The 67,488-nt window shown below is 52.2% G+C and overlaps 6 protein-coding genes and 1 non-coding gene across 8 annotated transcripts; all 7 read right to left on the reverse strand.

Annotated features, from left to right (window-relative positions):
- Nucleotides 1-4,433: 4,433 nt before the first annotated feature.
- LOC126028047 (kallikrein-7-like) lies at nt 4,434-9,340 on the reverse strand. Its single transcript, XM_049787095.1, has 5 exons — nt 9,271-9,340; nt 8,745-8,901; nt 7,482-7,726; nt 7,263-7,399; nt 4,434-4,589 (listed from the first exon to the last, which is right to left on the reverse strand). The coding sequence occupies exons 1-5, from the start codon at nt 9,338-9,340 to the stop codon at nt 4,434-4,436; spliced, it is 765 nt and encodes a 254-aa protein (XP_049643052.1).
- A 16,521-nt stretch (nt 9,341-25,861) lies between these two features.
- LOC126028636 (kallikrein-8-like) lies at nt 25,862-33,024 on the reverse strand. Its single transcript, XM_049787579.1, has 6 exons — nt 32,625-33,024; nt 31,729-31,815; nt 31,258-31,417; nt 30,838-31,097; nt 27,307-27,440; nt 25,862-26,017 (listed from the first exon to the last, which is right to left on the reverse strand). Exons 1-6 carry the CDS (start codon nt 33,022-33,024, stop codon nt 25,862-25,864), a joined length of 1,197 nt encoding a protein of 398 aa, XP_049643536.1.
- Nucleotides 28,028-28,131, reverse strand: LOC126029195 (U6 spliceosomal RNA). Its single transcript, XR_007502844.1, has one exon. It is a non-coding gene; the product is annotated as a U6 spliceosomal RNA (small nuclear RNA).
- A 353-nt stretch (nt 33,025-33,377) lies between the features above and the next one.
- On the reverse strand, nt 33,378-44,478 carry LOC126028637 (kallikrein-9-like). The gene is made up of 5 exons (XM_049787580.1): nt 44,475-44,478; nt 41,301-41,457; nt 35,577-35,842; nt 33,707-33,843; nt 33,378-33,548 (listed from the first exon to the last, which is right to left on the reverse strand). The coding sequence occupies exons 1-5, from the start codon at nt 44,476-44,478 to the stop codon at nt 33,378-33,380; spliced, it is 735 nt and encodes a 244-aa protein (XP_049643537.1).
- A 2,006-nt stretch (nt 44,479-46,484) lies between these two features.
- KLK10 (kallikrein related peptidase 10) lies at nt 46,485-49,040 on the reverse strand. The gene is made up of 4 exons (XM_049787581.1): nt 48,700-49,040; nt 48,102-48,376; nt 46,821-46,954; nt 46,485-46,637 (listed from the first exon to the last, which is right to left on the reverse strand). The coding sequence occupies exons 1-4, from the start codon at nt 49,038-49,040 to the stop codon at nt 46,485-46,487; spliced, it is 903 nt and encodes a 300-aa protein (XP_049643538.1).
- Nucleotides 49,041-53,821: 4,781 nt separating this feature from the next.
- LOC126028036 (kallikrein-11) lies at nt 53,822-58,276 on the reverse strand. Of its 2 annotated transcripts, none has more exons than XM_049787081.1 (5): nt 58,231-58,276; nt 57,426-57,582; nt 56,555-56,820; nt 55,468-55,604; nt 53,822-53,974 (listed from the first exon to the last, which is right to left on the reverse strand). In XM_049787081.1, the coding sequence occupies exons 1-5, from the start codon at nt 58,268-58,270 to the stop codon at nt 53,822-53,824; spliced, it is 753 nt and encodes a 250-aa protein (XP_049643038.1). In that variant the 5' UTR covers nt 58,271-58,276. The 2 variants fall into 2 exon arrangements, with proteins under 2 accessions (XP_049643038.1, XP_049643037.1); XM_049787080.1 differs by having other exon boundaries at nt 56,555-56,895; nt 57,414-57,582; nt 58,231-58,270.
- Nucleotides 58,277-61,708: 3,432 nt separating this feature from the next.
- LOC126028071 (kallikrein-12-like) lies at nt 61,709-65,283 on the reverse strand. Its single transcript, XM_049787116.1, has 3 exons — nt 65,157-65,283; nt 63,095-63,228; nt 61,709-61,864 (listed from the first exon to the last, which is right to left on the reverse strand). The coding sequence occupies exons 1-3, from the start codon at nt 65,281-65,283 to the stop codon at nt 61,709-61,711; spliced, it is 417 nt and encodes a 138-aa protein (XP_049643073.1).
- Between the last annotated feature and the right edge of the window lie 2,205 nt (nt 65,284-67,488).

Consider the following 67,488-nt stretch of genomic DNA (forward strand, 5'->3'; position numbering starts at 1 on the left):
CCTGCAAAATTCTTCCCCAAAGACAGAATTTCACAACCAAAGTACGTGAGAGCAGAAGCAGAAAAAGTGTCAGAAGCCACAAAAAATAAACTGTCCGGGACAAATCTGTTTATTCTGTCACTTGTGAACTTTCGGACTCCCGACTTGTGGAGTCTGTTAGGTGCTCTAGGGCATGCGTTCTTGTTCTCTTGTTTTGGGGCGAAGGACGTGCACGGGGGGGGGGGGGGGGGGGAATGTTTCAGGCTCAGGAGCAAACAGCTTGGAGGATGCTGGAGTGATAGCACAGCGGAGAGGGTGTTTGCCTTGCACAAGGCTGACCTGGGTTCGATCCCCGGCATTCCTTAGCTGTCCCCTGAGACTGCCAGGAGCAATTTCTGAGCGTAGAGCCAGCGTTAGTAATGCCTGAGCTGAGCTCACTGGCTGTGGCCCCCAAACCAAACACAATTAAAAGCAAATAGATTGGGGTACCCCAAGTGGGAACTGGACCACAGGGGACCCAGATTTTAGAGTCAGTGTGTTGAACTGCAAAGCAAAATGAAAAATAGTAAAAAAAAAAAATAAGGTAATACATTTTAGTGTGGCTAAAAAAAAGTAAATAAGTAAATAGTAAAAAAATAAAATAAAATAAGGGGCTGGAGAGATAGCACGGCGGTAGGGCATTTGCCTTGCACGCAGCCAGTTGGATGGTGGTTCGAATCCCGGCATCCCATATGGTTCACTGAGCCTGCCAGGAATGATTTCTTTCTTTCTTCTTTCCTTTCTTTCTTTCTTCCTTTCTTTCTTTCTTTCTTTCTTTCTTTCTTCCTTCCTTCCTTCCTTCCTTCCTTCCTTCCTTCCTTCCTTCCTTCCTTCCTTTCTTTCTTTCTTTCTTTCTTTCTTTCTTTCTTTCTTTCTTTCTTTCTTTCTTTCTTTCTTTCTTTCTTTCTTTCTTTCTCTCTCTCTCTCTCTCCCTCCCTCCCTCCCTCCCTCCCTCCCTCCCTCCCTTCTTTCTTTTTTTCTTTCTTTCTTTCTTTCTTTCTTTCTTTCTTTCTTTCTTTCTTTCTTTCTTTCTTTCTTTCTTTCTTTCTTTCTTTCTTTCTTTCTTTCTTTCTTTCTTTTTAATATAATTTTTATTTTGATCATAGTGGCTTACATATTGTTGACAATAATATTTTAGGTACATATTTACATAAAATCAGGGGGGATTCCCATCCCCAAATTGTCCTCCCTACACCCCCGTTTCTGTCTTACCTCCCATTTCCTCTTCCCTCACCCCCATCTTTCTTTCTTTCTTTCTTTCTTTCTTTCTTTCTTTCTTTCTTTCTTTCTTTCTTTCTTTCTTTCTTTCTTTCTTTCTTTCTTTCTTTCTTTCTTTCTTTCTTTCTTTCTTTCTTTCTTTCTTTCTTTCTCTCTCTCTCTCTCTCTCTCTCCTTCCTTCCTTCCTTCCTTCCTTCCTTCCTTCCTTCCTTCCTTCCTTCCTTCCTTCCTTCCTTCCTTCCTTCCTTCCTTCCTTCCTTCCTTCCTTCCTTCCTTCCTTCCTTCCTTTCTTTCTTTTTTTTACATTTTTTTTTTTTGGGTTTTTGGGCCACACCCGGCGGTGCTCAGGGGTTACTCCTGGCGGTCTGCTCAGAAATAGCTCCTGGCAGGCACGGGGGACCATATGGGACACCGGGATTTGAACCAACCACCTTTGGTCCTGGATAGGCTGCTTGCAAGGCAAACACCGCTGTGCTATCTCTCCAGGCCCCTCTTTCTTTCTTTCTTTCTTTCTTTCTTTCTTTCTTTCTTTCTTTCTTTCTTTCTTTCTTTCTTTCTTTCTTTCTTTCTTTCTTTCTTTCTTTCTTTCTTTCTTTCTTTCTTTCTTTCTTTCTTTCTTTCTTTCTTTCTTTCTTTCTTCCTTCCTTCCTTCCTTCCTTCCTTCCTTCCTTCCTTCCTTCCTTCCTTCCTTCCTTCCTTCCTTCCTTCCTTCCTTCCTTCCTTCCTTCCTTTCTTTCTTTCCTTCCTTTCTTTTCGTTTTTGGGTCACACCCAACAGCGCTCAGGCTGGCTCTATGCTCAGAAATCGCTCCTAGCAGGCTCGGGGGACCATATGGGATGCCGAACCGATGACCTTCTGCATGAAAGGCAAACACCTTACCTCCATGCTATCTCACCGGCCCCAGGAGCGATTTCTGATCCAGAGCTAGAAGTAACCCCTGAGCACCTCTGGGTGTTTCCCCCAAACAATCAAAAACATAAAACAATCACCAGTAATTCACCTGAGCACCATGCCAGGCCATTATAAGGGGAGGACTTGGCCCTGGTGCTGCCCACAGTGCTGGGTCACTTCTGAGAACCTTCTGTGGAGCCCTGAGTGGGGAGAAGCGGCTGGGGGGCCGTGGTGGAGGGTGTTTGACCCCAACCCTCCGCAGTTCTGAAACTTCACCCTGTGCAAGCCGCAACTGAGGGGCTGAGGGGACCGAGTGAAGTTGGCTACTATGGCAGGTGACAGATGGGGGGCGGGAAGAGCCCAGGAGAGAGGGACAGCTGGGTGTGGCCCAAGAGGTTCTGGGGGAGACTGGGCAGATGGTGGAAGGGCAAGGCGAGTCTGTCCCCCATTAGTCAGTAGCATTGGAGACGTGACTGAACCCCCGCTAGTGGCTTTGCCCAGCTTCCACACCCTCTCCCTGCCTTGTCCACTCCTCCCCTCACTCCTTTTTGGCCCTCCCCTGTCCCCCCACTAACTGCCCTCTTTTCCCTTCCCAAGTGCTTTCCTTCCTTCCTTCCTTCCTTCCTTCCTTCCTTCCTTCCTTCCTTCCTTCCTTCCTTCCTTCCTTCCTTCCTTTTTTTTTTTTTTTTTTTTTTTTTTGGGGCCACACCTGTTTGATGCTCAAGGGTTATTCCTGGCCAAGCACTCAGAAATTGCCCCTGGCTTGGGGGGACCATATGGGACGCCGGGGGATCGAACCGTGGTCCTTCCTTGGCTAGTGCTTGCAAGGCAGACACCTTACCTCTAGCGCCACCTCTCTGGCCTTTCTTTCTTTCTTTCTTTCTTTCTTTCTTTCTTTCTTTCTTTCTTTCTTTCTTTCTTTCTTTCTTTCTTTCTTTCTTCTTTCTTTCTTTCTTTCTTTCTTTCTTTCTTTCTTTCTTTCTTTCTTTATTTCTTTCTTTCTTTCTTTCTTTCTTTCTTTTCCTCTTCTCCCTTCTTACCCATCCCTTTTCCCACCTTTTCTTCTTCTTCTCATCCTCCCCTGCTACAACTGTTAATGCTAAGGGGATATTCACAGCTACTACTCAAAGACCAAATTCTATGATACCCTGGGGGCCATGTGATACTGGGGGATAAAACCTGGGGACTCGTACATTCAAAGCAAGCACTCGGGCTGTTGAAGGCTCCTCTGTCCTCTCCAGAATGTCCTCCCCCCAACCTCAGATCTCCAGAGTGTGTTCTTCACCCTCATTCTTCAGTTTATAAAAGTTTCTTTATTTTGTTTATTTGTTTTTGGGCCACACCCGTAGGCATTCAGAAGTTCCTCCTGGCTCTGCACTCAGAAATCACTCCTGACAGTCTCAGGGGACAATATAGGATGCTGGAGATAGAACCCAGATCATCCTTATGCAAGGCAAATGCCCTACCTGCTGTGCTATTGCTCCAGCACTCCAGCCTTATAAAAGTTTATTCTTGGGGCTAGAGCAGTGGTGCAGTGTAGGGCGTTTGCCTTGTATGTGGCTGTCCTAGGACGGACCTCGGTTCGACCCCCCAGCATTCCATATGGTCCCCCAAACCAGGAGCGATTTCTGAGCGCATAGCCAGGAGTAACCCCTGAGCGTCACCGGTGTGACTCAAAATCCAAAAAGAAAAGTTTATTCTTACAGAAAATCAATCAGAAGGATGCAGGCAGATTGGTACAAATTCCTTTAAATTTTATTGTGTGACTATTTCCTTGGCCATGACAGTGATCTTTTTCATTTACATCAAATCTCATAAACTTTTTTTTTACTAAATATATCAGTTTTGCATGATTATTGTTAACAATTTCATTGTATTCCCACCCCCAAACCAAATCATTTTCTAAACAATCCACAGTGTTGGAACAGGCTCGAATTTATTTTTTTTATAAACAATATTTCTTTGAATTTAAGCAACATGTGAATTGTCCACATTTTGGAATGTTTTTTGCATACCCCAAACAGTATCTCCTCTAGAAGCAAAATTATTGGGTGTGAAATGACACCAGTCAAAACGTCTTCCATTTGAATTGTACCAATTTCTGGTTGCTGTGTTGGACAGAACTGGGTGACTAGACTGTCCTCCTAGGCTTTGGGGATTCTGGTTGGCGCCTTCCTCTATTGCCAATTCGCTCTGTTTCCACACACGGTGTGTCGTTGCGGCTTTGAGAACAGGAAAAATCAACTATAAATTCAGCTCATTCCTTATTTCTGCGACTTCTCCGTTCCAGCCAAGAGATGGAGGAGCTAGCGATTCTTCCTCATGGTCTGCTGGATCCAGTCCACATACTTGCAGACTTGGGTGTAGACTCCTGGGTCGTTGGGTTGGCCACAAGGAAACGTTCCCCAGGATACAAGACCTTGCAGGCTACCGTTGCACATCAGGGGTCCCCCCGAGTCACCCTGCAGGGGAGACAACAAATGAGTTTTGGCTTCAGAACAAGGCCAAGTCCCTTTCCATCACCACCACCACAACCACACAGTCTTGCCAAGTCAATAGCAACCCCCTTGGCCAATGGGGAGAGACTCATGGTCTCTGAGGACCAATAAGAGAGCTGGGATTTCTTAGTGGTTCCTAGAGAATAGGCTTCAGTCCTATTGGTTTGAACCCAAATCAATGGAGCCAATCAGGGGAGCGGGTGATGCTTCTGGTAGTGAGTCCATCCAACTTCCTGGATGGACTCAGGGCTGGACACATGGCATAATTGACATTGAAAAATTAAAAAAGCCCCCCCCCCCCGTTCAAAAAGTTTCAATCACAGAGATGCAGAAAATATGAGAATTTTCTAGAAAGAGCTCTATCTCTTAAGTTGCAGGTGTCAATAAGATTTAGCAAGGTTGGAGTGAATGGTACAGCAGTAGGGTTTTTGTCTTGCACAAAGACCAGGGTTCAATGCCTGGCTCTAGTATGGTCTCGAGTTCTGCCAGGTGGAATCCCAGAGCTCAGAGCCAGTAGTCAGCCCTGAGGACCTCTGGGTATGACCCAAACCCCCCTTCCCCAAACAAAACAAACCCAAAAAGATTAAGTAAGGAGTTGGAAAGACAGGACAGAGATAATGACAGGTACCTAGGATAGATCCTTGGCACTTCATGTGGTCCTTTGAGATTAACCAGAAGGGGTTCCTGAACACAGGGCCAGGAATAGCCCCTATGCACAGCCAGGTATGGCCCCCAAACAAACAAAAGTCCTCACAATACTGCCCTGGGCCTGCCTTTCTCTTGTTTTAATTTTGTTCATCACAGACTTTTTAGGGGGTCAAGAAAAGCTTGCATTAGAATATTATTGATCTTGGTCACTGAAGGAAGAGAGAAAGGAAGGTAGAAAAGGAAAGAGGAAGGAAAGAAGGAAGGAAGGTAGGAAGGAAAGAAGGAGGGAAGGAAGGAAAAGAGGAGGCCCTCCCTTGGGGCCGGAGCAATAACACAGAGGGCAGGTGTTTGCTTTGCACCAACCTGGGTTCGACCCCGACCCCATATATTCCCTGAACCTTCTGGGAGTGATTTCTTAGTGTATAGCCAGAAATAGTACCTGAGCACCACTGGGTGTGGCCCAACCCCCCCCCCCAAAAGAGGAAGGGGAGAGGGAAAGAAGAAAGGAGAGAAAGAAGGAAGGAGGGATACAGGGAAGGAGGAAAGGAAGCAAGGAGGAAAGAGGGAGGGAAGGATGGAGGGTATGAAGGAAGGAAGAGAAAGGAGGGATAGAGGGAAGGAAGGAGAAAAAGAGGGAAGGAGGGAATGAAGGAAGGAAAGAAGGAAGTGAAAAGGCCAGATGGCAGCCATGACAGGATTTGAGGCTGCAACATGACACAGCAACTTCCTGGACTACCACAGGCTGTCTCAGTCCCCCAGTAAGCCAACCCCTCAGGCCAACATCCTGTTTACATCCTGCTAGCTACCACCACCACATACTGAACCCACAGGCCAACACTCTGTTTACATTCAGATTGCAAGCGACTTATTCAGGTATTGCTCCCCCCCACCAACCACGTAGCGCCCTATAAGCACTGTTGTAATGTGTCTCCAGTCCCTGCCAAGGTCATCAAGCCCATTGGAAGAATTCTATAAAAGTATCAAAGTGAGAATGCAAGTTGGGCTGGGTTGCCAACTGGGCTTGGTGGACCTCTTTGCAGCGTCCTGGTCTGTGGCTTGTGATAAATTGCTCTTTGCTGATCGTATCTTGAGTGTTCTGGTTCTTGGGTTGGACTGGGAGACTGGACCCAACGGAAGGAGGGGAGGAAGGAGGGAAGGAGGGAAAGAGGGAAGGAGGGAAGGAGGGAAAGAGAAAAGGAGGGAAGGAGGGAAAGAGGGAAGGAGGGAAGGAAGAAGGAAAGAGAAGGAAGGAAAGAAGGAAGGAAAAGAAAGAAGAAAAGAAGGGAAGGAAGGAAAAAAGAAAGGAGGGCGGGAATGAGGAAAGAAGGAAGGCATGAAAGGAAGGAGGGAAGTAGAAGAAAGGAAAGAGGGAAGGAGGGAAAGGAGGAGGGAAGGAAGGAAGGAAAGAAGGAAGGAGGAAAGGAAGGAAAGAGGAGGGAAGGAAGGAGGGAAAGAGGGAAGGAAGAAAGAAAGGAGGGAAGGAAAAAGGAAAGAGAAGAAAGAAAAGAAGAATGAAGGAAGAAAAGAAGAAAGGAAAGAAGGGAGGAATGAAAGGAAGGAGGGAAGGAAGGAGAAGGAAATAAAGAAGGAAAGAAGAAAAGAAGGAAGGGGAAGGAAGAAAAGAAAGGAAAGAAGGAATGAAAAGGAGGGAAGGAAGAAGAATAGAAAAAGGATGGAAGGAAGAAAAGAAGGAAAGAAGGAAGAAAGGAATAAAAGGAAGGAGGTAAGGAAGTACAACGAAGGGAAGGAAGGAAAGAAGAAAGGAGGGAGGAAAGGGGGAAAGAAGAAAGGAATGAAACGAAGGAGGGAAGTAGAAAGAAGGAAGGAGGGGAGGAGGTAGGGAAGTAAGGAGGGATGGAAGGAAAGAGGGAAGGAAGGAAGGAGGAAAGGAAGGAGGGAAGGAAGAAGGGAAGGGAGGAGGGAAGGAAGAAAAGAAGGAAGGAGGAGAGAAGGAGGGCGGGTGGGCGTTGTGGGGGCTCTGGGTCTCACATTGCAGGCGTTGGTCCTGGAGTTCTCGATGCCGGCGCACAGCATGGAGCTGCCCAGCAGGTCCTTGTAGACCTTCTTGCAGTCCTGGTTCGAGATGAGCTTGACGTTGGTGCACATGAGCTGGGTGGGGAAGGTCACTGCGGGGGGACAGAGCCAGGTCAGGGCCGAGGTGGGCTGGGGTGCCTTGGGGTGGGTTGGGGGGACAGGGCCGGGGCTCACCGTCGGGGCTGGTGGTGGTGCCCCAGCCAGACACGGTGCAGGTGGTGCCGGCGGGCGCACAGCGCGAGGGCAACTTGATGGCCTTCACATCGCGTGACATGCGGGCCGGCCTGTCCAGCCGCACCAGCATGATGTCGTTGACGTGCGTCTGCGTGGAGTACTGGGGATGCCGGATGGACTTGGACGCCTTGATCTTCTGCCCGCCGCGGCCCAGGCTGTCGCTGCCCATGTGCACGTTGTACTCGCTGCGGGGAGCACAGCCGGTCACTGGACGGACGGGGACAGAGCGGGGGACGCGGAGAGGGGACAGGCCAGAGGGGCAGAGGGACAGGGTGGGCAAAGACCCAGAGACATTGAGACAAAGACAGGGAGACAGAGACCCAGAGAAAGAGGGAACAAGAGGGGACAGAGGCCCAGAGACAGAGGACAGAGACACAGAGAAAGAAAGGGACAGAGACCAGCGACAGAGAGACAGAGAGACCCAGAGACAGGGAGACAGAGACCCAGAGAAAGAGGGGACAAGAGGGGACAGAGACACAGAGACAGAGGACAGAGACACAGAGAAAGAGAGGGGTAGAGACAAGAGACAAAGACCCAGAGACAGGGAGACAGAGACCTAGAGAAAGAGGGGACAAGAGGGGACAGAGACCCAGAGACTGGGAGACAAAGACAGGGAGACAGAGACCCAGAGAAAGTGGGGACAAGAGGGGACAGAGACACAGAGACAGAGGACAGAGACCCAGAGAAAGAGGGGGGTAGAGACAAGAGACAGAGAGACCCAGAGACAGGGAGACAGAGACCCAGAGAAAGAGGGGACAAGAGGGGACAGAGACCCAGAGACAGAGGACAGAGACAGAGAAACCCAGAGACAGGGAGACAGAGACCTAAAGAGAGAAAGACAGAGACCCAGAGATAGGGAGACAGAGAGACAGAGACAGGGAGACAGAGACCTAGAGATAGAGAGAGTGAGATTCAGAGACAGGGAGACAGGCCCAGAGACGGGGAGACAGAAACCCAGAGATATGGGACAGAGATTCAGAGATGGGGAACAGAGACCAGAAAGAGGGGGCCAGGGGCCAGAGACAGGAGATCACAGACCCAGAGACAAGGAGAGAGAGACAGAGACCCAGAGAGAGAGAGAGACCCAGAGATGAAGACAGAGACCAGACATAGGAGAACAGAGATCCAGAGAGACAGAGACCTACAGAGAGAGACAGAGACCAGAGGGACAGGCCTGGGAGTAGGCCCCGGGAGGGTTCTTGCCTCATTTTGCAGTGCGCAGCCGTGATCACCCAGCGGTTGTTCAACAGGGCGCCCCCACAGTGCAGGTCATTGCCCTTGAGCAGTGCCACCTGCCAGGGGTTGGAGCCCTTCTGGCAGGGCTCCCCGTCGATGATCCGGTCTCCGCTCTTGTCCTCATCTGGGAGAGGAGACAAGGAGGAGAGATGTGGGTGGCTGCCGGGCAGCCTCAGAGAATGGGGACAGATGCAGGAACAGGGTCACGGGCGGAGTCATCGGGCAGGGCTGAGGCTGAGAGCCCAGATGGAAGGGAGAGCCCCAAAGCATGATAGGTCAGAGGTGGCACAGTTGGGGGACTCAGGGACCCCCCCCCCATGCTTTTTCCCACCATGGGAAGAAAGCAGGAAGGAGCAGGAAGGATCTGGTCTGCTGTGTTTGGGGCCCGTCTCAGGGTCCCAGGCATAGGGGTACTAGGTGAGTGAGAGAGTGGACATGTGAGGTTCCCATCCCACCCCATCCTGGGGTACCAGGCTCCTTCCTGCCTACTCACCACCATTCTGCGCAGATGACCCCAAGACCAGCAGCAGGCCAAGAGTGGCCCAGAGAAGGGGCCTGACCATGGTGATTCTGGTCTCGGTGACTCAGTTTCTCCTGCTGGGTCTGGAAGCACAGAATGGTCAGGAAGCCACATCCCTCAGAGTCAGCCAAGCTCCCAGCTCCTCCCTCAGATTGCCAAGTGGGTGCTGCCACCCTCAGATGCCAGGCCTCCTGCTTCAGTCCCTCCCCGGCCTCCTCCCTCAGACCTCCAGGCCTCTTCCATCAGACTCTCTCCCAGACCCCCCAATCCTCCTCTCTTAGACCCCCTAATACCTGCTCACTCCGTCCTCCAGGCCCTCCTCCCTTAGACCTCCAGGTCCCCCCACTCTAAGACCTGCAGCCCCTCCACCCTCAGACCTGCAGCCCCCATCCCCTAGACCCAAAAGTGCAAGGCTCAGCCCCACTCCTCTCCCTTCCCTGGGGCCAGGAATTTGGGGCCCCGGCCTTGCAGAGCCCCCAGGAGCTGCAACCCCAACCCTGCCTGCTCCAAGCAAGGCTCCAAGCCGACCTCAGGCACTGCAGGGCCCGGCTCAGGTGCTCAGCAGAGTCGGAGTCGAGTTCTGGGGAGCTCAGGGAGGCCTCTTATAGTTCTCCCTCCGCCCCCGCGCCGGGGTGCAGGTGGAGCCGGCTCCGGGACACCCCCTTCCTGCCCGGTGCTGCTTATCTCAGCGTCCCAAGGTCTCAGGACACACCGGCCCAACTTCCTCGGACCCTGGGCGGTGCCAGCTCGCTCCCCCGCAAGGTCTTTGCTCTGGGCACTAGAGGAGGAGTCCCGGAAGGCCTGGGGCGCTCTGGGCGGGAGGACTCAGGGATGGGGGGGTCAGGACTCAGGGCAGCTCTTTTGCCCTTATCGGGGGCTAGCTTAGACCCTGGATTCTGACTGACCTGCTGGGACTTGTTCCAGCTGAATTTTTTGGTGAGTCTGGAGCCCCCCACCCCTTCTCCAGCCTCAGAAAAGGGTACATAGGAAAATTCCAGGAGCTTGAGGTTTGCGTGACCCGAGTTTGATTTCTGACCTCCGGCATCCCATCTAGTTCAGCCAGGTCCTGAGCACTACCAGGAGGGCCCCCTGAGCACAGACACAGGAGTTAAGCCCTGTGTGGCCCCTCTAAAACAAAGCAACCCCCCAAATAGTTGAGGGGTCTGGAGCAGCCTTACAGCAAGCGGGACGCTTGCCTTGCACCCTTGCTTGTGGCTGACACGGGTTCGATCCCCTGCATCCCACACAGAGTGCTCTGTGTCCACCGTTGGGAATGATTCCCCGAATGCAGAGCCAGAAGTTAAGCCCTGTGTGTGGTCCCCAAATAAAAATAAGGGGTACAGAGATAGCCCAGAGATAGTGAGGGGATTAAGGCACTATTGGTCTTGCAGGGATGACTGTGGTTTGCTTCTTTGCATCACATGTCTTACCCCTGAGAATTGAGAGGGTCAACCTTGGGGTTCTCTGCTGGGATGGTCTGGGTAGTCCCTGAGACCCCCTCCCACAATCCTCAGATCCAAGCATCAACCTGACAACTTGCTTGGCTGAGAGTTGATATAGGGCTCCCAGGACATCCTAAGCACAGCTTGGGGAGGGTGAACCCCAGAAGCAAAATGAGTGCTGAATTCTTCCTCTTGCTGCAGTCCACTAAAAAAACCATGGTGACCCAGATAGTCTGGGCACTCCTAGGGGGCACTGATTTCCAGGTACATATTATTGTATAAAAATATTGGGGGCTGGAGCCATAGCACAGCCGAGAGGGCGTTTGCTGGGTTCGATCCCCGGCATCCCATAGAATCCCTTGAGCCTGCCAGGAGTGGTTCCTGAGTGCAGAACCAGGAGTAACCCCTGAGTGCTGCTGGGTGTGATCCCAAAACATATACATATTCATAATTATATTTTTTGGTGGTAGAGCAATTGTACAGCAGGGAAGGCACTTGCCTTGCATGTAGCCTACCCAGATTCGATCCCCGGCATCTTCTCTGGTTCCCTGAGCACCACCAGGAGTGATACCTGAGCACAAAGCCAGGCGTAAGCTCTGAACATCGCTGGATTTGACTACAAAAATAACAAAACAAAACAAAACAAAAAACCCCAGCAAGCACCCAAATCTGAGGGCCATAGAGACAGCACAGAGCCTTAAGCACTTACTAAAGTACTTTGCACACAGCCCTGGGGTTGAGAGTCCTGGACCCCACCCAAGGAACTCCTGACCCACAAAACTGAGAGTGACCTCCAAGCATTGCTGGAGCTGGCCCCCAACACCCCTCATTCCGTTCCAAACAAGTTTTCTTTTAGGGTTGAAGGAAAAGCTCAGAGGGCTGAGTGCATGGCTGAATGCATGGAACCTGTTTACCCACTAATACAGCCTTCTTGTTTGTGCTCAGAGGTTTACTACCAGGTCAGTCCTTGGGATCCCTCCAGGACATACTGGGGAACCACTTGGTGTCGGGGATTGAACCTGGGTCTCCTCATGGGCCAACAATGTGCTCTACATCTTTGGGCACCGCCCCAGCCCTAATGAATCATTTTTGTTCTCTATAAAATACCCACTTTTAAATATATATAAATGACTAAATTTAAAGACCATGTCTCACCTACTTGGCAGAGTTGATCATGATCCATTTGTTGACCATGATCCATTTGTTTTCAGGGTAAGTGGGAATGAAATTGCTAGAAAAGAAGAAAAAAGAGAGGGTCCAGAGAGGTAAGCACAATGGGGAGGCGTTTGCCTTGCATGTGTTCAACCCGGGTTTAATCCCCAGCATCTCATAAGATCCCCGAGACTGCCAGGTGTGAAGTCTGAGAGCAGAGCCAGGAGTAATGCCTGAGTGCCACTGAGTGTGGCCCAAAACAAACACAAAAGAAAAGAAAGAAAGGGCCAGATTGGTATCACAGCAGTAGGGAGTTTGCCTTGCCTGCTGCCGACCTGATATGGACCCGGGTTCCATCCCCGGCATCCCATATAGTCCCTCGAGCCTGCCAGGAGCCATTTCTGAGTGCAGAGCCAGGAGGAACCCCTGAGCGCTGCTGGGTGTGACCCCAAAACAAAACAAAACAAAAAAAAAAAGAAAAGAAAAGAAAGAAAGGAAAAAGAGTATAGCAACCAGAAAATCTGTGAAAATGACTGCATCTCTCAATGAGGTTCCGGAGTCATTGCTAGAAGTCCTTGTTGCTAGTTAATATAATTGTTACTTGAATAAATTTTGCTCTGAATTTTGCTTCATGTCATGATTGTATCCCCTTCCTTTTTCTGGCTGCACAATTTTGTACACTGGTTGGGTCCTGGTTTATACAGTCCAGGTTCGAATTCAAATTACCGTTGGGGTCCAGAGGGATGGCTCACTGAATTGAGTCCAGAATTTGCATAGTAGAAAGCTGGGTTGGATCCCTGGTACTGCTGGGAGGCAATCAGAATGCAATGCTGGGGAGAGGACCCCAGGGTGTGTCCCAAAAGCCACAGACACAAAAATCAAATTGGAATTAATCTGAATAATTAATGATGGCATTAGTGGCATGGCTCTCTCTTTGCTCTGATTGGCTCTATTCAGGAAAGCATACAAATGCTTGTAACACCTGTTTTGTGCCAGGACCCTTCTGACCACTGAGGGCAAAGCTCCCCACAAAAGCCAACTTTCTGGGCCAGAGCGATAGCGCAGTGGTAGAGCATTTGCCTTGTATGCAGCTGCCCAGGAGGGACCTGGGTTTGATCCCCGGCATCCCATATGATCCCCCAAGCTAAAAGCGATTTCTGAGTGCATAATCAGAAGTAACCCCTGAACATCACCGGGTGTGGCCCAGAAGAAGAAGAAGAAGAAGGAGAAGAAGGAAGAAGGAGGAGGAGGAAGGATAAGAAGAGGAAGAGGAGGAAGGATAAAAAGAGGAAGAGGAAGGATAAGAAGAGGAGGAAGAGTAGGAAAAGAAAGGGAAAGAAGAAGAAACAGCAGCAGCAGCAGCAAACTTTCTTCGAAAAGAACAAACATCAACATATATGCCTTCTTTTTTTAGAAAAAACCAAAGAAGCTACTTTTGTGGTAAGTGAAGGGGAGAAGGAAAAACATAAACAAGGTAAGCTGGGGAGGGAGACCTTGGGTTTTCTGCCCTCAAAAAGTTCCAGGGTTACATATATATATCTCATAGGAAAAGTAGCTGGGAAGATTATCTACAAAGATGACTTTTTTTTTAAACTTTCGGGCCACACCTGGTAGTACTCAGACATTGCTCCTGGCTCTGAGCTCAGGGGTTATTCCTGCTAGTGTTCACGGGACCATAGGGGATGCTGTGGATCAAACCCGGGTCAGCCTGGTGCAAGGCCAACATCTTCCCCCACTGAAGATGGTCCCCAAAGATGACATTTCACTGAAATCTTGGTGAATAACACATTCCAGGCAGAGGGAAGAGGGACAGGTGTTTGACAAGGAACATCCTGGATCATGCTGTCAAGGGAAAACACTGACTGCAGTTGGGCAAGAGTTTCGCTACTGCGCATAGCACGGAGCCAGATTGGCATGGAAAAAAACATGGAATGACACGTAGAACTTTCAACTTTCACCTGAGTCATTCGACGGTCATATGAAAGCCAATTCCTAAGAGTGGGGTTGGCAGCCACGTACCCCCCAGACTATAATGGGTGCCTCTGTCTTGGCCCCAACCCCACATTCTTCCTTTAACCCAGGCTTGGCTGGTACTAAGCATCCTTGTGTGTACCCCAGAATTCATTCCCTTTTTTTTGCATGTGAATCAGAGTCTAGATTTTGTGGGGACAAGCGTTCATTGTCAAGTTGGTTCTTAAATCTGTTGGCTTTGAATAACTTTGTGCAACTCCCACCTCCCCCTAGAAGAAAATCTATGATTTTTCTCTCTCTCCATCTCTGCCACATTCTCCCCTCCAAAAAATAATCTGCTAGAGAAATCTAGGGTTTGGGGTTTGCTCTTTGCAGGAAAGGAAAGGCCATCCTAGACCTTATCCAGACTTTTTGTTTGTTTTTGGGCCACACCCATTGATATTCAGGGATTACTCCTGGCTAAGCTCCCAGAAATCACTCCTGGCTTGGAGGGCCCATGTGAGATGCCGGGAGATCAAACCGAGGTTCGTCCTAGGCTAGTGCTTACAAGGCAGAAGAAGCCTTACCTCTAGCCCCACCACTCTGGCCCCAGACTTTTTTTTTTCCCAGATGCGGCATCTTTCTCTCAGAAGAGAATTTCAGGAGATGAGCAGGGAAAGAAACACAGACTTTATTTTTTATTTAAAGAAACACTGTGGTTATAGGGTTACTCATAATACATTTTTTTTTTATTTTCCCATAGATACAAAGTTGTTCATGATTGAATTTCAGTCATACAATGTCCAACACCCTTCACCAGGGCACAATTCCTGTCACCAATATCCCTAGTTTCCCTCCAGCCCTCCTCTCTGTCTGCCACTGGGGTAAACATTTCCCCCTTCTATTTATTTATTTATTTATTTATTTATTTATTTATTTATTTATTTATTTATTTATTTATTTATTATATCTATTATATTTTATTATTAATAATTGAGATATTGCTACTAAAGGGGTATTATACATCTCATTTTATCTCTTTTCAGCACCCAGACCTTGTTCAGAGGGATCATTCCCAACTCTCATTGTCACAGTGCTCTCTTATCTGCCCTAACTACACTCCCCACTCAGTAACAAGCTTCCTACCATGTATGGGTCCTCCTGGCCCTCTTCTCTATGGCCCTTGGTTATTATCACTTTGTCATCTCTTGGTTTTATAGCACCCCCAAAACTTTGATTACATCCCAAGAACTCATCACCCTTCCCTAACCTTCCTTCCTACTTCAAAATCATACAACATATGGGAGCTAAAAGAAAGAAGCAGGGTTTCAGAAAACAAAACAAAACAACAACCAACCTTCTAGGACATTTTGTCCCAGGAAATGACAATGATTTGAGCTGGGGGAAAATAAATCAGTCAACTTTAAACTAGAAGAAAAGATACAGGGCACATGTAATAATAGACCATGGAGTGGAAAACACATCTAGAAGGTTCTGAGACAGAAGGGAGGGCAATAGATGGAGCTCAGAGACCAGTCCTGTCACCTTAGAAGCAGCAAACAAAGAACCTTAGATATCATGGTGATGTCGGCTTCTGCCATGTACACAAGGGCTTGTGACTCAGGTTGAGTCATAAGCTGACTTAGCAAGATCTGCATTTTCAAAATACCTGCCAATGACTGCCAATGAAGGATGACTTTGAGGGAGATGGGGTGGGATGGGGGGACATGGAGAGGCCATTGATGATGTCCGAGTAAGAGATAACAGCGTCTTGTGGATACAGACATTATTGGGGAGCAGAGGTTGGGTATCAGCCTTGGTGATGGGGCAAATGGTGTTGGTGTAGGGGAAGACTTTGGGTCTCATGGGTGCTGAGACTTTGGGGCTCTTGCTCCACAGACAGTGGCACAATGCATTGAGGAAGACGACGAGGTGTGATCCAAGGCTTGGAAGAGGGTGAGATTACAAATGGGTTTTAACTTCTGTCCTCACTTTGCTGTTACCCTCCATGCAAGATGACAAAAATGACAAAAGTCAACTCTTCTTCTATTCCCAAACTTGACCTCTCCATGAGGCTTTCTTCTCCCCCAGTTTCAGCTTCCACCTGGGACAAGTTCTAATCATGGCTATGAATGCAGGACCCATCCCTTAATTTCTGATTCTTAACCTGAAGACCCTGAACCCCTAATTGTAAGATTTGATGGTGGTCCACATGCTGATACACCTTATAGCCTTGGTCCTAGATATGAACCATGCATGATCTCATTAGCACGTGTTTGTCCCAATGCACAGCTCTCAACCTAGCCCCATTCTTACCTCCAAACCTATGTTCATTTCCATGACCAATACTCTTTCCCCAACACCTCTACTACCAAATGCCACCATAGGAACACACATAGATCCCCGGTGAACCAGAGTCAAGCTAAGTCCCCAAACCTTTGCAACACTTGCTCTCATCATATTAACAAAATCAGACCCCAAGACACGGATGCAGAGAAACACTTGAGATTGGGATCCCATCCCCAACCGAGCAACAAAAAGATAAAAATGACAAATCAGGGGCCTGGAACCGTACATAATATAGTGGGTAGGGCTCTTACCTTGCATATGGATGATTTGGATCTTTGGTAACTCAATATGGTCCCTCTGAGCCCTGCCAGGAACGATCTCTGAATGCAGAGCCAGAAATAAGCCCTGAGCACTGTTGGGTGTGAACCAAAATTAAAACAAAACAACAAAGCAAAAAACAAACTCCCAAAATAAGAAACTAACCAATCAATCAATCCAAAACCAAGAACTTGGACGCCTGAACCTATCTATCTCCCTTTAGGACTCCGATCATGTTATTTGGCCCCTCAAATCCAGTAGGCTAAACTCCAAGTCACTTGCCTTCATAGTCCCATGACCTAATAATCTGTATTTCCTCCCCCCCTCTGGCATCCCAAAGAGAATTTTTTTTGTTTGTTTTTTTTGGTCACCTGGTGACACTCAGGAGTTACTCCTGGCTATGTGTTTAGAAATCACTCCTGACTTGGGGGACCATATGGGACGCCAGGGGATCAAACCTCGGTCTGTCCTAGGTCAACCGTTTGCAAGGCAAATGCCCTACCACTGAGCCACCACTCCAGCTCCCCAAAGAGAATTTAAACCTGACTTCTAACTTTATTGGCTGCCCAAAGCCTCATCTCTGGTTGTTTCTTATTGGTTTTCTATTAGATACTGTGTGTGTGTGTGTGTGTGTGTGTGTGTGTGTGTGTGGTACTCCATTCACTTCCTGCCACATCACCAAATGTCTCTCCTGCCCACCTTGGCCAAGTCGACTTCCTGTGGCTTGGATCGTTCCATCTGATTTTGTGCTAAACACCAGTTTACACCAGCATGGGGAATTCCTCCTGTCAGTGGTCACCTGTGTTATCTTTAGCACCGAGCCCAGACTGGGAACACAGGAGGTGTTTAAATACCAGTTTGAAAAACACTGCCATCCACAGATGTGCCAGCCGTAGGCTCTGTCCCTTCTCTCCCATGCTCAAGCCTTGCTTAGCCTCTGATATGGCAGAAGGAACTTTGGTCTCCCATGCTCAACAACCAAACCCTGGGCATTTCAGGTATGTGATCATTTTTGTGGACTTCATTTTGAACCCCCCAAAAATGTAAGAGGGGGGAGAAAAGCTATTTCTGAAGGCAGAGGGGAGCAGATTAATGACATTAGGCAAGGGAACTGATTGAGTATCATGAATTAATATGGTTTGGTCCTTGACCATTGGTAAAAGATCCTATTTCCATTTCCTCAACTCTGCTTCTCCTTTGGGGGCATATGAGGATCGGTCTCCCCTTTTGGTGGATAAGGAAACGGGGCTTCCATGAGGTAAGTCCACAGAAGAGAAGGCAGGTGGGCAGGAGTCAGGGAATCTACATTTGGAGGTGACACACTATACCCAGATCATTCTCCCCACTTTGAGAAGGGTATTTATCTGGCATGATCGAACCTGCCTTTGAACTCTCAGGCATGAGGTAGACCCCCGGGTTGGTGGGAGCCCCGAATCCCAATCCTTGGCACACCCAGCACCTGCCGTGAAGTTCCACCCAGACACCAGGCTCATACCTCCATCGCCTTCAGACCTACGTCCTGAACTCAGCCCTGGTGACTCACTGTACCGTTCATGATCACACCTGAGAACTGGCATCTTGTTCGGTGCCAGGTGTGCCTCGCCCTGCGGGCTGCCTGTCACACCGACTTTACAACCGCCTGATTCAGTCCCGTGGGTTCTGAGGACCCATTGTTGCCTAGCATCCCGACTTCCCTCCTCTCTCCTTCCAAGCACAGCCCCTTGCTTCCGTGTTTGTGGGGGGAGGGATGGTGGGTGACAGGAAGCAACCCTTCTGTTTCCCGTAGTTTTGCAGAAACCAGCCAGCATAGCTCTCCGGACCTCCTCACCCACCCACCCACTCACCCACCCACTCCTTGTCATGGATGCATGGCCACAGCCAAGCCAGGAGTTTGGCAAGAAGGACGGGTCCGAAGGGTGCGGTTCTTGCAAGGTGCACCAGTCAACTTCTGGGATTAATGTCCAGATGAAGGAAAAGGGAGAGCTGTCTTCCTGCTCTGTCAGCCTTACTGTGTCTCCTGGGGCTCCCCAGTGCCCTCCCTGGGAAGTTTCCAGAACCTAATGTGGAAGGACCCAGGCTGGACTGGGTACAAAGATGGGAAAGCCGAAGCAGTGAGGCAGAGAGAGAGAGAGGCCTGGGGAGAAAGTGTCAGAGATTGGCTTAAGTCACTTTGCAAATGTTGGAGATTCTTTTGTTCCTGTCATTGCCTCTGAGGTCTTAAGTCTCCACCGATGCCATTGCCTTCCAAATGACTTCAGCCAATCAACAAGTCCCACCTTTGTGCCCGAGCCAGTTTGAATCGCGTTCTGGCTCTTGTACCCCCAAAGTCCCCAAAGTGAAGCCTTTCTCTCTGTGTTTGTTCCTGATGCTCTGGTCTCATGCCAAGCTATAAAGTCCCTAATTCTACTCCTGAATTTCAAATTGACCTCAATTGAGTCCCTCAACCTCAGCCAACTTTTTTTCTTTAAATATCATAAATCTGGGGTCAGAGTGATAGCACAATGGTAGGGCATTTGCCTTGCACGTGGCTGACCAGGGATGGACCTGGGTTCAATTCCTGGCATCCCACATGGTCCCCTGAGCCTGCCAGGAGTGATTTCTGAGCACAGGGCCAGGAATAACCCCTGAGCACTGCCGGCTGTGCCTCCCCCCCACAAAAAAAAAAACCAAACCAAACCAAACAAAATATCCTAAATCTGAGGCTGGAGCTATAGCACAGTGGGGAGGGCATTTGTCTTGCATGTTGTCAACCCAGGTTTGATTCCCAACATCCCATATGGTCCTCTGAGCACACTAGGAGTGATTTCTGAATGCAGAGCCAGGAGTAACCCCTGAGCATGGCCAGGTGTGGCCCCCAAACAAAACAAATTATATATCTATATCTATATCTATATATGTATGTATGCATATATATATATATAATCTCTCTGGTTTGTATCACTTGAGTGGCATTTAACCATCACTTGGACAAGAGATGGGATTAGATTCTGGGTCATGAGAATATCAAAACTATTTCTGACAAAAATATTTCTCTTTTAGAGCAGAGCTGGGTATATGTTCTTCATTAGAAGTATTTTAAAGCTTCGGGGATTTGAGAGTCAAGAGACAAACTTTAGGATGTTTCACTTCAGTCCTTACAAGGCAAGAGGGAAATATAAGTGTTCACATGTTTTTAGTCAAACAAAGCTCAAAATCATGATTTAGTAAAAAATTTTTGTCAAACAGGTCCGTTAATGAGAAGAGTAGGGTTGATTTGCAGGATAACATCTGGCTATCCAGGGTGAAAGTTAGAGTGTTCATGATCTTTAAGTCAATTAATAAAAATCCTTTTTTTGTTTTGTTTTATTTTTTTTGGGGGGGCCACACCCGGTAACGCTCAAGGGTTACTCCTGGCTATGCGTTCAGAAGTTGCTCCTGGCTTGAGGGACATATGGGATGCCGGGGGATCGAACCAAGGTCCATCCAAGGCTAATGCAGGCAAGGCAGGCACCTTACCTCTAGCGCCACCGCCCAGCCCCAATAAAAATCCTTTTTAGGGGCTCAAGAGATAGCACTGTGGGTAGGTCTCTTACCTTACATGTTGGCCAACCCAGGTTCAATTGTGGCATCATTTTTTGATCCCCTGAGCCTGCCAAGGAGTCATTCCTGAGCTCAGAGCCAAGAGTAATCCCTGAGGGGCCGGGCGGTGGCGCTAAAGGTAAGGTGCCTGCCTTGCCTGCGCTAGCCTTGGACGAACCGCGGTTCGATCCCCCGGTGTCCCATATGGTCCCCCAAGCCAGGAGCAACTTCTGAGCATATAGCCAGGAGTAACCCCTGAGCGTTACCGGGTGTGGCCCAAAAACCAAAAAAAAAAAAAAGAGTAATCCCTGAGTACATACAGCTGGATGGGACTAAAAACCAACCAACCAAACAAACAAACAACAACAAGAAAAAATTATGTTCAGATCTTGAAATTGAAACACCTGCCAGGTGTTTTATTTTGTTTGTTTGTATTTTTGTTTTTTGCATCTCCTGGTGGAAAATGCAGATGTCCCTTCTTTCATTGCACTCTGAAGACATGAAGTTTTCACAAACTAAGATTTGTGGTAACCCTGAACATGGGTGCCATTTTCTCAACTCCACGTGTTTATTTTGCGATTCTCTATCACACGTAAGAAAGGCATGTCCTTCGTTTTCTTAGACACAGTGTTCTCTTGCACACTTAATAGGTTGCAGTATGGTGAAGACAACTTTTATATGCACTGGAACCCCCCTCCAAGTCCTGTGACTTGCTCTATTGTGATATTAGAATATGAAATCAAGCCTGTAATTATCTTTAAGGTGTGCCAGTACATAATGAAATGTTTAAGAATGAAATGATGACTGGCGCCAGAGAGAGAGAGAGAGAGAGAGAGAGAGAGAGAGAGAGAAAGAGAGAGAGAGAGAAGGTGGGGGCAAGAGAACAAATTGTAAAGATTTTGCCTTGTAGACAGCTGACTTGGGGGGTCCATCCTTTATACCCCAACTAGTCCTCCAAGCATTACCAAGAGTGACCCCAGAATGTAGAGCCTGAGCACCACTAGGTGTAGCCCAAAACAAACAAACAAACAAACAAAAAGAATAAATAGAATAAAACAAAGAGAAGGAAATAATGAAATTCTGGCTTTAGTTTGCTTCCATACTTTCTATGCTTATTTTTTGGTTAATATTTTTGTTTCCAGTTTTGCTGTTAATTAAGTTGGATAGTGGTTGAGGAAGGGTCCATCTACTAGTCTATTTTCTTTTTATTCATAGAGCTGTCATTTATTTTCCCCATCAGAAAACAAAACAAAGTCAAGTTTCAGGCTTGATCTAACCCTGGGATTGGCTCCCCGACACGCAGAGCTTGGTTTCAAGACTCCTTACGAATTTCTGGTACCAGGGACACTGGTGGAGCAGAGAGCAATGGAGATGCTGGCCAGCTAAGAACCAAATCTGGCAAGGGGGACCCAGTCCCGCCATCGCCCCTAGTGGACAGGTACAGGACTGCAGCACAGAACGCTAGGCTCTAAGGAGCCTCTGATTGGATAGGGCTGATCACCTGACTAGAATGCAGGCAAGCCATTGGCCACCCGGTATCCTGGGTTTTGGTCCATGGAGGAAACCTGAGATTGATGGCTTGATCATTTGGAGGTGTTTTGTTGGGAGCACCTGGCCTTGCTCAGGGCTGGCTCCTGGCTCCCCAGACCACCTTGGTGGGGTTCAAGGGACCCCTATGTTAACTGTTTGTGTTTAGTACACCACGTTATTACACCACACCCACTGGCGAAGAGTCAAATCCCTTCACCAATGTCCCTAGGTTCCTTCTCAATCTTCTCTCCCCATTTTTCCAGACCCCAGGTCCCTACCCTACCCCACATCCCCACTTTGTAACCTCAGGTCTGTTGTCAGTCTCCTAGTTTCTTTTCACTGGACATAGCCTATTTCCTTGTTTTGTACCTTTATATGCTATACAAGAATGAGTATTTCAGAAAAATAAAAAAAGAAAAGAAAAAAGAATGAGTATTTCATTATACACAATTATAAATTGCGTATTTATTTTTCTTAGGCTCGGGGGAGGGAACTCTATTCCCATAGGTATTTGCTGGGGGATCAAACAGGGGCTGGCCAAGTGCAAACTGAATGCCCTACCCACTGTGCTATCTCTCTAGCCCCCTAATATTTGTCTTCTTATTTTTGATTTACTTCACTTAATATGACACAACCTAGTTCTCTCCGTGCTATAGTGCAGTGCAAATTTTAAACTTTTCTTGGAACTGAGTGGCATTTTATTATATAGAGAGACCAGAATTTTCTTTTCTTTTTTTTTTGTTTTTTGGGCCACACCCGGCAGTGCTCAGGGGTTACTCCTGGCTGTCTGCTCAGAAATAGCTCCTGGCAGGCACGGGGGACCATATGGGACACCGGGATTCGAACCAACCACCTTTGGTCCTGGATCGGCTGCTTGCAAGGCAAACGCCGCTGTGCTATCTCGCTGGGCCCAGAATTTTATTTTCTACTTACCTGTTTTAGACAGATTGTTTCCAAATCTTAGCTATTAGGAATAGCACTGCAAGGAACATCCTTTTTTTTCTTTCTTAAATTAGTGGGTCACTAGTAGTTTTATTATTTATGATTATTTTATGGAACATGATGATGTTGGCTTTTGGTCTCCACCAACTGGTGCTTTGGGCCACAGGAATTGTGTTCAGGAACCATTTCTTGCTTTGAAAGTGGAGGAAGCTTTCTATACTACTCAGGGAATCAAGCCATACCTGGGATTGAACTCCAACCTCCCACAAGCAATAGATCTGCTGATCTATTTCTCCTATTTTATATATTTTATTTTTTGGTGGTGGTGGGGGCCACACCTGGCAGTGCTCGGGCATTACTCCTGACCCTTCATTCAGAAATTACTCCTGGAATGATTGGGGAAACCAATGGGATGATGGAGATCAAAGTCTGACTGGCCACATGCAAGGCACTCTTCCTGCTGTACTCTCACTTCATGCCTTCCAGCCCAGGTTTTATTATTTTGTTTGGGGACCACACCTGGGAAGTACTCAGGTGTCCAACCTAAGTGCTCAAGGAGATTCTCCTGGCAGTGTCAGGAGACCATGCAGTGCTGAAAACCAAAGTTGGGCCTCTTGCTTGCAAAGTATGTACTTCATTCTACTAGACAATCTCTTTGGCACAATGAATTATTGTTAGTCTTGAGGTCACCCTGAAGCTACTCAGGGGGGCTACGTTGGGTTGGATTGAGTCTTGGTGGTTTCTCCTGGCAGTACTTGGGGATGATACAGTGCCAGGAATTGAACCAAGTCTACTGCCTACAAAGCATGGGCACAATCCATTGACAATCTTCTTTCAATGGCTCTAATTTTAATTTTCTGGAACTTCTCTCTCTTTTTCACAGAAATCGGGTGTGTAATCCTACTGACTGTGAGTCATAATCATGTTGAATTCTCTTTCGTAAAGATATGCTGAGATGCTGAAGCTGTGAGTAGTCGTTGAAAGAAACCATGTGAAGATTGTGAAACAGGGAAAGAGATGTGGGCAGAGCAGGAGCAAACGCTCCGAAATTGGAGAATGAATGAAATAGAGAGAGGAGAAAAGTACCAAATAACTCACTCAGGTGCTTAGCATCAAGAAAGGACTGGGGTGGGGGGAACGGTGGAGAGATAGCACAGCAAAGAGGGCTTTTACCTTACACATTACCAACACAGGTTCGATCCCCAGCATCCTATAGTGTCTCCCAACCAGAGTGTTTTTTTTTCTTCCTTCTCTTGAAAATAAAATTTGTTGGGGCCTGAATCCATTCCACAGCTGGGAGTGTATGTAAGTGGGGAGGGCATTTGCCTTGCATGTGACCGACCTGGGTTTGATCTCAAGCATTCCAGAGGATCCCTTGAGCCTGCCAGGAGTAATTTCTGAGTGCAGAGTCAGGAGTAACCCCTGAGTGCCACCAGGTGTGGCCAACCCCCTCCCCTCAAAAAAAGGAAAAGGAAAAAATAAGCAAGGACTGGAGCATGGTGAAGACAGATGCAGTATGGACTGGAAGGAAAGATAAACCATCGTTGATTATGATGTTTTATAGCCTAATAATAACTACCTCACCCCATGCACACATCTTTCTTGAGACAACTTACATGGACTTTGGCTTAGAAAACTAACTCCTGGGGCTGGTGAGGTGGTGCTAAAGGTAAGGTGTGTGACTTGCAAGCTCTAGCCAAGGAAGGACCACGGTTCGATCCCCCGGTGTCCCATATGGTCCCCCCAAGCCAGGGGCAATTTCTGAGTGCTTAGCCAGGAGTAACCCCTGAGCATCAAACAGGTGTGGCCCCCCAAAAAAAAAAACAAAAAAAAAAAAAAGAAAGAAAGAAAGAAAGAAAGGAAGAAAGAAAGAAAACTAACTTCTTTTCATGAAATGCCTTTATCTCTATACCAGCAATGACCATTTTTTTCAATTTTTTTCAATTCTTGGTAGTTACCTCCAGTCTGCTGTGAGACTAAACTGTAAGAAAGATTTCCAATTCTCTTGATAATAATAATAATAATATAACAAATATAAAGATAATTGAATAGCATATTAATTATTGAGTCCTGGATGGAGGTGGAGAGATGGTGAGAGGTCTTTCTCTGCAAGCCTGGGCCACATGCCTGTATCCCCTAACAACCGGCTGGTCTGTGTGTTCAGGATAGCTTTGAGGAAATGATCCACAGGTATCAGGCTTCAGGAGACATGAAGCTTTATTCAAGGCCCTAGCCAACAGGTGTGGCTTCTATCATAATCCTTTAAGCAGCCTATTTCAGCCGCCCTGACATCTCAATCCATCTCTATCCCTCCATGTTGCCAGTCTCTCCTGCTTTTTCTCCCAGAATCCTCTCTCAATCCCCTTCCTGCCCCTGAGGCAATCCTTTTGTTACCTACCAAGGACCCCTCCCAGAAATGAGCAGGTCTTACCATCAGGTAAGGTTACACAGCAAGATGGGGGGTGGGGTGACATCTCCCCTCTTGAATAATTAATTAGGAAGGGTAATAATAATAAGAATAGGGTCCGGAGAGATAGCATGGAGGTAAGGCATTTACCTTGCATGCAGAAGGACGATGGTTCAAATCTTGGCGTCCCATATGGTCCCTCGAGCCTGCCAAGAGTGATTTCTGAGCATAGAGCTAGGAGTAACCCCTGAGCGCTGCCAGGTGTGACCCAAAAAACAAAAACAAAAACAAAATAATAAATAGACTGCTTCTAGGACTTCTGGGGTTTGACTGTATTCAATGATGGCGCCATGGGTAGTTGTGTATGAAAGTTGAAGCTGTTCATACATTTGCTGGCAGCTCCTCTGAATATCCCATTATTTTTAAGAGTGGAGGGAAAATTCTTTTTTTTTTTGGTTTTTGGTTTTTGGGTCACACTTGGCAGTGGTCAGGGGTTACTCTGGCTCCATGCTCAGAAATTGCTCCTGGCAGGCACAGAGGACCATATGGGATGCCGAGATTTGAACTGATGACCTTCTGCATGAAAGGCAAATGCCTTACCTCCATGCTATCTCTTCGGTCCCAAGGGGGGAAATTCTTAAGCTTAGAAGTGCTTTAGTTGTTCAGAAAACATTTGCTTGCCCAAAAATCTTGCCACATTTCATCTTCCACAGTTCAACCCATTGTTTGGCTGCTTGAACACCTCTTCTACATGAAATCTCTCCCCTGGACTTGGATTAATCTTCCATTATTACAAGTCCTCATGGAAAACCAGGTGATGGTCGAAATGACCACTGGAATCCTGGGGTTCCCCGTCAAACTTGCTAGGAGGAAGCCAACCTTTATCCTTCCACCCACTTCAGCCAAAGCACAGCCAAGCCGGGAACCAGATGGAAAGCAGAATTTATTTAAGAGGGATCCAGCTCTCGTCTTAGGATCAGTCCCTGTTACCCATAGTCTTCTTCAACCATTGCAGATAGTAACAGACGTTGGTGTAGACACCAGGTTTCTCTGGCTTCCCGCAGGGGTCTGAACCCCAGGAGGTGATGCCCTGGAGACGGTTATCACACACCAGGGGCCCCCCAGAATCACCCTGGAGGGAGAGAGAGAAAGAGTTTCTCTGAGGATCCCCACCAATGTTCTTTTCCTACAGTAGCCAGCCTTTAGTATCCTTGGTCCACTCTAACCATTGGGAGACGAGTGTGGCCCCTGAGTGGTGGTGGAAGGGATGGGGCTTCCAGGCATCCTCTGATAGGATGTGTAAGAGCAATGGGGGCAAATCTTGTCCAATGAGAAGAGAATACTGTCTGGAATGTCCAACCCAGAGAGAGGACAGTAGAAATTAGTAGGGGGACACAAAATTGATATTTGCTCTATGGCTAATGTAAGGGGGTTATTGAGTTTATTTATCAAACAGAATTCAGTTTATGTGTGTCTGTCTGTCTGTCTTCATGGGAAAAGATCATTGATTTGGGGAAATGTTTCAGAAGGAATTTGTGTTTTTATTTGGGGGTGGTGCACAATTGGTGGCTCTCAGGGGTTACTCCTGGCTGTATGCTCAGAAATTACTCTTGGCAGGCTTGGAGGACCATACAGGATGTGGGGATCGAACCCTGGTTCCTGTGTGCAAGACAAATGCCTTCCCTGTTGTGATGTTGCTCTGGCCCCGAGATGGGGGTTTATGATAGAAAAAAATCTCCATTAATGGGTGAAATCCTGGAAGGTAAAAAATGCGGGAGCTTGTCTTCAGGGACCAGCCAATCATTAGCCAAGAGGTACAGCTTCTGGGAAGGTGCGGGGAGACCTCCAAACCCACGGGATTCTACAAGGACTGGAGCTGCTGCTAATAGGGAAGACTGTTATGCCTGTAACATAAGTGGGTCACCTTGGGAACAGGGTTCATGGGGGTCATTTTCCAGCCAGTTGGGAAGAGTTTTCCCTCCCAAGGAAGCAGCTTCAGGAAAAGAGAAGCCAAGTAGGGGACAGCGAGATGAAAAAGGTCACTGTGGGGGTATAGGGGGGAGGAGGTTTGCTTTGCACACAGCTGTCCCGGGTTCTATTCCTGGCATCTCATGTGGTCCCCAGTTCACCACCAGGAGTGGTTCCTGAGTGCAGAGCCAGGAGTAACTCCTGAGCATTGCCAGGTATGAGCCCCCCAAAACACCCTATACCCCATCCTATGGGCACGGTTCCCACAATTCATCATTTCCCGGGGCTATATATTAGGACTTCCAGAGAGAAAATTTCCTTTTCTGAAGCTGCTTCTCTCTCTATCAGCTCAAAGGCAACTTCTGGGGTGGGGTGGGGACTAATCAACCCTCTGCCCCTTCTGCCCAGCCAGCTTAGGGCCCATCTCCAGGGTTTTATTCAAGAAGCTCTCACCTGGCATGTGTCAGCTCCATTGCTGTCACCTGCGCAGACCATACTGTCGGTGACTTTGCCGGGGTAGGCGTCCTTGCACTGCTTCTGGGGATAGATTTCCACCTGGGCACAGTTGAGGGTGTCTGGAAAATTCTCTGGGGGAGAGGGGAGGAAGAGAGGTTGTAAATTTCTGGTTTTAAGTCCCCCCTCCCTGCCTGTCTGGGTCTTGCTTTTTGGACACAAACATATAATAAATATATGTTTATGTAAAATAAAAATAAACATGTAATAAAAATATATTCATATAAATAATAAATAAATATAAATAAAACAAATAAATATATAATAAATTAATAAATAAACAATATATATGGGAGGTGTTTTCTGACATTTCCCTTCAAGAAAGAATGCCTCTCCCTTTTCTCTTTCTAGGAAAGGACTTACCTTTTCTTTCTTGTCTTGAGTCATTTATTTATTTACTTATTTGGTTTTTGGGTCACACCCGGCTGTGCTCAGGAGTTCCTCCTGACTCTATACTCAGAAATCTTGCTCCTAGCAGGCTCGGGGGACCATATGGGATGCCAGGATTTAAACCACCATCCTTCTGCATGCGAGGCAAATGTCTTACCTCCATGCTATCTCTCCGGCCCATTTTTTATTTCTTATATGACTTATTATTTTTATTACTAGGTTAGAGAAATATATGGATCCATTTAAATTAATTTGCCTATGGAAGCATGGTTAAAATATGGAATGCTTCATAAATTTATGTGTCATCCTTGCACAGGGAACATGTTAATATTTTCTGTATTGTTATAATTTTAGTATATGTGCCAATGCGGGCACCTGAGTCATTTTTAAACAAAAGTTCAAGTGACTTCTTGAGACTGGGGACTCTTACCAACAAGTTCTCAATCTTAGCTAAATCCTAGTTTGCTTATCTTTTCTCTTCCCAGAAGGCTCCACTGACCACCGCATGAGCACACCCCCCCTCATCCTTCTCTCTAGACCAGGGGTCCTCAAAGTGCTACTGCATCCCCACGAAGACACTTATCTGGCCCACTGGGTGTTCTTGCCGCTGCTGCCTGTACTGCTTAGCCTCTGACTCGTCCTGGCCCAAAGTGGTCATGTGTGGGATGTGCCCCTCATTCTCCCGACTCCCCTTTCTCTGTCTCTCTGCTCTTCCTCTCAGTCTTGGGCAGGGGTCCTTAAACTACAGCCCACAGGCCACTATTGTTCATAGTTTTTTTGAAACTATAGTCTGACCCTCCAGAGGTTTGAGGGGCAGTAAATTGGCTCCTTGTTTATAGTTTGAGAGGCCAGAGTGATAGCACAGTGGGTAGAGCATTTGCCTTGCACCTGGCTGACCCAGGTTTAATCCTCAGCAACCCATATGGTCCCCTGAGCCTGTCAGAAGTGATTTTCGAGCACAGAGCCAAGGGTGACTCCGGAGTGCTGCTAGGTTTGACCCAAAACCCAGAAATAAAATAATAAAATAAAATAAAATAAAATAAAATAAAATAAAATAAAATGGTTGAGGACCACTAACTTAGACTCTAAGCCTTTGAGACATTTCTTTTCCTTATTTTTGTTTTTGGGCCACACCCAGAGTACTCTGGGGTTATTCCCAGCTCTGCACTCAGAAATTACTTCTGGCAGACTTGGAGGATCCTATGGGATACCAGGGATCAAACCCAGGTCGGCCATGTGCAAGGTAAATGCCCTCCCTGCTGTGCCATCAGTTCAGCCCTGAGATAGTTCTTTATAGCATTTAACTCTACCTACGTGTTCACTGTTTATGTCAGCTCCACCCAGCAAGTGACCCCATAAGGAAATTGTGTCCTGTAGTAGTGTGCTACCACACTACTACACCACACCAGTTGCCCAGAAATTAGGATTAAATTAACCATGGAAAATAAATTCCTTCATGGAGCTGTTGAGAAACAGATTTGAGGGCAGCAAAACATCCTTCTGGCCAAAAGCAACACATGCTCACAATCTCATTCAGTGCCCACAAAGGAGGGAGTCATTCATTCACTTTTCTCATCCATCCATCCATCCATCCATCCATCCATCCATCCATCCATCCATCCATCCATCCATCCAGATCACATGAATTTATCTAGCGCCAACAACCAATTTCGGACCAGCTACTGTCCAGAGCATCAGGAGCAGACAATGAAGACAAAGAAGGTAGCATTTGTCCTTAAGTAATCCACCGAACTGAAAACTTAACTTTTGTTTTGTTTTGTTTTGGGGCCACATCCAGTGGCACTCAGGGTTCCTCCTGGCTCTGTGCTCAAAATCACTCTTGGCAGGCTCGGGGGACCATATGGTATGCCGGGGATTGAACCCGGGTCTGTCTGGGTCAGCAGTGTGCAAGACAAATGCCCTACTGCTGTGCTATCTCTCTAGCCCCAGAAAACGTAACTTATTAAATACTTATTTCCTCTCCTTGGCAGGCCTGGAGTCTAGGGCTTGAAGGCCAAGGGGACCTTGCAGCAGGAATCTTGACTTGCAAAGAGCAAAGGAGCATAGGCACCTGTTTCCTGGGGCCACTGGGGAAAGGAGATTTGAATTTAAATTTAAATTTCCCACAGAGCCAATCTCTGTTAAAGAGGTAATGACAGTGATCAGAGAGATAGAAGAAGAGTTCAGGCACTTGCCTGGCATGCAGTCAGCCCTGGTAGGCAGGACCGAAGAACACGGCACGCTTGGGCCCTTGTATGGACCTACTGGTCAGCCGGTTGGTTGGGAAGTGCCAAGGGAGAGTCTTCTAGAGTTTCTAGAGACTTCTAGAATCTCCTGAACATTGCTTGGAAAATGCTCCCCTCCCCAAAGACTCTATAAAATCCTGGACAGCAAAGCGTCTGTGAACACGATTCTTTCTTCCATAAAGAAAAGATGAATGATTCATCCCTTTATTCACCATCTGTGCATGCAAGTGTCCGTCTCCTTATTCTCCCCCCCCCTTTTTTTGGTTTTTGGGCCACACCCGGCAGTGCTCAGGGGTTACTTCTGGCTTTGTGCTTAGAAATCACTCCTGGCAGGCTCAGAGGACCCTAGGGGATGCCAGAGATTGAACCCGGGTCCACCGGTGTGCAAGGCAAACAGCTTTCCCACTGAACTATTGTTCTAGCCCTTCCCTCTCCATCCATTTTTTTTTACCAAGTACCAATTCACTCTTTCTCTCCTTCTAACTCTACCCCTCAGGGTTTCCAACAGGGACTCCCTAGAACCCCCAACCTCACACTCACTCTCCACACCTTTTATCAGACGGATCTTGTTTTGGTTTGGCTTTTGGGTCACACTTGGCAATGATCAGGGGTATCTCCTGGCTCCACACTCAGGAATGACTCCTGGTGGGTGCTCAGGGGAGGACCCTGGGGTGCCAAGGTTTAAACTCGGGGTGGCTTCATGCAAGGCAAGTGCATGTCTGCCATATGTCTGTCATATTGTTCTGTCCCCTAATGTCCTCTTTTTGATCTTCATGTACGAACAAAAACTTTTGGAGGGGGGTCACCTGCCATCTTCTCCTCTCCCTGCCACTACCTTCGGGGCTGGTGACTGTGCCCCAGCCTGAGATCTCGCATTTCTGTCCAGCTTTGGGGCAGTAATCAGGCAGCTTGATGGGCTTCACTTTGGGCCCGAAGTTGACCCGTCCACGCAGCCGGATAAGCATGATGTCGTGGCTGTTGTCATCACTGCTCCGGTTGTAGCAGGGGTGGGGGATGGACTGGGCCACCTCCATCTCTTGCTCCGACCCCTCTCGGTTTTTCAGGCTGTGATCTCCCAGGCGGACAGTGTATTTTCTGCGTGAGTGAAGGGTTGGCAGCTTGAAATCCCATACAGAAGGTCTGGGGATCCCCCCACCCCCCCCCCCCAGCTCTGGGAGTCAGGATCATTTCCCCCTACTCTGCCCTCCCTCAGCGTCCATCCCCTCTGTCCTCCTCCTCCCCTAGACCCACTCACGGTTTTTGGCAGTGGGCTGCCGTGACCACCCAGTTCTGGCCCACGAGGACACCCCCACACAGCAGTGAGATGCCCTGGAACAGGGCCGCCTGCCAAGGCTGCGAGAAAGGCCTGCATTCCTGACCTTCCAGCACCTTCGAACCCTGCGCTCTCCACTGACCTGTGTGGAGGGAGACGGGGAGAGGGGTGTCAGCTGACCCCTCACTGGCACACGGGAGCCCCTCACCAGGCCCCAAAGAGCACCCAGAGACTCCAGACGCCGAGTCCCGGATTTCTGCACCCCTGCTGTCGGGCATGTAGATGCAAATTGACAACATGCTCCAGACATGGGTACCTGCCAGCCCAGCCCACGGGTGTAATCCCCTGCCCCCCCCAACTTTGCAGGCAACGGCCCCCCACTGAAGCATCCAGTGCTGAGGGCCCTAATGCCTTCCCAGGGGGACCCCTCTACCCCCACCCAGCACCCCTCACCTGCGCAGGCTTCAGGTGACCACAACAGCAAGAACAGGAATGTCGGGGTGCAGGCAGCTGCCAGCGGGGGGTGTCCCATGGCGGAGTCTGGGAGAGGGAGAGGGCGGGGCAGAGGGGCCCAGGGAGAGGGAGGAGGAGGAGGAGAGGGAGGAGGAGGAGGAGGAAAATCTGGTTGGATCTGGGCTGCGGAGGGAATGGAGCATCCTGATCTGCTCTTGGGGATACACTGGGGATCCCGGTTCCTGCATCTCTAGGGGTTGGGGAGCAGGGGCTGCATCCCTTCCCAGGAGAAGAGGAAAAATTGGGGACCAAACCTGGGTCTGCAGGAGGAGAGAAGCAGGGGGGTATCCTAATGTTGGGAGGAGGTGTCGGGGCCCCGGATATCTGGCCCGGGAAGGAAAAGGAAGATCAGGGCCAGGCCCTGGGAACTTACGGAATCCAGGGGGCGGGGTCGCCTACTGATTCTGACCCAGAACCTCAGTTGTCTGCCCGGTACCGGGTTCTGGAGCTTTTTAACTACGAATCCCCGCCCCCGCCCCGCCCCCTCCTTTCTGAACATCTGGAAGCATCTGGGACCTGGAACCTGGTGTGAGTGGCAGGGACTGGGGGCGCTTTCCTGGGAGGGGAAAGCTGGGGGCTGGGGTCCCCAGGAATGATGAAGTGGGCCAGGCTAGGAGCCTGGGGATGGCTCGGGGTGGTGCTGGGGCCTGGATTTGCTGGTTTGGGGGACAGAAAAAGAAGGGGCACTGAGTACTAGATTTTTATTTTTATTTCTATTTTTTGCTTTGGAAAGAGATTTTTGGGGGGCACCTTAGCGCGCGAGGATTTAGGGGGTTGCAAGGCAAAAAAAGAAATGTTGATTTTTTTTTTCCACCGCCCGACACATGAGGGCGGACCGGGCCCGCCCGTCGGACCCGGAGAGCGCAGGGACCTGGGAAGGCAGGTTTGGGAGGCGCCGTGACCTGGTTTCCCCGGGCCCTGGGGGCGACGGGCCCAGCCCAGGCCGAACCCCGGAGACTTGCTGCAATCGCGGTGCCGGAGCCAGACCTCGGAGCCGCAAGGGTTCGACGGCTCCGCGCGGGGGCTCCTCAAGCGATCCGGGACCCCCTGGGTGCCCTTCTCGCACCCGATTCCCCCGCTCAGCCCCGCACGTCCCGGGCACCATCCGCCGCCCGGGGAACCTAAAGCAATCTGGACCTTCTCGGCTTCCCGCCGAATGTCAAAACCAGGACACGCCCACAAAGGGGCGTGGCTAACGGTGCAGCCAATAGCCGGCGTGATCTGGACTTGGTTCATGACGTAAGGGGCGTGACCAGCAGGGGGCGGAGTCCAGAGCGAGAAATGTCACCGGTTCCTTCTCTAGGGGCGGGGCTTGCAATTAACGAGAGGGGCGGGGCTCCAAGGGGGTGGAGCCAGTGAGCGAGAAATGTCATTGGTCCACGTCACTAGATGGGCGGAGATCATGGGGGCGGAGCTCCAGAAGGGTGTGGCCAGGCCGTGCTGCGTCACGGAGTGGGCGTGGCTTGAGCATCCTGGGTACCAAAGTCCCTTCTCCTGCATCCCAGGATGGATGGAACCTGGAGGATGGATGGAGACCTCCTTGCCCCGCTGCGCCCCCCATTCCGCGGTGCTCCCAGCTTCAAGGCCTCTCAGTCTTTCTCCTTCTTTTCTTCTTTCTTTATGGTGTCCTCGATCCAGTCCACGTAGTGGCAGACGCTGGTGTAGACGGCGGGGCGGCCGGGTCTGGAGCAGGGTTCGGCGCCCCCGGACACCACGCCTGCCAGGACGCCGTCGCACACCAGGGGGCCCCCGGAGTCGCCCTGTGCGCGGGAGCAAGAAGCCAGGAACCGTGAGACCGAGGGAGTTAGGGCCACCCCAGCACTGCCTCCCTCTGCCCTCAGGCTTCCAGGCTCTCCACTTTCTGATTCCCTGTCCCGGCCCCCTGGGCCCAGGATCCTCCCCTTCCCCCAAGCCTTACCTGGCAGGAGCCTCGGCCCCCCTCCCAGAGGCCTGCGCAGAGCATCTGGTCTGAGATGTGGCCTGGGTAGGCCCGCCGGCACAGCCTGGGCTCCAGGATACTGATGTTGGCGCACTGCAGCGTGAGCGGGTACTTCACTGTGGGGGTGGGTGGGTGGGTGGGGGGTCAGCAGCGCATCTGTAGGCGCCCCTAGCCCGCCCCTCACCAGCAGTAGTGTCCTCCACCCTATGCCCTCTCGAGGACCAGCAGGAGGCAGCAGTCGCCCAAGATTGTGCAAAGGAGGAGGCCAAGTCCACACACAGCATCATTGCAGAAAAAGGAAGGAAGGAAGGAAGGAAGGAAGGAAGGAAGGAAGGAAGGAAGGAAGGAAGGAAGGAAGGAAGGAAGGAAGGAAGGAAGGAAGGAAGGAAGGAAGGAGACAGCAGACTCAGGGAGCCTAGAGAAAGAGAGAAGAAAGAATAAAGAAAGAAGGAAAGAAAAAAGAAAGAGAAAGAAGAAGGAAAGGCAGAAAAGAAGGATAAAAGGAAAGAAAGAAAGAACAGAAGGAAGAAAAGTAGGGCCCGGAGAGATAGCACAGTGGTGTTTGCCTTGCAAGCAGCCAATCCAGTACCTAAAGTGGTTGATTCGAATCCTGGTGTCCCATATAGTCCCCTGTGCCTGCCAGGAGCTATTTCTGAGCAGACAGCCAGGAGTAACCCCTGAGCACTGCCGGGTGTGGCCCAAAAACCAAAAAAAAAAGAAGAAGGAAGAAAAGTAAAAGAAAGGTCTGAAGGAAAGAAGAAAGAAAGGGATAAAAGAAAGAAGACAGAACACAAGAAACAGACGACACAGGACACACACCTTAGGCAGAGTTCGACTTTCAGATGAAGCAATAAGGAACTGGGAGCCAGAGGTCCAAGGCAGGAGAGAGACCAGGCGAATAGAGGCTTCTAGACCTGCCCCTTGCAGAACGTGTGTGTGTGTGTGTGTGTGTGTGTGTGTGTGTGTGTGTGTGTCAACTACTGTGTCCCAAATTTGCTGGGTAAATGTAAATGGCTGATGGGACACTAGGGATGCCTTGGGGGATGCCGGGAAGAGCAGCCAGGGCTGTGAACTGTAGGGGACCAGCAAACCCACTCTTCCTCCTCCACAAGGCCTCTGTGGGATGGTCAGATCTGGTCGCCCTCAGGGAAATGTCACTCAAGCCTCACCAGGTGGTGGGAAGCTTTCAAGTCTCTGGATCACTGATTTTTCTTTTTTAAATCAACCCTCCCAAATGTCCCATGTTAACAGGGACAAATTCTTACTTCCCATCCTGAACCCTTGAGAGGCAGGACAGAGGATCCACAGCAGAATTGACTGGAAGATTGTCACCTTGAGACAGGGGGAGAGAGAAACTTAGGTGGTCGGTGGCTGGGACTCCTCCAGACTCTGGGTAGAGAGTTCAGATGCCAATGTGGGCCAGAGCCATAGCACAGCAGGAAGGGCATTTGTCTTGCACTCGAGCAACCCAGGTTCGATCCCCAGCATCCCTTGGAATCTCCCAAACACCATTAGAAGTGATCCCTGAGTGCAGAGCCAGGAGGAACCCCTGAGCACTGTCAGACATCTCTGAACTGAGGGTCTAGATCTAGAAAGTGCGATCCACTGAGCTCTCTGGTTGTTCCAAGCACGTGGAAAGCCAAGTAAGGATCATGCTGGAATGTCCAGGGTTTTAGATACAGCAGAAATACCAAGAGACAGAGAGACACCGAGAGACACAGAGACACCGAGAAACACAGAGAATGAGAGAACAGGCGGACAGGGAGAGCTGCAAAGGCCAAGACAGCACAGATCTGGGGACAGCGAGGGACAAGTGAGTGATCAGGGGTGGACCAGAGGGAGGCTGTACCCTTGGGGCTGGACACGGCCCCCCAGCCCGAGATGAGGCACTCGGTGCCGGGGGACACGCAGGTGCGGCTGAGGTTGAGGGGCGTCACGGCGGGGCTCAGGCGGGCATTCCTGGGCAGGCGGACCAGCATGATGTCATGGTTGTGGTCGTGGGCACTTAAGTCGGCGTTGAACCCCGGGTGGGGGAAGAAGTCTGTGACCCGGAAAAGCTGCTCAGGACCCTCCCATTTCCACAGGTGATGCTCCCCAAGGCGGGCCCACAGGTACCTGTTGGGACAGGGGCCCACCGGGGTGGGGGTGAGGTTGAGTAGGTTGGTCAAGTTCCACGCGAGGCTGTGTGACTTTCTGCAACCCGCACCCCCTCTCTGGACTTCTGTTTCCCCCCATTTCCTGCTTGGACACTGAAAGCTGGCATCTGTCAGGACGCCGAGCCTTGCTGTGACTGGGGTGCCCTGGAACCTGTGGGCAGGTGGGGACTCCACCTACTATTCAATATAGCCTCACCTCGCACCCACAGGTCAGGCCACTTCCGTGGGGCGCGGTGCACACGTGTGAATGTGTAAATAAACACGCGGAGGGAGATGGGGTGTGGGAAAAAACCCAAATTGGGGTCATCTGCAACCTCAGGATCTTCCTGTCTGCTGCCTCCTCACCCCTGTGTCTTCCTCCCCAAATTCCAACCTTCTTTGTTGTTTATTTGTTGTTGTTGTTATTGTTGGGCCACACCCAACAATGCTCAGGGCTTACTCCTGGCAGTGCTGGGTGGGGGGACCCTAACCCTATGGGATGTTGGGGATTGAACTTGGGTGAATAAATGCCTTACATGCTGTGTTTTCTTTTTTCTTTTTTCTTTTTTTTGGTTTTTTGATCACAGATAGCAGCGCTCAGGGGTTACTCCTGGCTCTATACTCAGAAATTGCTCCTGGCAGGCTTGGGGGACCATATGGGATGCCGGGATCCAAACCACCATCCTTCTGCATGCAAGGCAAATGACCTACCTCCATGTTATCTCTCCGGTCCCACATGCTGTGTTTTCGCTTTGGCCCCTGAATTCTTTATTTTTTCCTTTTGACTTTTGGGCCACACCCAGTGACACTCAGGGGTTACTCCTGGCTCTACGCTCAGAAATTGTTTCTAGCTTGGGGGGGGCATATGGGACGCTAGGGGATCAAACCATAGTCCATCCTAGGTTAGCACATGCAAGGCAAACACCCTCCCGCTGCACCAACACTCTGGCCTCTGGCCCCTGAATTCTAACCTGCTCTCTGCTCTGTGTCATCCCAGCTCACTTGTTAGGCTCTGGGGGAGCCTAACTTTGGGAACTCCCTTGTCCTCTTTCGTTTTAGGGACTCTGATTTTAGGGACAGAACTCACTGCTGAGAACTAAGGCTTTCAGGAGCATGAGAGAGTATTTTATTTTTGTTTCATTATTTATTTGGATTTGGGGTGCATACCTGTCTGTGCTCAGGGGGGTTACTCCTGGTTCTGTTGCTCAGGGACCACTATGGGTAGAGCTCTGGAGACCCTGTGAAATGCTGGAGCTTGAACCCAGGTCAGTTGTGTGTGAGGCAGGCGCCCCCTTCGCTGTCCTCTCACTCTGACCTCTGAGGGATTAGTTTTACTTTCTTTGTAAAAGAGACCAGGAGACCAGCCCCTCTGTTCCACCTTCTCTCTGCCCCTGAATCTCTTCTACTTCCTTTTTCTGCTTCTCTCTTGCTTTGTCCTTGGGGCCAAAATTGGAATGTGTGTGTGTGTTTAAGATGGAGGCATGAACCTGAGTTAAAGGAAGCTCCATCATGGAGCAGTGCATGATGGGAAATTCCCACATAGCACCCGACACCAGTACCTGTCCTTCATTCTTGGGAAGGATGGAAGTAGATGGTAGAATGAGATGGCTTCAGTTGATTTGAATATCTAACAGATTTTGGGATTCTCTTCCAATAGAAGGTTCTAACATTCAAAATTCATAATTCCTTGGGGCTAGAGTGATAGCACAGTGGTAAGGTGCTTGCCTTGCATTTGGCTGACCCGGGACAGACCCAGGTTTGATCCCCAGCATTCTATATGGTCTTCAAAGCCTGCAGGAGCGATTTCTGAGCCCAGAGCCAGGAGTAACCCCTGAGTACTACTGGGTATGGCCCAAAAACACCCCTCAAAACAAATATCATATAGGAATCCAGGAGCCTACAATTTTATGGGGCTCACATCCTAGAACCCCATAAAAACAAGACTCCTACATTCTGTATTTTGGGTGAGGGGAGTTTGGATTTTGCTATGTCAGGCTCAAACCCAGGGTCAAACTCACACCTGCAAAGCATGAGTCCTACCAGTGAGCTACATTGCCCAAAGGTACAAGACTCGGACATTCTAGATTTTTCTGGGTCAATAAAAAACCAAGGAGTTGATAATAATATAACTTAGACCTAGAATTTTTTGTTTGTTTGTTTGGGGGCCATACCTGGCAGTGCTCAGGGGGTGACTCCTGGCTCTGTGCTCAGAAATTACTCCTGGCAGACTCAGGGGGGGGGGTTTGAACCTGCATTGGTCATGTGCAAGGCAAGCACTCTGCCCGCTGTACCATCTTTCTGGACCTGATTTTATAACTTAAGAACTTGGGCCTAGAGAGATAGTCTGTGGATTAAAGTTTTTACATCTACACAAACAACCCCCAGATGCCCTGAGCACAGCTAGTAGCGATCCCTGAGTGCAAAGCCAGGAATAAGTCCTGAGCACTGCTTCCCCCCAGACCAACCAAATAATCAAAAACAAACAAACAAACAAACAAACAAACAAAAAAAACCCAAGATCTAGGACTCAAACCGTTTGAGTCTCTAGAATTTCTCTGAATTAAAACTTGAGGAAGTTTTTAAGAATCAATTGACCATTCTGAACTATTTTGTCCACCAGAGAATAGACACATCTGAACACACGCTTCTGAAATAGTCTTGGTACAAAATTCTATTTTTTGTTTTTGTTTTTGGGTCACACCTGGCTGCGTTCAGGGGTTACTCCTAGCTCGCACTCGGAAATTGCTCCTGGCAGGCTCGAGGGACCATCTGGGATGCCGGCGATTGAACTCAGGTTCTTTCTGGGTCAGCTGTGTGCAGAGCAAATGCCCTACTGCTGTGCTATCTCTCCAGCCCTGGTACAAGATTCTTAGAGCCCAGGCTCCAAGTGCTGGGTTTCCAAGGCCTAAGATTAAAAGCTTGTCTGCTCATGGGCCCAGCGAGATTACTCAGGATCTAGGATTCTGGGGAGCCATTATCCTAGTCACTGGGTGCCTGGAATGCGGCCGATCCAACTGGGTGGTTCCTGATAGGTACATTGATACACATTGATGAAAAGGTTTAGTGAAAAACAACCAGAGCGATAAAAACAACAAATAAACCACAACAACCCACTCAAAAACACATCACCTGTTGGGGTTGGAGAGAGAGCACAGCAATGGTCTTTTGCCTGGTACCCAAGCGACCCAGGAAGAACCCGAGTTCGATCCCCGGCATCCCATAGGGTCCCCTGAGCCTGCCAGGAGCGATTTCTGAGTGCAGAGCTAGGAGGAATCCCTGAGCATGGCTGGGTGTGGCCCCAAAATAAACAAACTAATTAACAAACACATCACATGTTTAAGTAAGATATTGGATATGTCAAGTTAGATGTTATTCAAATCAGTTGCAGACAAACTCTTCTGAATTTCTTTTCTTTTTTCTTTCTGTTATTTTGTTTTTTTTTTTGGGGGGGGGGCATACCTAATGATGCCCAGGGCTTACTTCTCACTCTCCAGTCAGGAATCACTCCCAGAGGTGCCAGGGAGAACCATAGGGGTTGAAGAGGATCAAATCTAGGTTGGCCACATGCAAGGCAAATGCCCTTCCTGCTGTGCTCACTTTGGCAATCCCTGAGTTTTCTTGAACCCCAGTTTCTGGGTACTTCCTTTCTCGCCTCATCATTCCTAAATAAGGCTCTCTTTCCAAATTAAGATGTTTCCTCTTAATAAAGATATTAATTTTAAAAATAAAGATATTGGGGCCAGAGAGATAGCACAGCAGTAGAGCATGTGAGGGGAGGGGCCTGGTTCAATTCCCGGCATCCCATATGGTCCCCAAACCTGCCAGGAATGATTTCTGAGTGCAGAGCCAAGGGTAACTCCTGAGAATCGCTGGGTGTGACCCAGAGACCAATCAATCAATCAATCAATAATGTTATAAAATAAATATATTAATTAAAGAAAAGATTTTTCCCCTTTAACGAGAGCTAAACATATAACTAGACAACTTTAACTTCCATCCCTGGCTGCTGTTCTTCAGGGCAGCGCTGCTCTGGATTTTTAAGACCCTAAACAGGGGCCTAGAAGATAGTACAATGGGTAGCTCCCCAACGCCACCAATGAATTAAATCTTTGCCCCACCAAAGGTCAGAGAGATAGCATCGTGGGGATGGTGATTGCCTTGCATGCAGCCAACCTGGGTTCAATCCCTGGCATCTCATAAGGTCCCCCGAGCCAGCCAGGAGTGATTCCTGAGTGCAGAGGCCGGAGGAACTCCTGAGCAGTGCAGTGTGTGTGGCCAAAACCCAAAACAAACAAACAAACAAACAATTTCCCCACCAGAAGTGTTGCTTAAGCAAAGAGCTGGGAGTAAGCACCCTGGTGAGTGTTGCCTCCCTCCTCCCCAATACTTTCTTTTTTCGTTTTTTGTTTTTTGGGCCACACCGAGTGATGCTAAGGAGTTACTCCTGGCTATGTGCTCAGAAATTGCTCCTGGCTTGGGGGACCATATGGAATGCCGGGGGTCGAACCACTGTCTGTCTTGAGTCAGCCACATGCAAGGCAAATGCCAGCCCCCCAAAATACTTTCTAAAGAGTCTGAGTTTAAAAAAACAAACTGAAATCTCTGACTCCAATACACAGTCTTGGGCCTTGATTTTACAAGTCTGTGGTTCCCCAAAGTTCACGGTCCCCAGAGGAGGTAAGTTTTGAATCTTTGCCCTGTTAGAATCAGATGGTCCGGGCTGGCACAGTGGCACCCTGGCACATAAAGAACCAGGGCTCCATCCCCAGTACCACATCGGGGTTCCCCGGAGCCCTGCCAGGGAGTGATCCCTGAGCACCGAACCAAGAGTCAGCCCCGAGCACTTCAAGGTCTGGCCCCAAAGTGAGCAAACAGAATAGAACCCACAAAATCCCACGAATAGATGTTGAAGACTTGGGGATGGGGTGTTGATTCTCATCCCAAGACTTGCATTTTGGGTAGGGAGTTTGCCCTGCATGCGGCCTACCAGAGACAGACCCGGGTTCAATCCTTGCCATCCCCACATGGTCCCCTGAGCCTGCCAGGAGGGATTTCTGAGTGCAAAGCCAGGAATAACGTCTGAGCACCACCGGTGTGACCCAAAACTCCCCGCTAAAAACCAAGACTTGCATTTTGGGTAGGACGTTTGCCTTGAACGCTGCCAACTCGAGACAGACCACATGGTCTCCCAAGCTCACCAGGAGCGATTTCTGAGCACAGAGCTAGTAGTAACCCCTGAGCGCTGCCAGGTGTGACCCAAAACTCCTCCCCCAAAAATCCAAGAGTTGCATATTGGGGTCCACCACACAGGGGCTGTCTTTCTGACTCCAGCCTCTTTCCCTTCCTCCTCTCAGAGGCCTTGCCCGTGTACCCCCACCCAATCCAGTGCCCACTCCAGTGCCCCCAGGTTCCACCTGGGACACCCCCCTGGCACTCACGGCTTGCGACAATGCGCGGCAGTCAGCAGCCAGCGGTCCCGAACCAGCGTCGCCCCGCAGAAGAGGCGGGTGAGGGAGAACAGACCGACCTGCCAGGGCTGGGAATTGGCATCGCATGGCACGGCCCCGATGGCTCGTATGTCTGCCCAGCTGTGCCCTGCAGGGGGAGTGGGGGTGTATGGATAAGAGCCAGGTGGAGGAGCAGCACAAGGGGAGGGAGGGTTGGGGGGCCCAGAGGAGGGGTGTGTGTGTCAGGCCAAGTTGGGGTGGGGGTAGAAGCAGCCCTCACCTGGCAGGAGAGAAATCAGGGCACAGCTCAGTGCCAGTCTCAGCCTCATGACCCCCAAGCCAGCTGCAAGATCCTCCAGCCCGGTGAATCTGAGCTTCTTTATGGGGCGACGCCATCTCCTTCCTCCTCTCTGGGGCCGCCCCCATGATTAATGCAGGTTGGGAAACCTCCTGCGGGGAGGGGGAAAGCCCCAGAGCTCTTGATTGGGGCCCCCCAGGAAGGGAGGTGGGTAGGAAGGTCTCCCCAAAAGAGGGGCTCTTGACTGTGACTGACCCCTGAGTCACAGAGAGGTGAAACTGGGGTGCAGAATTGTCCTGGTTTGGTGAGGGTTCTCAGGGAAAAGGGGGTTCCTCTTCTCTCCCCAGTCCAGTGTAGGGCATTGTGTGGTTGGGTTGGGAGGAGGAAGAGGAGGGAAAGTCCCCAGAGGAGGTGGGAGGTGAAGATGCCTCCTGCTCTGATTGGCTCTGAGTTGGGGGTCCCCAATGCCAGGGCCAGGTTGGGGGAGACCAGGCAGGGGGACACCCCAGAGCTGGTCAGTAGGGATGAGAGGGGAAAACATCAGGTCTGAGGGGGCAGGTGGGCAGTGGGGTTGGGTAGGGAAGGCAGAGAGAGAGAGAGAGAGAGAGAGAGAGAGAGAGAGAGAGAGAGAGAGAGAGAGAGAGAGAGAGAGAGAGAGAGAGAGAGGACAGACAGACAGAGACAGACAGAAAGAGACAGAGAGAGAAGGGAAGAAATAAAAGGTTTTTTCCACTTTCTCTTATAACCACCATATGGGGAACCTGAGCGAGAGCACAGAAGGGAGGGCATTTGCCTTGCATATGGCCAACCCAGGTTCGATCCCCGGCACCCCATAGGGTCCCCTAAGCACCACCAGGAGTGATTCCTGAGCATCACCGGGTGTGACACCAAAACCAAACCATACCGAAACATAACCGCCATATGCCAGTCAGTCCAGAACATTCTTGTTTCGGTCCCTCCTCCATCCCTCTTCCTCTTCCTCAGCAAGAGCACAACCTTCAGAGGGTCCCCGAGGGTTGGCTTCTCTCTGAGTATTCTCAGCATCAGCCAGTCAGTCGGGGCTGGTCCCCAGAGGCCTCAGGAGATAGTAATTGAAGAGTTGAGTGAATGTCTTTCTCGGGAGCCGGTTCCTGGCGAACTCCTGTGCAAGCCTCCAAGATCCAGCCTAAATGCTGCTGCCTCTAGGAAGCCTGCCCTGATTTTTCCAGGCTGAAACTCTCTTTTATTTTTTCTCCATGGGGTATTTCCAGCCTCTTACACACAAACCCGATGATGAGAGGTTGGCTCCGGGCTCCCCTTGAGTAGACCCTCACTGTAATATATTGAATTTTGTGTGTGAGTGTGTGCTCTCTTTTAACAGAGAGGGCATGGGTGGGCTATACCTGGTGGTGACTCTCTACTCTGTGGTCTTGGAGGTCACTCCGGCAGTGCTCAGGGGCACCAAATACAGTGTTAGAGGGATTGAACTGATATGGTTTACATACAAGCCCATATCAGGTTTCAAGAACCTTAAAAATTCTTTGGGGGGGGGCGGAGAGATAGCACGGAGGTAAGGTGTTTGCCTTTCATGCAGAAGGTCATCGGTTCGAATCCCAGCACCCATATGGTCCCCCCGAGCCTGGCAGGAGTGATTTCTGAGCATAGAACCAGAAGTAACCCCTGAGCGCTGCTGGATGTGACCCCAAAAAAATTCTTTGGGGGGTGCTGGAGAGATAACACAAGCAGTAGAGCCTTGCACGCGGCCAACGTGGGATGGACCCAGGTTCGATCCCCGGTGTCCCATATGGTCCCCCGAACCTGCCAGGAGCAATTTCTGAGCACAGAGCCAGGAATAATCCCTGAGCTCCCCTGCCAGATGTGACCCAGAAACCCAAAAATAGTTTTGGAGGGGGCCCATGTGATTACACAGCAGGGGGAGGAGGGTGTTTGCCTTGCATGCAGCTGACCTAGTTGGATCCCTGGCACCCCTTAAGGTCCCCAGAGCTCTGCCAGAAATGACCCCTGAGCACAGAGCCAGGAGTAACCTCTGAGCGATGCTGAGATTGACTAAAAAAAGAAAATAAAAATAATAAGAAAAAAGTCTCAACTTTTGTGCTCTCTTTCCGGATCTGGTGCCAGGATCACAGCTCAGAATGGGCTGGCCTGGTGCCAGGGCAGTGATCCAGTCATTGGGCATGAGTGTGGGGAAATGCCTGCTCAAAAGGTTGCTCCATCCATGCCTGTCATGGTGGCTCATGTCGCAGGGACGTTCAGGGACCAGCATATTTGAACACACAAGGACGCCTGGTGTGTGGTAGCGTCCCAAGTGGGTCCCCCTCACTGCTGGTACCCCCTGACTGCCTTCACATCCCCTCTCCAGGGTTCGGTCACTAAGGCCATGGGGGAAACAGCCTCCCTGTTACTCACTGCAGGAACCAACAGCTTTCTGGAAATTTCCAGAATTTTCTTTTCTTTTCTTTCCTTTTTTTTTTTTTTTTTAGGTCACACCCAGCAGCACTCAGGGGTTCCTCCTGGCTCTACGCCCAGAAATCGCCCCTGGCAGGCTTGGGGGACCCTATGGGATGCCGGGATTTGAACCACCGTCCTTCCACATGAAAGGCAAACCCCTTACCTCCATGCTATCTCTCCAGCCCCAACATTTTCTTTTTGTTTTTTGTTTTTTTTTTCCCAGAATTTTCTATAATTATGGGCTAAGTAGTAGTGTTTGAGTCGATGGTCCCAGCTCATGCTCCCCAGAGACGAATTGATCCCTGACTCACGGTGGGGTGGGGGACACGTGAGTTATTTCTTCAGGGCCACGCAGGAAATGACCCAACTGTCTTTTCTTCCCTACGTGGTGAACTCCTACTCATCTGTTAAAACCTCACCCATTATGCCTTCTCATCTGAACAACCTTCCCCGAGGCCTCCTTCTGTTGTCGGTGTTTTATCCACAAGTACCCCAAAGTGTTCCCTGACCCTGAGGGTGCGAGCACTTAGAAAGCCACAGTGAATAACCCCGAATCCCCACGCTGGGTTAGGCCCGTGATGGAGCACCCAATAGCACAAACAGACTATTTCAACAACTGCTGTTCCCCCCCAAAAATAAATTAAAATGGGGCCAAGCATAAGTGAAGAGGATGGGGAGAAAGAAAGGAAGGAGAATTTTCCTTTAGGCAGAATTAAAATAACAATAATCCTGGAAGTCTGAAGGAGGTGACCTCTGACGAGGCAATTGAATGGCAGGAATGTAAGGGCAGCCGGTCTCCCAGACCTGACCTGACTAGCAGCTTCCTGAGGGTAGGACTTGGGGCTGAGTCACCTCTGTGGCCTTTGGGGTCAGGCGCAACCCCATAACTCACTCCCTGTGGCGTGTGACCGGAGGAGAGGGGTGAATGGTCTTGGAAAATGACAGATTTCATTTCGGGGTTTGGGCTTATGGTTCTTGCCTGACAGCCCTGACATTTCTGGTTGGCCTTTTGGTGGCGCTGAGGCTGGGACTGGGGTGAGCGGTATGCGTGTGGAGTGAGTGGATGGTTCATGAGTGGGAAGGAAGGACCATTTTGGAGGCAGAGACAGGAAGTGAAGATGTTCCATAAACAAGAGCTTTGATGGGGCCCCCCAAAAATCCCTCATCTAGCGCCCAATGAGGTTGACCCAACGATAACACATCAGGGAGGATGCTTGCCTCGCAAGTGGCCAACTTAAATTCGAACCCTGGCCTGCCCCCTTTGCTAGGAGTGATCCCCTAGGAGCACAGAATTGGGAGTCAGCCCCCAAGCACCGTCAGGTGTGGCCTGAAATCCAAAGGAAACAGAATTGAGGAAAAAAGCTCCAACAACTCATCTTGCCCCATTTTCATGCTCACAGGCCGGGCAGCAGTGCTGGGGGGCAGGGAAGGCTCACCCCGCTGGCAGAATTTTCAGAGCTAATCTGGGGAGAGGGTGGAAATGTCTGACCCCCTTGACCGGGGCAAAGGGGAACAGGTGCGATCCCTTGGGTGGGGTCCCCAAGTCCCGGTGAGCTCAGGAAGGCGGGGTGAGGATCGGGTGAGACACAGGACCAGGCCGGATTCTGGGTGGACCCTGGCACGGAACAGCAGGAAGAGGAGGACGGAGGAAGTGGGGTTTGGGGGGGAGGTTTTGGGGGGCAGGAAGGCGGGGAATGTGGTGCTGAATTCTGCCTGCAGGAAGGAGCTGGAGGGTGGCATGCATGTGCGTGTGTGTGAATGTTTGGTGTGCAATTTGGGACTGTCCCTCATTTGCCCCTGAGTTTCTGTCACCCCAGAGCAGAGTCTAACATGGCTGTTGCTGAGGGTCGGGTGGCCAGAGAGATAGCACAAGTCGTAAGGCATTTGCCTTGCATGTGGCTGACCCAGGACAGGCCCGGGTTTGATTCCTGGCATCCCATATGGTCCCCTTAGCCTGCCAGGAATGATTTCTGAGCGCAGAGCCAGGAGGAACCCCTGAGCACCGCCAGGCGTGGCCCCAACACCAAAATAAAATAAAGTAAGAATAAATAAATGAAATAAAGCAACGGTCAGAGGTCATTGCCCGCTGCTTCCCGTGACAGCCGTCACAACCACACACGTGCGCGCACACACACACAACACGCTTCAGCAACAGCATCATGTCACAACACGCTGCTGAGGTAGCCACTTCATTGTCCCCATCCCCCAGATGAGGAAACTGAGGCCCAGAGAGGCCGCTGGGCCCGCCTGAGGTTACACAGCAGGGTGGAGGAGGAGGCAAACACAGGATGGAGGACGGTGATCGGTCGTTTGTCCTCCTCCTTGGACCCCGGCCGGCTGCTGGGTTGGGTGGGTGGGGAGTCCCCAAGATCCGGGAAAGAATTGGGGAGCAGGGATCCATCAGGATGGGGGACGGCAGCGGCGGTGGCTCAGTGGGACCGCATGGTCCTTTCTATCCAGGGCGTGTATTTGCAGATCTGCGTGTACACAGCGGGGTGCTGGGAGGACCCACAGGGGTAGGAGCCCCACGACAGGATGCCCTGGAGCGTGTCCTCGCACACCAGAGGGCCCCCCGAGTCGCTCTGTGTGGAGAAAAAGGAGGGAGGAGAGAGCAAGTTGGGTGCTGATGAGCAAGGTGGCAGCTGATGGGGCTGGAGTTTAGGGGTGCGTGTGTGTGTGTGTGTGTGTGTGTGTGTGTGTGTGTGTGTGTGTGCCAATGGGGGTCTAGGGGCAGGACAGGGCATGGGTGCCCCGGGTCCCGCTACCTGGCAGGGGTCCTGGCCTTGTTCCTGCCCCGCACACAGCATGTTGCCGCTGAGGACGCCCGGGTAGAAGACCCCGCAATCTTTGGGGCTCAGGATGCTGACCTCCGCACACTGCAGGCCCTTGTTGTACTTCACTGCAAGGGGAGGGAGGGAAGGGCCGGTGAGTCCAGCATTCCTGGCGCTCGGACCCAGGTCTTGGGGGCCGGTGAGTCTGGCCCACTCTCCTCCCTCAGACCCAGAGATTTGGGGGTACCTGGGCTCCCCACTCAGACCCAGAAGTTCATAGCTCCAGCCTTCTCCCTCAGACCTCAGCCGCTTCTCTCAGACTCAGAGGTTTGGGGTACCAGTCTCCTCAATCAGGTACACAGGTTCGGGGCTCCCAGCCTACTCGCTCAGAGGTTTGGAGTCCCCAGCCTCCCCTACTAGACCCAGAGATTTGGGCCCCCCAGTCTCCTCCCTCAGACCTCAGCCTCTCTTCCCAGAGGTTTGGGGTACCTGGCTTCACCTCTCAGACCCAGAAGTTCAGACCCTCAGCTTCATCCTTCACCCCCCCCATCCAGTGGTTTGGGGTATCTGGCCTCCTGTCTCAGAGGTTTGGGGTATCTGGCATCTCCCCACAGACCCAGAGGTTTGGGGTACTAGCCTCCCCCCCTCAGACCCAGAAGTTCAGACCCTCAGCCTCATCCCCCCGATCCAGGGGTTCGGAGTATCCAGCCTCCTCCCTCAGAGGTTTGGGTTCCCTAGTCTCACCTATCAGACCCAGAGGTTTAGGCCCCTAGCCTCCTTCCTGCCCCAGATCCAGGAGTTTGGGATATCTGGCAGAGTCCTCCCTCAGAGGTTTGAGGTCCCTGGCCTCCCCTATCAGACCCAGGGGATTGGTGTATCTGGCCTTTTCTCTAAGAGGTTTGGGGTACCTGGCATCCCTCCTCAGACCCGGAGGTTTGGGGTCCCCAGTCTCACCTATCAGACCCAGAGGTTTAGGCCCCCAGCCTCCTCCCCCAGACCCAGTGGTTTGGGGTTTCCGGCCAAGTCCTCTCTCAGAGATTTGGGGTCCCCAGCCTCCCCTATCAGACCCGGAGATTTGGGCCCCCAGCCTCCTCCCCCAGACCCAGTGGTTTGGGGTATCCAGCCGAGTCCTCTCTCAGAGATTTGGGGTCCCCAGCCTCCCCTATCAGACCCGGAGATCTGGGCCCCCCAGCCTCCCCCCTCCGACCCAGGGTTCGAGACACCAGGCCTGCCTCCGCCCCCTGGCCCAGAGACTCGGGCCCCGGCGTGGCTTGCCTCTGCGCGAGGCCGAGGTGCCCCAGCCGGCCACCTGGCAGCGGTCCCCGGGCTGGGCGCAGCGGTAGGGCAGGCGCAGGGCCTGCGCGCGGGGCCCGAGCACGGCGGGCCGCGCCAGGCGGAGCAGCATGAGGTCGTGCTCGTCCGTGCGGCGCGGCAGGATCGGGCCCGAGCCCCGCTGGTACTTGGGGTGCACGACGGGCCGCTGGGTCCGGCGCAGCTGCTCGCCCTGCAGCAGCAGCAGGTGGTCGTCCCCGACGCGCGCCCACAGCGGCCTGCGGGGAGACGGAGATCGGGAGACCCGCGGCCGCCGCGAGCGCCCCGGGCCGGGATCGGGCGCCCGGGACCCCCGAGCCGCCCGCAGTGGCCCCCAGCGCGGAGCCAGGCGCAACCCCGAGGGCCGTGACGAATGCGTGAAGCAGGGAATGAATGAATGAAGGACGCTCACGGCAGTGGACTCGGCCCCCGGGCCCAGCTCGAGCGCCGAAGACCCACACCGCCCCCTGGCGGCCCCGCAGCAGGGCCGCTCCTCCTCCAGGCAGCCCCCGGGACTGACACCCCCCCCGCAGCCCCTCGGGGTCCCCGGGCGCGCCCCTACTTGCTGCTGCCGCAGTGCGCGGCCGTGAGCACCCAGCTGGCGCCCACCAGGACGCCGGCGCAGTGGAAGGCCAGGCCGCGGTACAGCGACACCTGCCAGGGCTGCGAGCCGCGCGGGCAGGGCTCCGGGGCGCTGAGGTTGCGGGGCGCCAGGGCGGCCTGCGGGGCTGCGGCGAGAGGGCGGGTCAGGGCCTGCCGGGCCGGGCCGGGCCGAACCACCGGGGGCAGAGCCAGGCCCGGGCAGGCGAGCCCAAGAAGGGGGCGTGGCAGGGAGGGCGTGGCCAAGGTGTATGGGCGTGGCTGATCGCGAGGGGCGTGACCAGGGCCCAGAGATGTGTGCATGGCGAGGGGCGCGGCTAGGGTGCATGGGCGTGGCTACAGGGATGGGCGTGGCCAAGGAGAGGGCGTGGCTGTGGCCAGGACCCAGGATTGTGAGCGTGGAAATGGGCGTGACCAGGGCAGATGGGCGTGGCCAGGCCTCGGGAGAGGGGCGTGGTTAGGAAGGAGGGACATGGCTATGGTGAGGGTTGTAGCCAGGGCTCAGAGATGTGTGGCTCGCGAGGGGCGTGGTTAGGGTGTGTGGGCGTGGCTAAATGGACGGGCGCGGTCAATGAGAGGGCGTGATCATGGCCAGGACCCATAAAATGGGCGTGGTCAGGGCACATGGGCGTGGTCAGGTCTTCGGAGTGGAGATGGGCGTGACCAGACCTCTGGAGTGGCTGGGCGCGAGGGGGGTGACTAGGAAGAATAGGCGTGGCTAGAAAGAAGGGGCGTGGTCAGGAGCAATAGGGCGTGGCTGTGCGCGGTAGGCGTGGCTAGGGCGTAGGGCGTGGCTGCGATGTGGGGCGTGGCTAGAGCCCAGGGGCTAGCTAGGTGCAAGGGGAGTGGCTAGGACCTGGGGCGTGGCTAGATGCAGAGGCGTGGTTATGGTGAGAGGCGTGGCTATGTGGGTGGGCGTGGCCAATTAGAAACGGTTTCAAAGGGACGGGCTATAAGGCTAGGTGGGCGTGACCAGACCGCTAGGGTGGGGCTACAAGGGAGTCAGGGGGCGGAGTTAAAAGAATGCCGAGGCGGTTAGGGGGCGGGGACAAGAGCGAAGAGGCGGGACTAGAACAAGGTGGACTGGTGAAGGGCGGGGACAGTAGCGAGGGGGCGGAGTCAGGACCATGCTCATGGGCCATGAGCAGGGGCGGAGATAGAGAGGGGGGGTTCTAAAGAGACAGCTTCCGGGGCGGGAACAAGAGTTAGGGGGCGTGGCTAGGAAGCGATTGGGCGATGGCACGCAAAGGGGCGGGGATAGAGCGCGAGGGGGCGGGGTTCTAGAAAGGCTAGGCAGTCAGGAAGCGGGGATTGTACTTCGGGGACGTGGCCAGGAAACAGCGGGGCGGTCAGGGGGCGGAGTTGCAAAGGGACAAGCCAATCAGAAGCGAGAACAGGTATCGGGGGGCGTGTCCAGGAAGCTGCAGGGCGATCAGGGGGCGTGTCCAGAGCGCAGTGGGGCGGGGTTAGAGAGCGACAAGCCAATCAGGGACGGAAACAGGAGTTAGTGGGCTCGGCTAGGAAGCTTCTGGGGCGGGGTTAAAAAGCGACAAGCCAATCAGGGACGGCAATAAAAATTAGGGGCCTGTCCAGATAGTATCCGGGCAATCAGAGGGCGGGCCTAGAGCGCCGGGGGCGGGGTTACAAAGCAAAGAGCCAATCAGAGGCGGAAAGTGAAATGAGGGGGCGGGCCCATGCCGAGGAGGGGCGGGGCTAGGCCGCAGCAGCGAGGGTAGTGTCGGGGCAGCCCAGGGTTTCGGGGTGAGCCAGGACTGGGGTGTCCGAGTGTGGGGCCGCTGAGCTCGCCATGCATGCCGCTTAGGGACCCACCCGGGTGGGCAGAAGCCCCGGGAAGCCCCCAAGAGCCTTGAAGGCGAGATTTGGTTGAATCCCTTTGAGGATCCCTGGGGACCTGGGTTGGGGTTCGGGGGACCCTGCGGGGGGCCGGGAAGGGGCTGATCGGTTCTCGGTTCCCGCACGCCCCGCGCCTCCCGCACCCCCTGCATCACCCAAATAAACACCCCCTGCACCCACATCCCCTGCACCTCCCGCACCCTCCGCCCCCCGCCTCGCCTCACCCGACAGTTGCGCCATCAGCAGCGGCGGCAGCAGCAGCAGCTTCACCAGGGCCAGGGCCACGGGGTGGTGGAGGAGAGAAGGTCCCATGGTCGGGGATTGGGGTTCAGGCTGCGAGGTTGGGGGGCCGGTTAGGCCGGGCCCCGATCCAAGAGCCCCGCACCCCAATTTGGACCCGGGATGCATTCCCCCAAGTGACTCCCCATCCGTGCTCTCCTCCTGCACCCATGAGGGTCCAGGCCTCCGAGGCCAGTCCTAGCGGGGAAACCGAGGCACGGCGGGCTCACCCACTCCACCACCCCACCCCACTCCACCGCACCCCAATCTTGAGCTAGCTCCAGGGCTGCAGGGTCCGCCTGAGCTATAGCTGGCCCAACTTGGCCTCACTCACCTGGGCCGGTGAGTGCCAGGGAGGAGGAGGCCCGGGTGTCCTGTGGCCTTCGGGAACCTCTGCTGGGGGGACCCCTGGCCTGACCTTCCCTTTTAACCCCCCAGGAGCCCGCAGATTTCCCTCCCTCCCTGCCCCCTCCCCTGCCCTCTCCCTTAATTATGCCGTGGGTGGGGCTGGCACCCAACCTGGCCCCAGATTCCTGCACGGGGAGGGGCCCCCTTGCACCCAGCTGCTCCCTCTCAGACCCAGAAAACGCCCATTTTTGGGGATCTGGAATCTGTGGGGGATTTCCCGGGGCCCCAGGGCCCCAAGGCGGCTTCCAAGAAAGGCTTTGCACATGGGGGAGAGGTGGGTGGTGGCGCCTGAGACCAACCTGGTTGGGACCCGGGTTAGAAACAACCAGACACCAGGATAAACAAACAGACGCATGCATTCCTGGAGTGGCACTTGCCTGATGCTTGCCTAGAAGACAAAAGGGACAGAGAAAGGGCAGAGACCAGACAGACGCCCAGAAACCAGCTGCCCAGGAAACAGAGGCAGAAGGAGGAGGAGAGGAAGAGGCGAGGTCCTGGCCAGGTCCACAGTCCAGGCCGCCCTGCCCTGCCAGCCCTCAAGGCCTCCTCCTGGGGGAGGCTCCCCAAATGTGCCTTTCCCCCACTCCCTGGTGGACCCAAATGTGCCCTTTTTTGGTGGAACTTGGATCTCTGGGTCCTCTTCAGGCCTGTGAATCACCCGGGAGGAGCAACCTGGCCTCTGCAGACAACTCCCTCCTGTCAGGCTTAGAGTGAGGCCTTAAGTGATGGCAGGTCACTCAGCGTCCTGGGTCGGGCCCGGTTGGAGCATTCTAGCCTGCCAGACCTGAGCTTTGGCAGAGGTCCAGATTTGCGGTGCCAGCCCAGTGGTGCCCGCCTTCCTTGCACCCCATGGAGCCTGGCGGGAGGTGGGTTAATGCCCAGGGTTAACCAGGAGTGAGCCCCGGACAGAGGCCAGAGTGACCCTGAGCTCCAAAATATCGATTTCCACTTTGGGGGAAGTAAAAGAAACCAAAGAACATCTCCAGCTCAGTGATGTTGTCTTGCGCAGTTGGGTTTTCAGGACGCCCCGAAAGGTGCCTTGTGATGGGACAGACACCTCACCATGGGGGGCTGTGGATGGACAGATGGACAGATGGATGTGGGGCTGCTGGGGTAGGAGGTGGTTTTATTTGAAACATGGGGTCCAATGGGGGCCGGAGGGATAGCACAGAGGGAAGGGTTTTTGACTTGCACAAAGCTGACCTGGACTTGATCTTGAGCATCCCATGGGGTCCTCCGAGTCTGTAAGGCATGATCCCTGAGCGAAGCTAGGTGTGACTCCCTCAGGGTCGCGTACCTTGGGACATGGCCCCCAACCCAAAAATATGAAGGAAGCAACACGGTGACCAACTACTGCACAGGCAGCTGCAATGGCGCTGAAAGGACAATGATGACAAACCTTCCTCTCCTTCCCTAGTCTTAACATGACTCAGGGGTTCAATCCCTGACATTGCATAGGAGTTTTCCCTGAACTTCATCACCAACAGGACTGCTCCCTGAACACAGAGCCAGGAGTCTGCCACCTCCGGGTATGGCCCTAACACTCCAGAACCCATTCCAAGATTAAAGAAAAAGCCCAGAGAGGTGGTTCAGAGGTTCTTTATGCCTTGCACAAACTGGCCTTACAGCTACCAATCCCACTGTGATCCCCAGTTCCTCATCGGATCCCCTGAGCACCAGCAGGAGTGACTGATCCCTCCGGGGTGCAGAGCCAGGAGTCATCCCTGAGCACCACCTGGCATGGCCCCAAAAAGAAAGCAAAGTGGAAAAGCACCTGCCTCGGTTTCCCTTTTGTTCACTAACCATGAGCAAATATATCTCTATTTAATACATGTATATAGGCATAATATGATTTTATGTGTTTATCTTATATGTATAATGTAATTTATATGTATAATTAAATGTACATTATGAATACATATTCTATATTTTCTCATGGTCAGTGGATATGAGTCCACTATAATATATGATACAATATGTATTGTAAACATATTATAAAATAGATATAGCATAATGTATTCACATGTGATAATATATTCATATATAGAATTAGATAGAGATATAATTATATAAAGAGATGTGTATATATGTGTGTGTGTGTCTTTCTGTACTCCAGCTTCTCCATTTGCAAAAATAATGATCTAGTCTCTCCCAGAGTCCTGTGGAGATTAAACGGGTGGATCCCCAGTCCAAGATACCTGGACCGAGCCCAGCGCAGAGTGGGACTGAGAGGTGTGCGCCCCCAAAATAAACCAGAGGTCTGAGGTCTGTCAATCCGGTGGGTTTTATTGGTGAGCTCCGGGGTTTCTCTTCAGAGCGAGAGAGACACAGCAGTGACACCCCCTGAAGTCCTCACTGGCTGAGCCGAAAATCATTTCAGACCCCGAGTTCATTGCTGAATGGGGGAGTCTCTCGTCGTGAAGGAGACCCAGAGGGGAATGTCTTGGTCTGACCTTTCTTATTCACTGACTAGCGGAGATGGGGTGGACTGGGGGACGGGGGCGTCAGGAATGTCCCGGGATGCCTGGCTGAGCTGGTCCTGGCTAATTTCCATTCATAGTTTTGTGGATCCAGTCCACGTACTTGCAGACCTTGGTGTAGACGCCAGGCTTTCTGGTGACTGCACAGGGGTCCTGGCCCCAGGAAATGATGCCTTGAAGAGATCCGTTGCAGACCAGGGGGCCCCCGGAGTCACCCTGGGGAAGGAGAAGGAAGAGCCGGTTGGCAAAGAGGGAGTTGGGGGCCCAGGTGATATAGCATGCTTGCATGCGGCCCACCCTGGTTCCATCCCTGTCACCATATATGGAACCTGTCAGGAGAAACCCCTGAGCACTGCTGGGTGTTTCTCCCCTCAAAAAATGAAGAAAAGGAGGAGAAGGAGGAAGAAGAAGAGGAAGAAGAAGAAGAAGAAGAAGAAGAAGAAGAAGAAGAAGAAGAAGAGGAAGAAGAAGAAGAAGAAGAAGGAGGAGGAGGAGGAGGAGGAGGAGAAGAAGAAGAAGGAGGAGAAGGAAGGAGGAAGAGGAAGAAGAAAAGAGGAAGGAAGAGAGGAAGTGGAAGAGGAAGAACAATAAGGGGAAGAACATCAACAAGAAGAGGAGTAGGAAGAAAATGAAGTAAAAGGAGGAGGAGGATAGGACCAGAGCAGTGATGCTAGAGGTAAGGCGTCTGTCTTGCAAGTGCTAGCCTAGGACAGTTTATGGTTCGATCCCCCATGTCCTATACCTATATGGTCCCCCCAAGCCAGGAGCGATTTCTGAGCACATAGTGAGGAGTAACCCCTGAGTGTCAATGGGTGTGGCCCAAAAACAAAAATAAAAAGGAGGAGGAGGTGAAGGAGAGGAAGTGGAAGAATAACAACAACAGAAAGAGGAGGAGGAAGAAGAGGAAGGAGGGAGGGAAGATGAAGGAGGAGGGCGAGAGGAAGAAAAAGACGAAGAAGAGGAAGAGGAAAAGATGAAGATGAAAAGAAGATGAAGACAAAGAAGGAGGAGGAAGAGGAGAGGAGGAGGAGGAAGAACTCTGAGCATGCTGTGAGGGAGGAATTGAGGTCGCTTTTGGGTGAATTTTAAGGCAGGGTTGATGTAGGGTTGGAGTTGAGCATTGCATCATATGAGAGAGCAAAGATGGGGGCAGAGTTGACAGTCATGGGGTTAGGCATGCCTGGCTTGAGAAGGGGGGGAAGGAGTCAGGGTTCATATTAAAGCTAGAAATGGGATCTGGGGCCTGGAGAGATAGCACAGCAGTGTTTGCCTTGCAAGCAGCTGATCCAGGACCAAAGGTGGTTGGTTCAAATCCCGACGTCCCACATGGTCTCCCGTGCCTGCTAGGAGCTATTTCTGAGCAGGCAGCCAGGAGTAACCCCTGAGCACTGCCGGGTGTGGCCCAAAAACCAAAAAAAAAAAAAAAAAAAAAGAATGGGATCTGGGAGTTCAGACTAATCATACAGCTGGCCGGGCCTTTGTCTTGCACGCAGCCAGCCCACTTTGGATCCTGGCACCCCATATGGTCCCCTGAGCCCTGCTAGAGTGCAGAGTCAGGAGTAAGCCTTGAGCATCTCCGTGTGTGGCCGCCCAAAATACACAAACAAGAAAGGGGGTTGGGAGACGGATTTGGGTAGATTGGGGGCTACCAAAGCAAGGTGGGGGGCTTGGGGCCTCGGGGAGGGCAGGCGTGGGGCGGGGGCGCCCACCTGGCAGGAGTCCTTGCCTTCCTCTCGGACACTTGCACACACCATGGTGTCTGTGATGTTGCCCGGGTAGTCGCTCTCACACTCCTTGTGATCAATGATGGTGATGTTGGCGCACCTCAAGGAGTGGGGCAGGTGCACTGTGGGAAGGGCACGGGTATGTGTGTGGAAATTGAGAGACCCCCCTTTCCTGTTGCACCTTAGCACCTCCGCCTGCTGGCTGCCCGTTCCTCTTCCTGCAAGCGACAATGACAGCCGCGACCCCCAAGAATAAACTCTCTAGGCACATCGCTCTGTACATTCCACCTCCTGTGTCCACTCCCTTATAATTAATATCTCTACCCACTGCCCTTACTTTCCCCCTTTTCCTTTCTTCTTCTTGTTTTCTTTCCTTGTTAATTTTGGGGGTGGTTGTATTTGTGGGGGCCACAGTCTAGTGGTTTTCAAGGTTTACTCCTAACTATGAGTTTTCAGGGGTCACTCCTACAGTGCTTGGGTTTGCATTTAGTGGTAGTATAGGGGGATGGAACCAGAATGGCCATGTATAAGGTCAGAACTTTACCCACTGTAGTATCTCTTTGGCCCTTCCTCTCTTCCTCCCTCCCTCCCTCCCTCCCTCCCTCCCTCCCTCCCTCCCTCCCTCCCTCCCTCCCTCCCTCCCTTCCTTCCTTCCTTCCTTCCTTCCTTCCTTCCTTCCTTCCTTCCTTCCTTCCTTCCTTCCTTCCTTCCTCCCTTCTTTACTTCCCTCCCTCCCTCTCTCCTTCCTTCCTTTCACACTCAGCAATGCTCAGAGGTTACTCCTTACTCTGCACTCAGAAATTACTCTAGGCAAGTTCAGGGGACCCTATGGGATGCCGGATATCAAACCAGGTTAGCCGTATGCAAGGCAAACACCCTACCCAATGTGCTATCTTTTTTGGCCCCTTCCACTATCTTTCAAGACTCTCTTTCTACTATTGCTGGAGCTCTCTGGTACTTCGAAAGTCCACCTGAGAAGATTTTTCAATCTAACCCCCTCCCCACCATCACAAAAGCCCCTCACTCCCCTCCCCACCCCAACCATGCCCATGTGCCCCTTTGGGACCCCTACACTGGGGGCTGGAGGTCGTGCCCCAGCCAGAGATGAGGCAGCGGGTGCCAGCGGTGACGCATTGGGCCGAGATTGTGAGGGGCCGCACGGCACGAGTGATGAAGGCTGGGGTCTTCATCTTCACCAGCATGATGTCGTTGCGGTGGTCTTTGTTGGGGAGGCTGTTATTGAAGCCGGGGTGCGGGAAGGACTCGGTGGCCACCCGGGTCTGCTCGCAGCCGTCCTGCCGCTGGAGGTTGTGCTCCCCCAAGTGGACCAAGTATTGGCTGAGGGGGAGAGGCAGGAGGAGTAACAGGGGGGGACCGAGATGAAGGTGCCCGAGAGGGTCCAGGGGGGAGTCGCTTCCCTCTTCATCCTCACTGTCCCCCTGGCACCACCAGAGTTGCCCATTGGGGCCACATGCACCCCAACCTGCTTCTCCCAAACCAGCATCCTTCACCCCCCCATCTTCCCAGCCCCTGGTTCATGTGCCTGGTCCCCACTAACACGCACACACAGAGACACACAGAGACACAGACCCACAGACATAGACAAGACACACACAGACAGACACACGACTCACACACAGACATAGATACACAGACACACACACAGACATAGACAGACACACACACAAAGACACAGAGATACATACAGAGACACACAGAGACACATGACTCATACAGACACACAGAGACACACACATAACACAAACACACATGACTCAGACAGACACAGACATAGACACACAGACAGACACAAACTCACAGACATAGACACACAAGAGACACAAACAGACACACAGTCACACCCCTCACGCACTGTCGCAGCCCCCCAGTCCCTCTGCCCATCTCCCGCCCCCCTACTGCCCCCTCCCAGCCCCCGCACCCACGGCTTGCGGCAGTGTGCGGCCGTCAGGAGCCATCGAGGGGCGATGAGGGTGGCCCCGCAGAGCAGCCGGGTCTTCTGGAACAGGGCCACCTGCCAGGGTTGCGAGTGGGGGCGACACTCGTACCCCTTGATGATCCTGGTCTCACCTCCCACGTGCCCTGGCAAGGGGGGAGATTATTGGGGGGTATTCAGGCTGACCCCTCTGGCCACTACAAAAGGAACCCGAAGACCCATGTTGGAGGACATTCCCTGACCCTCCTGACAGGTGCATGGAGGGGCTCCCCAAAACAGACAGACAGGGAAGGGGAGGCAGGGATGGGGTGTTGGTGGTCCTAGCTGCCCTGCTGGATGTACCCCTCATTGGTGGCCTATGTCCTGAGCTCCCCACAACCCATCCCAGCAGCCATAGGGTCCCCCCTGGACCCCTCCCACACCCAAATCTATGTCGTCCAGAGCAGCAGGGGACCTTGGGGAGCCTCAGAAATGCTTCTGCTCGGGCCTGAGAGATAGCACAGCGGTGCTTGCCTTGCAAGCATCCGATCCAGGACCAAAGGTGGTTGGTTCAAATCCCGGTGTCCCATATGGTCCCCCGTGCCTGCCAGGAGCTATTTCTGAGCAGACAGCCAGGAGTCACCCCTGAGCACCGCCGGATGTGGCCCAAACAAAACAAAACAAAACAAAAAAAAATGCTTCTGCTCTGCTCTGATTTCCTCTCTGAGACGCAGCACCCAGGGCTTCAAGCATAGAGACTTTTGGGGGCCCCTGAGGAGTTCCAGAAGGAGGCCCCGTCCCCCCTCCTGCCGTACCTGTCATCAGAGCAAGCATAAACAGCCTCACAATCTTCATGGCCTGGAGCAAGGGACCCCAGGATCTTCTAGGAACAAGGAGAAAAACATGGGGACGGGCTGCGTCATACTCCAGGAAGATGGGGGTTCTGGTTCCTGCCTCAACGATGACGCCTCTTGCCCCTTGCCTGCCCTGGACCCCCTTCCACACCCATCGCTTCTCCACCTCTGGAGCCTGCCTCATGCATGGTTGGGACTCCCGGGTCAAATCACAGCTCAAAACATAAAAACATAGCACCCCCAACCTCCAAGCTTTGCTGGTGAACGTGGAGTGGACGGGCGTTTGGGGGTGACCTTCCAAGGAAGCCGCCCTCGGCCCAAAGCTTCCAGCCTCGTCCATCCGAGGAGGACTCGGAAGTTGTCGAGAGCATTTGGTTGGATGAGTGATGAGTTGCCTCCTCTCCCAATTCAGGCTGACCCCCTCTGGCCGATCCCAGAAGGGGTCCCAAGACCCCAGTTGGAGAACGTTCCCTGAACCCCCGGTTGCTGGTGGCGGGATGAGAAAGGAAAGAAGAGGGAACCGCAGTGCTTGGGGTTTCAGCCCCAAGAGGAGGACTCGGGGGACTTGGAGAGGTGGCGGTGGGGGAGATTCAGAGAGGGCTCAGTTGGGGGGGGGCGGCTACTCTGTGGAAACCCCCCAGACCCTCATATTCTGAATGGCAGTATTAGGGGAGTGAGGATGCAGGGCTGGACTTGGAAAGCCAAGTTGAAGTCTTAGAAGTTGGGTGGTGAGAGATCCAGAGAGAGACAGAGACAGGGACAGACAAAGAGACATAGAGACAGAGAGACAAAGGCAGAGAGACAGGGGTAGAGAGACAGAGAGACAAAGACAGAGACAGGGACAGAGAGACAGAGACAGAAGACAGAGAGACAAAGAGACAGAGAGGGGCCGGGAGCACCCACAGAGCTAAGAGCAGAGGGAGGACAGCAGGGTGGCTGGCGAGCGAGGTGGTGGCCTGTCCCCCCAGGAGAAGACACAGAGGGGGCGTCTGTCCCCCGTCCTACACTCACGGGCAGCTGTGGGGCTGCGGTTCGTGGGGGGGTGTTGGTGGCTGTGCTGACCTAATGTGACAAGTTGAGGCTCGGAGCGAGGCAGGCAGGCAGGCGCTGGGGTGGCCCGGGCGGGCAGGCAATGACTGGGCCTCCTGACCTGCCTTGTCGCTCAGGGGTGGGGTGTGCGTGGGGGCCCTCCCAGGCCAGGCCGCCTGCCTCTGTCACCTCTCCAAGTCCCTGTGGTCTCGGCTTCTCGTAGTTTCGCAGCGAGTCCGGGACCAGCCAGGACTTGGTCATCCCTGGCCTCCGCTCCTGTCTCTCTCCTCCCCTCTGCCCTGCTGCATCTGCGGGGGTTGTGGTAAGTCACTGGCTCCCCCTTGCGTGTCCCTCTCTGACCCCCCTGTACCCCAGTTTCTTTCCCTTCTCTGCTCAGACTCACTCTTCCTCCAGCCTCTTCTGCAGCTGCTCTGACCCTCTTCAAGGCTGTGTCTGCAGGGTATGGTCCCTCCCTTCTGTGTTCAAGGTGAGGGGAGCAGAAATTGGGATGCAGGTGAAGGATGGGCAAAAGGGCAGGTCAGGAGGGCTCAGAAGGCAGGCCGGGGCTTGTGCCCCCCCCCGGAAAGGAACATCCTTCAACAGTGTCCCAGCCCCCTTCTTTCCCCCTCGTCCTGACCCCTTGGGGTGCGATGCTGAGTCTTCATCACCCCCTCTTCCCTCTGCCCTTCCAGTTGCGAGGATCCCAGGTTCCCTCCACATCGGGTGGAGAGCAGGGTTCGGGGCACTTACTGGATGGGGTGGGGGGCCTAGGTCCAGTGACTTCCAGATTCCGAGTGGCCTCCACTGAATCCCCCGGCTCCTGGCCCGATCTCCCTTGGGGTTCTTTCTGGCCCTCCTTGCTCCCCAAAGCTGCTGTGTGTGAAGCAAGTTTCCCAGTGGGGTAGGCAGCCCGCCCTGGACTCTGCCTCTTCCTTCCATGGTGACGTGCCCAGCAGGGCTCCACCCAGACTGCAGAAGTTCAATTTCTTCACCTGCAAGGTGTGTGCGTGCTCGTGCGTGCGCGTGCGTGCGCGTGTGTGCGCGTGCGTGTGTGTGTGTGTGTGTGTGTGTGTGTATGTTTGTGTGTGCATGTCAGGGGTAGTGGTGACAGCTCTGCCTGGGGGAGCCCACACAAGCTGAAACTCACCCCTCACTCTTCCCCCACTCCAACCCTCTTCCCTTGCACCCATCTGGGGTGAAGACACCCTAAGGGTGCGGATGGGGCGGGAACATCTGGAGACTCAGGCTCAGGACTTTTGATCTGCTCCCCACCTCTTCCCCCCCCCCCCCCGGGCCTCAGACCTATTAAAACAAACCCACATCCCCCACTTCCCTATTAAAGGTCATGGGTGAGAGTGGCTGTGGTCCCAGCCAAGTTGCAATTGGCTGGTTGGAAGAATGTTAGATTTTATAGGACATTCCATTCACGAAAGGCTCATGAATTTCCATTTTTACAGTTTCCTTGGGGAATCGTTGGAGCCTGTCATTTCACTGTCACCCCCTTCCGGTTCTTCAAGACTTGGAAGCTTTTAAGTGCTGGGAGGAACATTTCTTCCCTTCAGGTTGAATTTGTTGGTTTATTCCTGTATTTATTACTTTTATTAGAATAAGAAGGTTCTCCTGGCTGCAGAGAGATTAGCCAAATGGAGCACAGGTAAGAAGGAGGTGCACAGGTGAGGAGGCTCAGGTTTCCTCCATGGTGGGTAGGTTGGGGTGGAGGGAGTCCTGTGAGCACTGCCAGGAGCAACTCCCAGAACCTGGCATAACAGGGAATGATCCAGATGGCGGCGTGATCCAAAAATTTGTGAAAATTGAAGAGATATGTAAAAGAATCTTTTCCTGGGCCAGAGCAAATAGTATAGCCAGAAGGGCGTTTGCCTTGCACACAGTTGACCTGGGTTCGAGCTTTGGCATCCCACAGATTCCCTCGAGCACCGCCAGGAGTGATCCCTGAACACAGAGTCAAGAGTAACCCATGAGCACAGAGCCAGGAGTAACCCCTGAGCACACAGCCAAGAGTAACCTCTGAGCACTGCCAGGATGTCCCAACAAAACCAACCAAACAAAACAAGCCCAAGAACCTTTTTCTACTTCATTTCTGTGTGTCCCCCATATCCCCAGGGAAGACACCCCCCCACTTTTCTGATGTTCCACATCTGTAGGTGAAGAAACAGGGGCACTGGATCTCCTGCCTCCACGACATGGGGCATCAAAAGAATAGTCACATCCGTCTTCTAGCACTCTTGCATTTATTCTCAATAGTCACAAACTCATTTCCCCTCACTGACCGGGGTTTGGGGCAGGGGGCTTCAGAGGATCCAGAGATCAATAAAAACAGGGGCTGAGATGACACTGGAGGAGGCGGGGTGAGGCCCAGGACTGAGTTTTGGGCGCCCCTCGAGAGTTCAGGTCAGTTGTTCTTCATGACCGTCTGGATCCAGTCCCCGTACTTGCAAATATTGGTGTAGACTCCAGGAATTCCTTGCTGCCCACAGGGCCCCACGGAGCCCCAGGACACCAGACCTTGAAGGACGCCATTGCAGACCAAGGGGCCCCCGGAGTCTCCCTGGAAGGCAGAAGGAGAAGGTGGTGGACATTCAGAACAGGAGAAAGGCGTTTCCGGTTCCTCACCTCCATGCCCCAACCTGTCCATTCCTGGGCCTTGAAGACAGAAGCTCCAGGCGGGCCATCAGAGGAAAGAGCACAGACAGGTTCCCCAAGGTCAATGACAATGACTCACCAAAAAGGGCAAAAACATACTGTCCCTTAGGGGCCAATACCAGGGAAGGAGGGCGGGCCTCCACCAAGGGTAGTGAGTTCCCTCTAGAACAATGCCTGAGTGTTGACCAATGAAGGAAGAGAACACCCATCATCAATGACCAATCCCAAAAAAGGAAGGCAGGACTCCACCAAGGACTGGGTACTGGCTAATGAAGGAAGATAACACCCATCATCAATGACCAATTCCAGAGAAAGAGGGAAGGTCTCCAAGGGTCCCAAGTTTCCATTAGGACAATGATTGGGTATTGGCCAATGAAGGAAGAGAATGACTATTATCAATGACCAATTCCAATAAAGGAAGGTGGAACTTCACCAAGGACTGGGTACTGGCCAATGAAGGAAGAGAACACCCATCACAATGACCAGTCCTAGGGAAAGAGGGAGGGAGTCCACCAAGGGTCACACGTTCCCATTAAGACAATGATTAGATATTGGCCAATGAAGGAAGAGAATGACCATCATCAATGACCAATCCCCAAAAAGGAAGCCAGGACTCCACCAAGGACTGGGTACTGGCCAATGAGGGAAGAGAACACCCATCATCAATGGCCAATCCAGGGAAAGAGGGTGGGTCTCCACCAAGGATCCCAAGTTTCCAATGACAAAACTTCTGGCCAATAGGCGAAGACAAGTAGGTGATCCTTGGACAGAGGACAGGACTTGGTTAGAATTCTCCCATGGGCCAGTAAGTGGGGGGCAAAAAGATATCCTCCTCTTTGGCAAGGCAGCCTGAGTTAGAGCTTCAGAGAAGCCTCGAACCTCTCTTTTCCAGACTCACCTCCTTCCTCTTACTGTAGTTACCTAAACCCACAATCTGAGCTCTTCTTTCTCCCTTCTACACTCCCTCTCTTTGTGCTCAGTTCTGTTTATTTTGTTTGGGGACCACACCCGGCAGTGCTCAGAGCTGATTCCTGGCTCTGCACTCAGGGGTCACCCCCCTGGCGGGGCTTGGGGACCCATGTAGGGTGTCAGAGAGCCCTCAGGAGACTCCCTGAAATTTATGACTCTAGCTTACCTGGCAGGCATCAGCCCCTGCAACGCCTCCTGCACACACCATGTTCTCAGTGATTCTCCCAGGAAACACAGCTTGGCAGGTTTCTCTGGAGACGATGGATAAGTTGAGGCACTGGAGTCGGTCCGGGTATGGGCCTGGGGTGGGAAGTAGATGCTGCAGTGACTCCCCCATAACTCCAGAATTCCCCACATCCTTAGCTAAAAGATTCTTTTTTATTTTAACTTTGTTTTTTGGGCCACACCTGGTGGCACTCAGGGGTTACTTCTGGCTCTGCACTCGAAATCACTCCTGGCAGGCTCTGGGGAACACACTGGATGCCGGGGATCGAACCTGGGTCAGCTGCATGCAAGGCAAATGACCTCCCCGCTGTGCTATCTAAATATTTTTTGGGGGCACACCTGACAGTGCTCAGGGGCTACTCCTGGCTCTACACTCAGAAATCACTCCTGGCAGGCTCAGGGGACCATATGGGGTGACGGGAATTGAACCCAGGCCAATCCCGTGTCGGCTGCAGGCAAGGCAAATACCCTCCCTGCTGTGCTATCTAAAATATTCTTAATCCAACTCCAAGAATCAAATTTAATCCAACATCAACCCTAAAACCTCTTTCACCTCCGAGGAGCCGGAGTCATAGGACAGTGGGGAAGGCACCTGTCTTGCACACGGCCCACCCTGGTTTGACCCTCAGGACTCCCAGAGTCCCCCCCAAATGCTCCAGGAGTAATCTCTGAGTGCAGGAGTAAATTCTGAGCACTGCCAAGTATGTTTCTCTGCCCCAAATTAAAAAAATTAAATCACCTCCAACTCTCACCATGGCTGGACCCCTGCATCTAGACTCCCAGACCAGACAGACCCCTACTTTCCTGACTAAAGCCCAGTTTCCCTCTGCAAATGAGCACCAGCTTGTGCGGCATCCATGTCCCTCTGAGTGACCCCTGGGACTTGAACTGTGACCTGGAGGGTCTTCTTTAATTGTTTTCAGACTTTTGGGTCACACCCAACAGTGCTCAAGAATTGCTCCTGGCTCTGTGCTCAGGCATCACTCCTGGCAGGCTCTGGAGACACTATGGGATGCCGGAGATGGAACTCAGGTCAGCTGTGTCCAAGGCAAACGCCCCCACTTCCGCTGCGCTATCACTGCAGCCCCACCTTGTTTTCTTTCTGGTTATTTTAGATATATTGATCACTTGGATTATTACCATCATCATTATTATTATTAATTATTTTGTTTGGGGGCTATTCCCGGTTCTACACTCAGGAATCACTCCTGGCAGGGCTCAGGGGAACTCACGGGATGCTGGGGATCGAACCCCGGGGGTCAGCCGCATGCAAGGCAAACGCCCTCCCCGCTGTGCTATGACTCCAGGCCCCTCATCCCTTAACCTCGAACCCTTTACCCTCCCAAGACGCCTGATCCACCGTGCCCTCTGCCCCCCAGCTCCATCCAGCAGAAGGCTTGGTCCTTATACCCACATTCTTCCAAGCAGTTGGAGGACCGCTCCCCCTTCCCCTTCCCCTATTCCCTGGGAGTCCCCCTTACTCCAGGGCTGGTTGGTGGTGCCCCAGCCAGAGATGTGGCACTGCGTGCCAGGGGTCGCACAGTCTTTGGCCAAGGGCAGAGTTTGGACACTGCGGGTGAGGCGGGCGGGGGTCACCAGGCGCAGCAGCCGGATGTCATGGTCATAGCTTTGGGGTGCCCCCAGGTAGCGCGGGTGCGTCTGGGAGAAGCCGCTTAGCCGGATCTGCTCGGTCCAGTCCAGCCGGCTCAGGCTGTGCTCCCCAAGGCGCACCCAGTACCTGCTGGGGGGGGGGGGGGCACAGCGGCTCAGCGGGGCTCTCCAAGTCCCTCCCTCCCTCCCGTCCTGACATCCTTGGGCTCTCCAAGTCCCTCCCTCCCTCCCGTCCTGACATCCTTCCTCCCTTTCACTCCTCCCTCTTCTCCTCTGCCCCGCTGGGATTTGAACCTGGGACATCCCATGTCCAGGCCAGCTCCAGCCCGCCCCATGGCCTCCCCATGACCCCTTCCCTCTGCACCCCTGAACGTGGGCGTGGGGGGGCTTACCTGCCGGTGCAGTGGGCTGCAGTGAGCACCCACCTGCGGTCGATGAGGACACCCCCACAGCGCAGGTTGGCACCCTCGAACAGCCCCACCTGCCAGGGCTGGGAGTGGGGTTGGCATTCGGTGCCATTGAAGATCTTCTCGGTCCCTGCGTGGCTGAGTCCTGGGGCGGGGTGGGGGATATGGGGAGTTGGGGACCCCGAGAGGCATGGGGTGTGAGGCAGGGGGAGAGACACACAGGAAGAGGCACAGAAGCAGTGATGTCAAGAGACAGAGGCCGGGCAGAGACAGAGATGGAGAGACAGCTAGGGGAACAGGGAGGGACAGGCAGAGAGACAGACAGGGGCAGATACAGAGAGAGATGGAGTTAGAGAGACACATAGAGACAGAGACAGTCAGAGGCAGATCCAGAGACAGATGAGGGGACAGGGAGAGACAGATGGAGAGACAGATGACAGAGGCAGATACACAGAGTTAGAGTTGGAGAGACACACAGAGACAGAGACAGTTAGAGGCAGATACAGAGATGGAGAGACTGACAGACAGAGGGACAGAGACAGACACGGAGAGATGGAGAATCTGAGACAGTGAGAAACAAAGACAGAGAGACAGAAATGGAGAAACAGAGATAAATTAAGAGAGACAGAGATGGAGAGACAGAAAGACAGACTGGCAGAGGCAGAGATAAAGAGACAGAAAGACAGAGGGACAGAGATAGACACAGAGAGATAGAGATGGAGAATCAGAGACAGATAAAGAGACAGAGATGGAGAAACAGAGCTAAATGAAGAGAAACAGAGATGGAGAGACAGAGATGGAAAGAGACCAAGACAGAGATGGAGAGACAGAAAGACAGAGGGACAGAGACAGACACAGAGAAGATGGAGAATCAGAGACAGATGAAGAGAGTCAGAGACACAGAGACAAAGAGACAGAGATGGGAGAGACAGAGAGACACTGATGGAGAGACACAGACCGGGGAGGGAGCAGGCTGCAGATACAGAACCCAAGAAGGAACCAGCGGTCCTGGCAGGGCGTCAAGCCCTGAACTGGGGTGCGTCTTCTCTGGAGACCAGCCCAGAACTCCGTGACCCCCCTGGCTCTGAAGGAGCTTGAGGCCCTGAGCTGGATGAGGGAGAATTGAGGGGGAAGGAGACCCCACCCCACCCCCAAACCCCCAGCAACTCACCGATGATCCCCAGGAGCAAATAGAGGCTGGAACACAGGGGCCAGTTCCTGCGGGGAGGACAGAGCTAGGCAGGATCCTGGCACCCACCTCCCACCCTGGGGTGCTCCCTCCTGGCCCAGGCTCCCACCTGGCCCGCAGGCTGGACAGTTCCTCCATGGGCTGGTTCTCAGCCCTTGCGCGTGGGGCCTTGTGCCATCTGCTCTGCCGCTGCTCCCTTTCATCATCTGCTGCCCTGCCCATCCTTGCTCCCGCTGCTGCCCACCGGGACTCCCCGAAAGGGCACGCCCCCTCCGGCCTTCTCCCCACCCCAGGGCCCAGCCCGGACAGTTTCCGGGGAGAAGGAAGAGGATCAGGAGGATGAGGAAGGCAGGGGTGGGGCATGCACCTGGTCACACTCTCGGTCCTCTGACAGCGGATGTTTGTGGGTCCAGGAGCACCCAGGAAGGAGCAGGAAGGGGTCAGAGGGACTCCGGCTCCACACCCCCATCTCCATCCAAACTGGCAGAGCAGATGAGTCAGGCCCCTAGGAACCGAGTTCTAATCCCCTCTCGGTGACAGAGTGCAGGGAGGGGTGCGTGGAAGCTTAGGGGAGCCTGGAGCACTGGAGGGAGAAGGGAGGGTGATGAGGCCGGGGAGAGACAAGGAGGGTTTCCCAGCTGAGACTCCTGGCACCTGCTGAGGTCTGTTTGTTTTGTTTCCTCAAAGCCTGGCCAGGGGCCAGGAGGCTTTTGGTTTAGGACGGTGAGCTACACCCAGTGACTGAGAATTGAGGGGCTGGGCTGGTGGGCGGGGAGGCAGGACAGGGGTTCTGGACGCACCGTGGGTTTGGGTTTCGTTTCCCTCACCCAGAACTATATTTGGTCTCCTGGGCAGCAGGAGTGATGCCTGAGTGCAGAGCCTGGAGTAAACACTGAGCGTCACTGGATGTGGTCCCTGAAAAATAGGAATAAAGGAAAGGGAAAGGAGGAAGGAAGGGAGAAGGGAAGAGAGAAGGGAAGGGAAGGGAAGGGAAGGGAAGGGAAGGGAAGGGAAAGGAGGAAGGAAGGGAGAAGGGAAGAGAGAAGGGAAGGGAAGGGAAGGGAAGGGAAGGGAAGGGAAGGGAAGGGAAGAGAAGGGAAGGAAGAAGGTAAAGAAGGAAGGAAGGAA

The sequence above is a fragment of the Suncus etruscus genome, chromosome 14 (genome assembly GCF_024139225.1).
Source record: "Suncus etruscus isolate mSunEtr1 chromosome 14, mSunEtr1.pri.cur, whole genome shotgun sequence".
In the NCBI taxonomy this organism is placed as follows: Eukaryota; Metazoa; Chordata; class Mammalia; order Eulipotyphla; family Soricidae; genus Suncus; species Suncus etruscus.

Excerpts from the sequence above, each read along its gene's own strand:
- LOC126028047 (XM_049787095.1), bottom strand. The coding sequence starts at position 9,340 with ATGGTCAGGCCCCTTCTCTGGGCCACTCTTGGCCTGCTGCTGGTCTTG. Across the intron at positions 8,902-9,270 it reads GTCATCTGCGCAGAATGGTG|ATGAGGACAAGAGCGGAGAC; the intron begins GTGAGTAGGCAG and ends CTCCTCTCCCAG. Across the intron at positions 7,400-7,481 it reads CACCACCACCAGCCCCGACG|TGACCTTCCCCACCCAGCTC; the intron begins GTGAGCCCCGGC and ends GTCCCCCCGCAG.
- LOC126028636 (XM_049787579.1), bottom strand. The coding sequence starts at position 33,024 with ATGAACCAAGTCCAGATCACGCCGGCTATTGGCTGCACCGTTAGCCAC. Across the intron at positions 31,816-32,624 it reads GGGTCCGACGGGCGGGCCCG|ACTCCGCCATGGGACACCCC; the intron begins GTCCGCCCTCAT and ends TCCCTCTCCCAG. Across the intron at positions 31,418-31,728 it reads GTCACCTGAAGCCTGCGCAG|GTCAGTGGAGAGCGCAGGGT; the intron begins GTGAGGGGTGCT and ends CCCTCCACACAG.
- LOC126028637 (XM_049787580.1), bottom strand. Across the intron at positions 33,844-35,576 it reads GGCCGTGTCCAGCCCCAAGG|TGAAGTACCCGCTCACGCTG; the intron begins GTACAGCCTCCC and ends CCACCCCCACAG. Across the intron at positions 33,549-33,706 it reads GGGGCCGAGGCTCCTGCCAG|GGCGACTCCGGGGGCCCCCT; the intron begins GTAAGGCTTGGG and ends TCCCGCGCACAG.
- KLK10 (XM_049787581.1), bottom strand. The coding sequence starts at position 49,040 with ATGCACACATCTCTGGGCCCTGGTCACGCCCCTCGCGATCAGCCACGC. Across the intron at positions 48,377-48,699 it reads GCGCACTGCGGCAGCAGCAA|GCCGCTGTGGGCGCGCGTCG; the intron begins GTAGGGGCGCGC and ends GTCTCCCCGCAG. Across the intron at positions 46,955-48,101 it reads CACCTCGGCCTCGCGCAGAG|TGAAGTACAACAAGGGCCTG; the intron begins GCAAGCCACGCC and ends CTCCCCTTGCAG.
- LOC126028036 (XM_049787080.1), bottom strand. The coding sequence starts at position 58,270 with ATGAAGATTGTGAGGCTGTTTATGCTTGCTCTGATGACAG. Across the intron at positions 55,605-56,554 it reads CACGACCTCCAGCCCCCAGT|TGCACCTGCCCCACTCCTTG; the intron begins GTAGGGGTCCCA and ends CCCTTCCCACAG. Across the intron at positions 53,975-55,467 it reads AAGGCAAGGACTCCTGCCAG|GGTGACTCCGGGGGCCCCCT; the intron begins GTGGGCGCCCCC and ends CTCCTTCCCCAG.
- LOC126028071 (XM_049787116.1), bottom strand. The coding sequence starts at position 65,283 with ATGGCACCGAATGCCAACCCCACTCCCAGCCCTGGCAGGTGGGGCTGT. Across the intron at positions 63,229-65,156 it reads GCAGCCCACTGCACCGGCAG|GCCCATACCCGGACCGACTC; the intron begins GTAAGCCCCCCC and ends TTCCCACCCCAG. Across the intron at positions 61,865-63,094 it reads CAGGGGCTGATGCCTGCCAG|GGAGACTCCGGGGGCCCCTT; the intron begins GTAAGCTAGAGT and ends TCTGCCTTCCAG.